The sequence below is a fragment of the Syngnathus acus genome, chromosome 2 (assembly GCF_901709675.1).
Source record: "Syngnathus acus chromosome 2, fSynAcu1.2, whole genome shotgun sequence".
Classification (NCBI taxonomy): domain Eukaryota; kingdom Metazoa; phylum Chordata; class Actinopteri; order Syngnathiformes; family Syngnathidae; genus Syngnathus; species Syngnathus acus.
In genome coordinates, this window is record NC_051088.1 from 20,030,749 (window position 1) to 20,102,837 (window position 72,089).

The 72,089-nt window shown below is 39.8% G+C and overlaps 1 protein-coding gene across 1 annotated transcript; it reads right to left on the reverse strand.

Moving 5' to 3' along the window:
* Window positions 1-30,225: 30,225 nt before the first annotated feature.
* On the reverse strand, window positions 30,226-44,141 carry slitrk6 (SLIT and NTRK-like family, member 6). Its single transcript, XM_037239035.1, has 2 exons — window positions 43,697-44,141; window positions 30,226-34,404 (listed from the first exon to the last, which is right to left on the reverse strand). Exon 2 carries the CDS (start codon window positions 34,387-34,389, stop codon window positions 31,861-31,863), a length of 2,529 nt encoding a protein of 842 aa, XP_037094930.1. The 5' UTR covers window positions 34,390-34,404; window positions 43,697-44,141; the 3' UTR covers window positions 30,226-31,860.
* Window positions 44,142-72,089: the final 27,948 nt, after the last annotated feature.

The window sequence follows — 72,089 nt, forward strand, 5'->3', positions numbered from 1 at the left end:
ATATCTATTATTTATATATATATACATATAGTATATACTATATATATTATATATATATATATATATATATATATATATATATATATATATATATATATATATATATATTACTATATATTTACTAGTTGAGCTAATTTGGGTTTTCCAGCTGTTATCCTGTTGGCAGAAAAATACACATCACAATTTTGCCATAAAATACAGGCATTCTATTCTATTCTATTCTATCCTATTCTATTCATTTTGCTAGCAATAGATGTGTTATGGAAATGTCCACACCTTCTGACTGCAGTAATTTAACTTTTACTCCAGTATTTTAAAAATCGATTGAGACATCAATCAATACTGAATAAACTTCATCTTGCTTATTTTTTCCTCCCATTCCTATTTTCTAAACTGGAAGTCTCGTGTGTCCAAAGGCTGTGCTTAAGCCTCACTTTCTTTAAACAGCACAGTATTTTTGGGGGGGGGGGGGGTGCAATCTTTTTTAGCACCCATTCCCATTTTCCTGGTGTATAGTAGCTACTGTGCTGTATAGTTTCATGTTGCAGAAAAGAGGAAGACAACAAAATGCATCATGACATAATTACAGGAAATTCCAAAAAGAGATGAGCAGCTGACATCAGCCTGCTTGCCAACATATCCGGCGGCACAATATAAGCCTGATCACAACTCATCAATCTAAACTTTACAATGGGCATATCAAACTGAACTGAAAATGTCCATTGTGAATACCACCTTTTTGTGGTTGCACAACTTCAGACTTTTGCAAGTTGACTCTAATGTGATGAAAGTCGAATGGACTTGTTGTTTATGATGTCATTAAAACCTTTTGTCTTGGAAAAATCTATATTAGTCAAAAATGGATAATTCACTATCACACTGAATCTACACAGAACAAGAATATCATTGTGGGCTGGGTGATGGCTCACTCGCTGTTACATGCTGGTATTTCGAGCCAGAGCAAAGAAAATCATCTTGCTGAGTGTGCTTCTCACTAGGATAGCCTGCTGATGTTAACACAACTTGGCCAAACCAAGGAACCTATACTTTTTCTTCATCCATTACAGCAGCAGATCTGCATAGTGGTATTTTAAAGTGTTGTAGCAGTTAGATATTACTCTAATGGGGTATCGAGAAACGATGGCAGCATGCAAATAATTCTGGATGTTTTTGTGTGCAGAGAAATAAGTCCTCACTCTCCTTCCACTTTGAGAGTTTGAGCCAAAAGGTTATTCAATTCCTGCTCAAGCATAGCCTCCCTCACTTACCAAAACTGCACACTTGGAAATATATAGAAGCTAAGTTCCTTTTCATTTATTTTCTTTATTTGTGTTCTCACTCGCGTTTTTTGCAAGGTGCTTTCAATGACCACTCAGTCATAAAGTCGTAAAACTCATAATAGTTATTATTAACAATTAAGATAACTAAAGTGGCTTTACAACGACATTGTGGAGTAGTAAGGTCGATCAATTGACTTATTTGTATGACCCTTACTACCCATGATGAATTTGAATCAATTTATTTGACTCCTTGAGGGGAAAAAAAACAACTTAATATTCTAGCTGAAGATAGAGCCTTTTTTTGATTGCTGCAAGTGCATCATCAAAATGTAGGAATGTTTCCATTGCAGTCTTTTTGAAGTTCTGTCAGCAGTGGGACTAAATTTGGAAGCAAATGCACTTTCTTGTTCTTAAGAGCAACCACACTCATAAGATACTCACATGAAAGAAAACCAAGTCATGGGAGAAGAGACGACACTCAGCATGCAGAGTTGTTTGCAACCACACATTTTGATAAAAGATTGTGTCCTCAAAGACTGGCAGAATGCCACGAGGCCTGCACTGATTGACTAAACCATCTAGTTTGCATAATGCCACTTTCGCTTTGCAATTTCATTTTAATCGTTCTGGGATTACTCATGCGACTGTACCTTGTTTCAGCATGCAGTTTGCAGCACATAAGGGGCACCAAGCAAAGGTGGATCAAGCCAAGCGGTGTATGTTCTCTGTATTTTAGTAGAGGGTTTCTAAAGAGACTGTTAAAAGTAGGTGCACTGATTCATATTCACATATTTCCTGAAGTCTAAGTAAAACAAGTACAACATTTTAAACAAGCTTTCATAAAAAATGTGTCGACTTTTGTGCGGTATTTTCAAGGCTGGCAAAAGTCATATCACATTCACCATGGATAGTTCTTAGAGAAGTCAACAATTCTTATGAATAATGGGGTCATGATGGGTTATGCCCTGCTTCTCTGAATCTGTTGCATAATCATTGTTATTGCTCCATTGTTCATGTCCCTGCACGCTGTACGCTGCTACTATATTTTTTTTCCATCAATAAGTGACCAAGATCGTCATTCAAGATCGTGTGTGTGTGTGTGTGCATGTGTGTGTGTGTGTGTGTGTGTGTGTGTGTGTGTGTATATATGTGTGTACCGTAATTTTCGGACTATAAGTCGCACCGGAGTATAAGTCGCACCAGCCATAAAATGCCCAAAAAAGTGAAAAAAAACATATATATGTATATAAGTCGCTCCTGAGTATAAGTCGCCCCCCCACCCAAACTATGAAAAAAACCGCGACTTATAGTCCGAAAATTACGGTATATATATATATATATATATATATGTATATATATATATACATATATATATATGTATATATATATACGCACACATGTATAGAAATGAGCACTCAAGTGAAGAACACCTGAAAAATGTACAGCAACTGTATTTTTGTTCCTCATGCAGGCAAACTGAATATTATTCATTATGTGTGCACATTATGTTGTTTATCATGCTTTTTTGTGTCATGTGTTACTATTAAGTTGCGGTCCTCGAGTTTTTTTAATGGGGACTCAGGACCGTCACATGAGCAATGCATAATAGCATGTGTCTCATTCAAGCTAATAGTGATTGATTAAATCACCAAAATGTCTGCAACCAGCGAATATCAATGTTGATGATGTGGCACCGATTCGAACAATACATTTGTATCATCCTTTCTGCTTGCCCAGGGTTAAAATCTTGCCAAATGAGACAGATAATGGCTAAATAATGCATATTCACAGCCAGGATGCTGCAGCCCAATATGTTTTAATGAGTTCGCGATTCCCCCGGCGAGTGACTACAGTTCTAATTTGAGCCTCAGACAGGAAAGGTGAGAGAAGCTCTTCTATTGCCAGAGCGGGAATACTATAAAGTGGAGACTGGTGGCTCTGAGACACCAACTAAAACACCCTGGCAGGAAATGAGTCTTGTTGATTTTACGCTCTAAACACACACGTAAAGGGTCATTTGAAAGCTACTTGTTTTTTTTTTTGTATATGATATGATTATGATCCAACATTGTTGCAGACAAAGAGTATTGGTCTGTGTTTGTATTTCATCCAGGTTATTTGCTGAGTTGGGGAATTCATTGGAGGACAATGAGGTCTGTCTTATGTAGTTATTTTATATTTAACCTTGCTGCCTGCTTTAATTAAGAGCAGATAAGTCTGTGATCCAATTATGCATTTGCCAATTTAACTTAGTTCTCGAAAAATGTTCTTGGTCCAGTCTATGATTAAAACCTAAAGCAATATGAGCAGATAACATTTTCGATTCTTTAATTTGCTGCTGAGGACTAAGCTTTATTCCAGTTATATGCGTCACAATCCATTTTTGCAATTTGTGTTATACTTCCGTTTACCATGCCTTTTGTCCACATTACCTCGTGATTCTTTGGTGGCTTTCTTCTGGTTGTCCTGTGTTCTGCACAAGTGTCAAGTCGACTAAATACACATGAGTCATGTAAAATGCATGTGAATTGGCCACAAGAGAAAACAATCAGGCTCCCAGTATAGCACAATATTGCATAAATACATCTTGTAAATTGATGGCTTCCACAACAACTGAACCCTTTACCGTTTGTGTTGTTTACCATATACATTGTGGGCCTTATTTTTTGTGCCCAGCGCAAGTCTAGCACAAAGCGCATTCTAACCGTGTGAATCGGTTGAGTTTTATTTCTTTTTTAAAGATGGGCGCAGATAGAAAGGGTCATTTCCCGGTTATTTGCCCGGCCAATTGAAGCAGCTCCCCTCATTCTGTTTAAATTGAGTGCAGGAGAGACGCACAATGTCAATACATGAAGTTGTTTCGCAAATGAAAACAGTGGCATCTTCCACACATCAGCAGAGCACAGAATCTGCCTGCGCTTCAATCAAATTAGTCAAAATCGCATTACACCACGTGTGCCACAACTTAGACCTGCTCCACGCTGGTCTAAAGTATTTGTTTTCTTTTTTTGACTTTCTGTCACCAAATTGTCAGGCGTGCCGAGACCGCGTCGAAGGTAAAGCCCACGGTCCGCCCAGCATAGAGCCCCGACACAAAAATGCATCGGTTTTTTTACCGGTGTTTTTTTACCCCATCATCAGCTTTGCGAAAATCGTCATCTGGAGTATTTATCTACATATCTATGAATATGTACCTTTATCTGCACTTGAATCAACACCTAGAAGAAAAATAATGACTTTTGTAGTTAACGTTTTAGTCAATTTGAAGACCTCTTCAAAATTTGTTTTTGATAACTCTGTGTTGACTGTGTTGATGAAGCATATGCTCGAGCTACACAACAAAGGCTTAGACTTTTAGCTGTAGCTGTATTTCATCCAGGTTTATTTCACACTGCATCTCTGCGGCATAAGTTTACTTGCCCTCGGCTTCGCATCAGGAAGCATCAGCCTCATCAGCTCTTAGCAATAAAAAGGGAACAATTTGTACCAAAGAGTGACGCTTCTAACTAAAATACACCAAATGTGATGTCCTGAAAAGTGACATATGAGCAAGCTTGGAAAAAAACAAAAAGGCACAGGTCCAAATTTACTTAGGGCACTTTGTCCATGCCATTATTTTTAAAACAGCAGTGCACACGCAACTGACTGTGATGGCCTGCTCACAGTGGTAACATTGAACAAGCACTATAACTGATGTATGAATATTTTTCTATCTCTTATATAACAGTAAACAAATATGCTAGAAATATATTATATCATTCGTGATAGTGAAATTACCATGGGGGGAATCACTGAACAGTTGACACTAGTGCCTTTTTTATATCTCAACCATCAATCCATTTGAAATATTTGCTAAGATAGTTGTGTTGGTACAGTATTACATTACACACACCCAGGTTAACATTCTCTCTTTTTTTTTTTTGTTTGACATTATTTGTCATAAGGATGAATATAACCGTGAGTCACATTTTTAGTCAAAAGGATATGTGTGGTGGAGTTTTTTTCAGTTTGGAGTTGTCAGTGGCAGTAGCAGCTGAGTATTTTTTTGTTTCTGTTTGTCAGAGATGTATTGCTCATTTTACTTCTGGGCCTTTTTTATTCTTTGCTACTTTATCATCCCTTATCTGTCAATTTGTGACAAACACATCTTAGTTTGCTTTGTATTTTGTGGAAAGCTTATGATAATGTGGACCAAAAGCTACTGTAGACGCTGTACAGAATAAGATTTTGAGACAACGTATACGGGAATGAAAACCAACACTAACTGCAGTGTAAAAGTTACAGGTGGAATTTAATGTGTATCTTTATATGTCCAAAGAAAACGTTTATTATCAAAGTGTTGAAGAGGTTTATAAGGTTAGACAATGCTTTTGTTTAAAATAAACAAAGTTTATGCGGAGGAGAAGAGATAAATCAAGGAGTTTTGGCCATTATCGAAACTAAAAGCCAAAAATGCAACGTAAATATTGTCTATAAAGGAGGACGGAAATAACGTGTGATGTGTAATGAGCAAGGCTATAGACAAGTCGTCCTTTATCGACTCCAAGTCAGATCAGAGTCCAAGTCCAGCTCAAGAGTGAACATTAAGACAGTAAAATATTATTGTTACATTTTCACGACCACAAAATTACAGAGGTTTCACAATGTTCAACACTCTTCTTCGATGGCATGGAAACCTTTGCTTTATTTTAATTGTGTGTGCAGATAAACAGCATGATGAACAATTTAAAAAACAAGGTTGCTTTATTAATGGTCGCCAAGACAAGGAGGTGGTTGGGCACAGGGGAGCAGCAAATTGCACCGTGCATTGAGAGGTGGCTACAAACCAACACAAAGCTCCAAACACATTGAACATTAACACATCTCTGCGGCAAAACTGATTGTCTCTGTGAAACATGGAATAAAATAATGTTATTAGCAGCCCGGCCAAAAAGGTGAGAAAAAAAAAAGTGTGATTTTCTTTTCCCCGCTTATCCAGGGTCGGGTCGCGGGGGCAGCAGCTTTAGGAGGGACAACCAGACTTCCCTCTCCCAAGCCACTTCGTCCAGCTCATCCTAGGGGATCCCAAGGGGTTCCCAGGCCAGCCGAGAAACATAGTGTGACTATTGTGTGCAGTGCTTGTACAAACCGCACACAAGAAACTGTGAAAAAGTGGCAATATTGGGTCCTGTCTGTATCAAGACAAGTGCATTTGAAAGTCCTCAGCTAATAAATGTACATGTCTCAGAAACCTCAAGACCAATTGATGCACCCCAATTCCCAAAGCATTGATATTCATGGCGATGATGAGCCTGAAAAAGGGGATTTATGCAGGAAACACAGAGAGAGACAAATTTGTCGGACAAGGACGCCTCTGAAACTAGAGGATGCCCTTGGCCTGTCTCCTTTAGTGGACTTCTACACGTTGCCAAGCGTGTGCGCCGGCTCAGTTCCAGTGGCAATTTGTCATAGTCTCAATCCGACTCTATGCTGATGAAGCTCCTAAAGACCAACATATCAGTTGCTTCTTATTACTTTGTTACTAAGCCGAAATACTTAGTGAAAAAAACTTTGATTTAAATACAGCAGACATGTCAAAAACCGATATCGGTTTTATTTGCTCCCCAGTAAAGTGAAGCGCAGGTCGGAATTTATTTGCAAAGGACAAGCCACATTTGCATATAGTTCTTTTACACGTACTGCACTATGGAGCAAAATGATCCAATTCCATCCTTCTTATGCCACTCTCTGTTCGGGTCACAAAAAGTGGCAAACTGGTAAGAGACATCATTACGTCACTTGTATCACAGTGCTTCCTTACAATTTGGAGTTCTCTGTGGAAATTGTCCTCCTTTTTCAAAGGCATTGATTTGAAGGACAAGTTGCAAAGAGCGACGTAATGAAGCAAGATAGATAGATAGATAGATAGATAGATAGATAGATAGATAGATAGATAGATAGATAGATAGATAGATAGATAGATAGATAGATAGATAGATAGATAGATAGATAGATAGATAGATTTACTGTATATATAGAGACATAGTATATCAATTTATATCAATACATACATTTACGTATATGGCCGCATCACATTGTTTGATGTGAAGTGGTTTGAAAGATCTCTGACGAGAGGTCATTGGGTAGACTACAGAGTATGCCTGTATCCAAGAGATTGCCGTATGAATGGCAGCTCAGTTTGCACAGGAAATACCACATTAGCGCAGATAGAAAGCTTTGACTGATCACTCATGTATTGCTTGGCAAGTCTCAGACCCCTGCAACTGTATTTAAGCTAGAAATCGGATGTAAAGAGGACGTTCTGCATTGCTGAATGACAAAATGACAAAAACAACAAATACCAGGACCATCCATCATATTAGTTGAGCAAAGCAAGCAAACTGGAGCAGTGTGAGAGTTGGAGCAGATTGAGTACCCAGCAAATACAATGCAAGCACAGCAAGAACATGCAAACTGCACACAAAAAGACAGGATTCCGGGCTTCAGCCCCCATTCCTTGAACTTTCAAACTAAGAGATGGATGTGCTAACCACGTGGGCATAATTTTTTTGCAGATGAAACTTTCCAAATCCCAAGCCCGCCCACAAAAATGACTATTTGGACTAAAAGCAGAATCCCACAGGCCGTCATGGTTTAGGTCATCTGTAAAAATGGCAGTTGTTTACAGCACAGACTTCTCTCCGTGAGGCAGCCTGATCTGTTTCCAGTCAGACCTATCACACGTGCGACTCTTTGAATGTACTATGATGGCTAGGTGGTGTTTTATGATCCGACAGCTTGAGTGAAGAAGTTCACCTCACACCTGCCACACGGTGTCCTTTTACCTGCGTCGTAGGAAGAATTAAACCCAGGTGCAGCTTTGATGCAGGTTGTTTTGTCACATTCACACATGCCAAGTCAGTTGTTTAACCACTTCCCCTTTGCTAGTAAATATTTTAACTGCTGGCGGAAATGTTTTACTAAACGCCTGAAAAAAGACAGATGGCTTCAACTTGTAAAGGTTGTTGGAAATGCATCTTTTACACGGCGCGTCACATGCCCTGTGGATGAAACTTTGTGTGTGATTTTGAAATTGTTCTCGTTCATTTAATTTACAATGCAAATGATGCATGTAAAATTGTTGCATTGTCATCCAAATTAAAACATCAGCAAAGGATCTCATCATAGTTTGACCTGGTATGTAAATAAACAATGAGATACTAACTAATGTTCTCTATCTAACTATCTATTCACTGTGCTAAATGTGAAAAACCAACTCACGCTTGTGGAAAAAGTCATTAAGATTTCTACCAGTGAGGTCTTTCCAGGAACTACAAAGTGGGTCATGGGATTATTTGCAAGTGTTTTTCTAACAACCACATTCTTAATCTTGAAAGCCCTGCAAGATCAATTGGGTAATAGAACCACTCCTTAAAACCCATGCAAAGAAGTTTTAAAAAGCCACAACCAGCCGAAATGGATGATGAGAAGCACATTTTGTAAGCTGTTTGAGTTTCACCTCTCTGCACTCTCCTCTACCTTGTTGCAGAGGCCAAAAGGTCATTAGCTCGTATGTCACACTTCTACACCCCCACTCTCTTGTTTCAGCAACAAGATCCACTGGCTGTGGTCGCCGGTGGTCATAGTCCAGAATGCGCAGTTATCAGCCTCCACTCGAAACCAATCAGCTTGTCATATGAATAATATCTTTGTGGCTGTTTGAAGTCAGTGAAAAGACAAATAGGGAATGCCAACCTTATTTGGTGGCATCAGTTTATTTGGGCTCCCATGGTGATTGGAGAGTGATTTAAGAACTATAAACAGTGTCTAGGATTGCATGGCCTACGTTCTTCATGCTCTCAGGCACCTTTGGCGTAAACAAGGCCAAGGTGGAAAGGAGAAAGTGGGCCTTAATAACTGTGCCCAAGACAAATACTCATTTACTTTTCATACCTTACGTCCTGCTTCTGCATACCTGGCTTACTATCTGACCACTGGGAGTCACACTTGTTTTCATCTATGATACTGTTTTTGGACAGCAGTGTGATACTGCACAGAATTATGATAAGCGTTCAGGACCTGTTTCCTGAGGCTCTGTATGCGTTGAGTTGAAACACAGTCCATGTGATTGATTTCCATTCTAGACAAAATTGATGGAACTGGGGAACAATTAGTGAGCAATTATTTGATGCGTTTTAATAATGATGGTTTTTAACAATTTTGTTTTAAAAAAAGTATGAAGAGTCCTTTAACATGAATGAAAGGGACACCAAGTGCCCTACGTTCTTGTTGGGCGCAGCAAGTCTAGCTGTGTTCATGTAGAGTTTTCTTTCTTTTGGTATTTTGAAAATTTTGTAAGCGCAAATTTGAGTTTGTTATGCCTAACATTGCGTAAATAAAGGAATCACCCTACCTGGGGATCGTGCCTTGGCTAGGAAGCGCAGGGCATTAACTGCTGACCTAAAAGTCCGAGCCACTGCCCACCTTATTGTTTTATAACCCCAGTGGAAAGGTACAAATGAGGCTGGCATCTGTTAAACATTTTCATATTCTGGGCCTGTCTTGCCTGCTCTGTCCCAGCAGGATGCCCTTCAACGCGCACAGTAATTTATTATTGATCAGCCGATCAACGTGCAACTAATATATTAACGTCACCTGGGGGAATTGGAGGGGTGATCAAGAGTGCGGGCGGTTTGGATCCCCCCCACACACACAAGCACAAACACAGTGATGACTGCTATGCAAATGTATTTTTAAATTGATGATAAAGATTATAATCTGTTCAATTAATGATTTAGGATTGTCCCAGATCGCTGTCATATTTATGAATGAAATCGTCTACATGATGTCGTCCACCATTTACACTCACGGAGCACCGATTTGTCTGTCTGCGCCTCCATCAAATACACTAGAATTGTGTTGAGTCTGGAATTGGACCTTTTTTTTTTTAGTTAACTTTTTGTCACCAAATTTGCAGTTGTACTGGTGGGCAAGACACAAACGCCTAGTGAGCCGTAGCGCATCTAGCAAATTTACAAACATGGCAAACTAAACCATTGACCGTGTATGAAAATTATGTTGTGCCTTCTTTTAGGCTAAACTCAGATTATTTCCTCTCACCAGGAAGTAGTCATGGGAGAGGTTGCTTTGTGTGCTGGCAAGCCCAGATGAGAGCAGCACGGCCCCAAACATGCTAGACTAGACTTGCACTGGCACAAAAATAAAATTCCACACGTTTTTATGCCAGGCGCACAGGCGCCAGTCTACCAAAACAGGGCTCCAAATGTTAAACGTTTGCTATTTTCCTATACTTAACACAGCAGAATCTTATTGATAAATGTAATGTATTTTTAAATTGATTACCGTGTTTTTCCATGCAAAATGCGCCCCCGTGCATAATACGCACCCTAAAAATGGCATGTCGATGCTGGAAAAAAGCCTGTACCCATGTATAATACGCACCCAAATTTTGACTCTTACTTAAGTCCGTAAACGTAAAATTATTTCAGAAAAAAGATCATCTTTGGGAACAACCGGATGTTATTCTGCCGGTCAGTATCACTACGCATACGCTAGCAAACTCGATAGCGAAGAAATGTTTCGGATTTGTGTAGGGTACATTGTGACAGCAAGCGAGCAGGTGATCGAGCAAGCGTCTGATACGAGAGCATTGTGTTCGTATGGAGCGTGTTTGAAGTGAACAGCAGAGAAGAAAGGAACAAGGCAAAGTGTTGTGAAATAAAATATTACCTGTAATACGCATTTTGTTATTTGCTGATTGAAACTGCTAATTAAACTGTGAATTGAAACTAATAGGTAGAGAACTGAACTCTCGCTCTTTATATAGCTGACGTGTCTTGCGCATCCGTTCTGCGCATACTGTCATGGCGGCCTCCATATGATATCCGGTCTGCGATGGAGATTAAAAAAGAAACAATATTTGACAATAACACACCATCAAGGATTGCACCATCGCATCAAACGATGTGTCGTCAATTATGAATTTTACTGACTGTGTTGGGCAGGATGGCTGAATGCGATGCGCGATTGACAACAAACAAGAAGAAACGTGTGATTTCAAGTTTTATTTCGAGGGAGATTTTCTTCAAAAATTGCTGTACCCATGCATAATGCGCACCCCAGATTTTAGGACAATACATTAGTTAAATTTTGCGCATTATGCATGGAAGAACACGGTATATGCTTTAATCCATTTCCATTTTCCAATAAGTAGTTGCCATGAACAGTTTGATCAACAAACATCCATTCATTTCCTTAACCGCTTTTTCCTTACGAGAGTCGCAAGCGAGTTGGAGCCTATCCCAGCAGTCTTTTGGTGATAGGCGGGGGACATCTGTTCATTTTGGGTGTCTGCAGCCAGAACTTTAAGCACTGCAGTTGGCTTCATAGTACATACAGACACATCGTGTCATTAGGTGACACACAGCGGTAATGTGCTTCCTTCGCTATTTAAAAGTGAAAATTGAAATGTAACGTTGCTCACTAAGCATCAAATTAATGATGTATTTATGTGGTGAGAAAAATTCATAGCCGGCTAATATCTGACAATTATTTCAACAGTGATTGGACTGAATCATTGTTGTCACATTTGCAATACCAACTAACACACCCTAAATTGCATTTTGATGATAATGCAGTTTCATCTAATTATGTGTTTATGATCATTTCTACGGCCATCTTATAACAATTCTGAATTGTTCAAAGTTTCCTTGAGTTTAGACAAAAATGTTTCACAGTAAATAGGTGGCTCGGTATATCTGCTGCTAAGCTTTTAGCTGTGTTTTCATTATTTATTACGCAAAAGGTGCTTTTGGCTGCATCGTCAGCTAAACATGCTGTGGCTTATGTTCTAGCGATTGTAACACTTGCTCAAAGATAGTGAAGGTGTAGCTGCTTGGTGACAAGATAGAGGATGTGGCCTTGCACTAATATGAACAATAATAATGCAAAAGCACTTCTTTGCAATCATTAAAAGTAAAATTGTTTTTTCTTTTAATAATTCATTGCAGTGTTGACTTTTTCTGCTACTAAACATGAATCATTCTTCCACTAAATGTTATAGCCTGTATGCTGCATTGCAAGCCAATGTCAGAGTCACAAGGTCGACCAAATAGTCAATGTGGAACTGCAAACACATTTTAGACAGAAGCCTCATGGATGGAAAGTAATCAAATGTTGGTAACACTTCAGCCCAGGTTGATTCAGTCACTTGATCGTAACCAAGGTGTTGGTTACCACAAAGAGCAACAACAATTGAGTACAATCGTTGTTTGTTCTTTCCCTTCATTTTGTAAATGACAAATGTTTTGTATAATTGAAGATCACAATTTTGCGCTTTAAAAAAAATCCAGATTGTTATTTTTCTGTGCCTGTGTTTGAATTAAAACAGGTGCAGTTTGTCAGGGTAAATTTGCACATTGCTTTGCCTTGTTTATGAAAGTGCTGTTTAAAAGAAATGGCCTTGCCTAGTTACAAGTGTGCTCACAACTAAAAAGTAAAATGTGTGAATTTGGTTGTGCATATTTTGAAGCACAATAACAATGCTAGCAAGCAGGGGATGAAAATGAGGAGGACAAGAAACAAGCAAGTGTTAATGGCCACCATCTGAAAGAACATATTGTTTATTCCCATTTTGTTTATGTACAGTATTTACCGTAGCAGATGTTGGTTGAACAGTGCAAGAGATGTAAACTTCACGAGTTCATCTCGAGGTGCTGCTCAGTAAGTAAAAACACATGCATTGTCTTTCTACGTGGTACAGAAAGAATACATCCAAATGATGACGGCGATAAATTCTGGGAATAAGAATTCATTCCATATATGGGTTCAAATATCCCGAGGTCAGTTTTGTAAAAGATTTGCCCTTTAGACATCTGGATGCATACAGCTTAACATCACAGGAAATATAAATCTGTGTCACGTGACGAGGTCCACATAATCCCTTTGGATGCATTTCTAACAGCTACCTGATGGAGCTCCACAAGGAAAACAACGATTCCACTAAAGCAAATAGTTAAATTTCTTTAAACTAGTTGGATGTCCAAAAAGTTTCACTCGCTGACTGCCGTTGCTTATTCTTTGCCAACTCAGGCTCACACTGGGAATCGTGACAGCACCAAGTGGGCTGTTTGAAGCTGCTTCTGTTTTTGCAGTCCCTTTTGACAATCTGTGCTGATGCCTGTAGCCCAGCTTGAGGATATGAGTGTATACAAACCTCTTATTCTAGGCCTTGAGTGCCTTTGAGATTATTGAAATTCACTTGGCAGTATTATTTTTAGATATCTAAAAATGCTGATGTGAGTTGCCCTTCTTCTTAAGGGCTGGACAGTAAAGGTGTTTTTCATTTCACTACCATCATTTCATTTTAATCAAGGGGCTCTCAAAGTGTGTTTCCACATTAATTGCACATTTAGATTATTAAATCATGAGTAAGGTACGTAATAAACGGAACATACTCAAGGAGTCTTCCAACCATAAACATTCAGCAAAGTAACCTCTTCTATACTGTAGTTAATATTAACATGCATATGAAAGATTCTGCTAACGCACTTGAGTTTTTCATAACCAGATCATGTAGGAGGCTACATTTTGAAAATAAGGACTTGAAAACTTGAATCTCAACTCTGCCAAATTCTCAGTCTGCAAGCAACCAGAATCCAAATAATAAGACAGCCAACGATGCAAAAAGCAATACAGAAAGTGAGACCATGTAACGCATTTGCACAAATTTAGCATCCAGGCCAATAAGGTGGCCTTATTACTTCCATCTGTCTCGGAGAAAACAACACACGGCTTGTGTTGTTGGCCTGTGTCCACATGAGGTTTTTACACCATTTCTTCCTTGTATTTGGGTCAGAACACACTAATTCTTGTCTTAGGGACAGGGTCACCAAGCTAACAGTGCAGAGGTCATGAGTTAAAATCAGGGCTCCGGCCTTCTTGGGTGGAGTTTGCGTGTTCTCCCTGTGCCTGCATAGGTTTTCGCCGGATATTCTAGTTTCCTTCCACATTTCCAAAAACAGGCACTCTAAATTGGCCTTGGGCGTGATACTGAGTATGAATGGTTATTGTGTCCCCTGGCAAATCGTTCAGGGTGTACCCCACCTACTGCCTAAAGACCGCTGGGATTGGCTCCAGCACACTCTTGTGATGATGAAGTCGTTCAGATGGATGAAACGCAATAAAACCTCACACAAATTGCAAAATACTTTTATTTGAATCGAATTTTGAGCTCACCACACGCATGGGCTGGCTCCTAGCACTCACCAGCAACAAATATGCGACAAAACATGTAACGTAAGTGTTTGGGTTACTGTGTCTGCATATTGACAAAAAAAACATTTCTGAAAGGCATTGTATGGCTTGGTCTATTTTCTCTTATCAGAATATTATTAAACATATTCAATTGAGCTTTAATTTTTCCAGTCTTCAACTGGTGGGCCAAGTTATTCTAAATTGTCCATTACTGCTGACATTTCTGCTCTTTCTATAGGCCATGCTAAATCATTTCGGATTTAATTAGTGGACATTACAAACAGAGTCTGCAGACCTTTAGACGAGCTAGAGGCACATTGTTCACATCCTTTCACCCCAAACATGCCATCCTTCTGACTATCATTGTAACCTTTACCAGTTTTTCAGAATTGTTTCCAAAGTAATACCTAATTAGGTAGCGCCTTTGGGTCGAAAAAGTTTCTTATTTTCCATCTTCTTGAGCATATCAAGCCATTTAAATTAATTTATCCTGGTCATGATGTAGCAGGGAAGCTTCGACATTAATATCTCCAGTCACCTCCCCGAGTCCCACCAGTGTGGAAAAAAGTCCCATCCAGGACAACTATCAGATGTTGTTACGCCAGCATGAGGTAGAACTGCCTCAAAGCCTCTTGTGGTTGTGCATTCCCATCACATCTTGCAAAGAATAGAACCAGATACATCCATTGTAGGTACTCAAGCCACATCACAGATGGCTCCTTTTGAAATGAAAGAGCAACAGCTCTATTCTGAATCGTTCCGATGACCGATCACCTTATTTCTAAGGGTTTGTGCCTAGACACCATGTGGTGGAAACTGATTTTATTGCTTGATCGATTGGTGACGAACAAGAGAATAGGTGACGGTGTGTCAAGGTGGAGCAATCGAGGAACACGGGAAGAACAACTAGGCCAAAATGAAGGAAGAGAATACAAAATAAATACATTTTAAATTTTACAAAATAAAACAGGAAAGAAACACAAGGCCAACTCTACTAGATTTGGTGGACATGACCTTTGTATCGTACAGGACAGCGGGCTTGTGTTGGGCTTCCTGGGAAGTCATGACAACATTTGCAGAAGGTGTGACTGACCTTTAAAATAGATTATATGCAGTGCCGTACAGAGCAGCTCAGGTTGGTAACAAAATTGTGTTCAGCTTTTGATGTAAAATTAAACCCCATCCTCCACACACCCGACACACCCTAAAAATGGTACATTTGGGTTGTTGGAAATCCATTTTTGCTCTGTTGGATGGTTCTTCAGAACTCAACACACTTTTTGTCCCACCTCTTTCTGTCATGAAGCAGGAACTAGAATGCACAGATGCGAGATGCAGCCCTCTTATTCCATAGCCTTATGAAAATTGCTCAATTTGCATCAGCTTGATAAGAACCCCGACACCCACAACTCCCGGGAGCTTTGGCCACTGTGCAACACGCCCCCCAGTTAGTGACCCACCCGCTATCTGCATCAGCGTGTCATATCAATATGGCACAACCCATGAACATGTCTGAAGGGAAGGTACGCACATCGTGAGGGGGTGTCCGGACAAGTGCTACTTGGCCACTAGCTCGGTGGTCCTTCTGGGTCGGCCCAAGAAAAAGGAGTCACGAACTTTCTCTGTACATCTTGGGGACAGTGATGACCATTACTAGAATACCCCATGACAGCCACATAACAGCACAAGGCCAGGATTGCCAAAATGCAGCTGTAATTATAGCTAGCTGTACAGTATAAAAGCAGTAATGAGATGCTTTTCATGCACTTTTGTTTCATCTTATCTGCCTTGTCATCCACGCAGAGAGTCTTCTCTCATTAACGCTTAAGATCTAAAGACAACTCAATACAGCTCAACTGATACTTTTGACCACATGAAAGTGTGTTTTGAAGCTGCATTGTCATATACTCTGAAAGAAAAATGGGTGGAAGAAATGAGCTTTTGAGGTCACCAACTCTAGCATCCCATTAAAAATGAAACAATCATATGCTTTGTTTGTTTTGACGCGCCGGTATCCCTACAGTATACGTACATTGTATAATGATTGGGCCTTGTAGCCACTACAGCTCAAGGAAGTGTAAATGCAAAGTTGCAGTTAAAACAACTTCCGCTCTGCTAGGAAGATTTTTACAAGATTTTGAAGTGTGTCTGTCAGATTATTTTTGTCAATTAATCAAAATGACACTCCTCTAATTGATGCTGCAAAATTGAACGAGTGAAATAATCCCTAACCTCTTGGGAATGTGAATGAGATTAGGTGGGAAGAAATGGCTTGGGGGTGTATCTGAATATGTCAGTGGGCTTTCTTTGTGTTTTGTTGGCTTCATCCTTAAACTATCATTGCATTGTGATATAAAAGGAAGAATTTTCAATGTGCTGTTCATGAACTCTGGTTTCCCACATTCCTCCCATTGTCACTCGAGGGTACATTAACTAGTAGCCTCAAACTGCACTGCAAATTGTGTGATTCACATGTGAATCAAAACTGCAGGCAACACGCTGCCAGACAATTCTCACATTATTTTTTACCACTGGTGACGATCACCAGGTTGAATAACCTCTTTGAGGAAGTCACACGTCTTGTTGCAGCAGGCGGAACATTTCTGCCAGTGGGTGACATGTTGCTTGCACCAGGTAATATGTGTTGAAGGGCACAAGAAATAACACCTCATTGTCATTGGCAGTGTAACACAAACTCAATTTGTACAAATTTCAGAAAATGTATCTTAAGTGTCTTTATTATAAACAAATATGAACAGTTAAGGGTGTACCTCACCTACCACCCACATAGTGCTGGGATAGGTCCGTGACCCTCGAGGATAAGCAATGCGGAAGATGAAGGGATCAATGAATATTTTCAAATATTGAACATGATTTGTCTTTAAAACATCATTAGCACTAATGCCAGTCAATGGAGGATCCTATTCAAATGCTTTGCTAGTGTTATTCCTTCAAATAACAAATATTTACATACCAAGGTTGTGGATCATACACAAAGCACACATTCCTCACAACTGCTTGTGTTTAACAGAACATAGGCCAGCACTCATCCTTGAAGAGCATCTCACCTTGCAAACTTTTCCACCTGCATTTAATCTTTGAAAAGAAATGTCAAAAGCAATTAAAATGCAAATAGGCAATGATGTACATGAATGATGAAACTGGCCGTGTGCTTTTCTTTCAACAAGGGAAGTCACTGAGAATAAAATCATTTAAAAGTTGATAGTTGGGAAAAGCTATTTTGGAGATGGACAACGACTGAGCTGTTATTTTCTGCTGCATTCTTTTCTCTCTCAACTAATTAGCAGGAACGTGCACAGATCCAGCTTTAGTGGTGCTCACCCACCTTTCCTGTTGCCCTACATTAAGAAAAGCGTCAATTTTTCATTATTGATCAACATTTAAAGGATAAAAATGGCCCTCTCAGTCATGAAAGACAATCCCCATTATTTTGCTATCAGATGAGATTTACAAGTCCCAATAAATTTGGGACATTGTGTAAAACGTAATTGAAAAAAGAATACCATGGAATTTTTTGCAATTCATTTTCGACCTATATTCAGTTGGAAGCAGTCAAGGGTTGTGGTGGGAGGGTCGTTAGTGTTCTCTTTAATTCGAATTGGATGACTGCATCATGTTATAAAAAAGCTGGGACAGGGGCAACAAAAGACTAGGAAAGTTGAGGAATTGTCAGAAATACTAATTTGGAACATTTGAAAGGTTAATTGGAAAAAAGTTGAGTATCATGAGTGGGTATAAAATAAGCATCCCTGAAAGGCTCAATTGTTTACAAGCAAGGATGGGGCAAGGTTCACCTCTTTGTGAACAATTGCTTGAGCAAATAGAACATTTCTCAACAATCACAACAAACATAGCAAATGAAGTGATGCAAGTACAATGCCTGCTAAAAATGGTTGCGTTTTCATTCCAAATAACAAAGAGCATCAATTCATGACGCATAGTTTAGACAAGGTCTGTGCACATTCCTACTAACTACAACATTTTGTTCCCTATCACACAGTTGGGAACTAATTCTGATATTAAGGAATCAATTACTTCAGTTGAACATTGTAGGGTGATTAGGGACATACTCTTTGCCTCAACTATCTTGGGTGTTTATTGTGAAGTGCTTTTCAAAATAAGTACACTTTTTAAATATCTGCAGGGACACTTGAGGTGGGATTTTTGGCTGATGCCACTTAGAATACAATTGCTGATTACCATAAGAAAACGTTATTCAAAACCAATGAAAAAAAATAACATGATGTAAATATCCTCTGATTGACGCACTGCACATTATATATTTTATTTCATACTTTGCCACTGAACCATGAGGCTTGTTATTGTAAATTATATTGCAGCTATTAATGTTCTCCTCTCATATTGGTTATACTGTACTGAGTTGAGGAAACCTGCCAGTGCCATTACTACTCCTTAAATGCACTGTGCTAATGTTTCGGCTGTTGAAAGATGAACGTGTCACCTTAAGATGTTGTTCAATGTGTGCTTTGGGATCATAAAAATCCCATCTTGCTGTAGTATGCATAAACCATTGATGAGTTTAGTGTGCACACAAGGTACATGATTCTAAATCGTTAAATACACCTATGGTCGTGCTAACAGCAAGAAAACTGTCTTGGATGGTCCACCTATAAAACAGATGAAAATAGGTGATAGAGAGACCATGACAATAACACGCATTTCATGGTAATCCTGTAATGTAAGTGCATATATAATTGACGTGATTGTAAAACAGGCTGTTTGAAGACTAATGAAGTGCATCCAACAGTAAGGACCTCCTTTGTAAGGACATACAATCCATTTTTTTTGCAAAAATGTGACCCTCAACATCAAATAGAAGTGAGGCAAAAGCATCACCTGCCCAGTATTGACCTCAGGTGTTGCAGTCCGAGTTGTCTCAACTGGTCACATTCCTGAGATTTTAGCTGCAACGATGAGACTGAGCTCTGAGAAAACATCCCCCTCCCAGGCTTTTGCACTGTGCAAGCTACCAGTGACTGACAGCAACTGTCTACGAGGACATCGTTTAAATACCTGAGTGATGCAAACGTCTTAGAGTGAGGAAAAAGCTTACAGCGAATAAACCTTAGATGTTGTGCAATCGTATCAGTGATTCCTGCAGGGAGGTTTGGGGACCGGCTCTGCTCCATAAGCTCCAACATTCTAAAGAGATTGAATCTATAGAAATGTAGACCCCTCTTCTAACTTTCTGAGGGTGATGCATGACTCATAATAAGTTTCCAATAAAGTTTGAGGAGGATCAGGATCATTTCTCAAGTAGTGGCTAAAAATAGCTCGTAGGGGAATGAGGGAGAAAGGAACATGCTCCATGTAAAATGGCTTGAAAGTGAAAAAGCTCTGGACATCTACTAAGGTGCCGATGCATTATATTTTTTTCTAACAGAGATGCAACATGACTGAAATTACTTAAAATTAGTCAACACAGCAAGAAATAATGGAACACATGTATTGAAAGCTAAATAATGCAAATCAAATTTTCAGTTTAGGTTTTCATCACAGTAAGTACTGTGGTAAGTAATGTGGAGTAGTCAGATTTTTGTGGAGGGAGCAGGTGGCTTGCAAACTCTTTTTACCATCCTGACAGCAGGGTCAAAGCTCCTGCCAAGCGCATGTGCAGTTGTGTCCTGTTCAGCGTTCACTCCTCGGACTCATCATGAAATAAACCCTAGTTGGAAACAGAGAGCACAAAAATTCCTCCAAGGGGCTTAGGTATGATTCACCATGTCAGCCGCATTTCTATGATTTCCCTACAATGCTAAGGATTGTCTGCATACAATGTGCACATAAATTCACGTGCAGAAGGAACTGTGGAGGCTTCCAGTTATTAATGCTAATGACATGAGCTAGTTCAAAGCAAGGCCAAGCAATGTGTGCAAATGTAGGCATGTGCGAAGTTTTCACTAGGCTCAAATTAGTATTGCATTTGAGATGTGGTGGGTGTCATAGAAAAAGCACATGCTGGCCATTGTGAGAGAGTTGCATGCTCTTTTCACAGAGATAGGATGCTGATACTAAGAGCATAGAACCGAAGGCCTTGTCGGCGTCACGTTTCTGCCATCATTCCTAAACAGGCCAGGGCTTGTTTGTATGTGATCTGAAAGGCATGCATCGAGTTTCAGGTGAGCAATGCCATCGTAAAGGATTATTTTTTGGGGCAATAGATGTGTCATCGTCCCTGCAATGAATCCCCCTGGAGGTTAGAAAACGAGTTGAAAGTAAATATGTATGCTCTTGTAGAACACACTATCTGAAACTAAACAGCTTGTGGAGTACATGAAGTGCTGCTTGAGTCTACCAGCTGACTCAGATTTTTTTTCACCATCAAATCACAGTGGGAATAAATATTTCATCGTCCTAGATTCCTGCATACACAACCCTAAAAAAAAATAAAAAAAACGGCAGTTTTGGCAAAAAGACTTCCTCATACATGCTTGTTTCCCGCCACAGTACAGGCCTATGGGTCGAGAATGAAGTAATTGCTTTGACTTGAAACGTCAAAAGCACAAAATCAGCAATGCGTGAAGCCCAGAGCAAGGTATGCTCATGAGTATTTGGTATGAATGTAACGTTTTCTTAAGAAAAAATAAATAAAAATAATAATAGATGATTACTTCATTTAAGGAAAAAAAAATCAAAGGAACAAGAAATACAGCCCACCCGTATTTCAATTGATTTCCCTCAACTCTCCCACTTAAATCTGTTTTCTTTTTCACAGAGAGCAATCCGCTTCTCCATAATCCTTAAGATTAAGCACAGGCTATCATTCCATTTAAGTGACTTCAGAATTAAGTGATTCCACCAAGGGAGGCCCCTAAACCCAAGACCCACACTGTGAGTGGATCTCTAAGACTTGAGAGAGCTCCAGACATGTGGGACATGACCTGTGAGTCACATCTGTTTGGTCACGTTCAAACCTGGATTGACTCCCATCATTTAGTGTGTGGCTCACGATCACAGATATCCAAGAAAAATCCACAAACTATCAGATTATGTCAAGGCAGTTTCTACTGATGGCAAATGCAGCTGAGTTTTCCCAATATATATATATAGATTTAAATTGTTCGTGTATGATTGCTCATTTTTATTTATACTTTTTGATCTGAGAACCTTTGTGAATGCGGAGCTACTTGACTTTTGATGCTGCCTACAGCATTCTGACTCTGCTTGATTGCCATTGGTGTTTCCTATTTTGCATTTTGAGACTTCACATGGTTAGAACTATCACGGGAAATCATGCAAGCGAATGCTAGGGCAGCAACTGTTTGATTTATCTTCCTGTACAGTTTCCGTCCTTGCCGTCGTTTCATATTCCGCCACGGGCCAACGCCGCTGTTTTGTCAATGTGGGTTTTCGGTGTCGAAATGGCTTAAATGTGCACTTTGTGAGATGACATGAGTAAAAAAAGATTAGAGTGCTGTCACCCGTAGCCCTTGAGGACTATTGTCATAAGGAATATGTCACATCTGACACGTTATTCCAACACACATTTTCTGTGCTCTTTGTAGCCCTCGTAGGCCAAACTGAACATAATTCTGGTATTTTAAAAGGGGGTTTTATGACTACTGTGTACCTGGAACTTTATTATGATGGGTGGGGTTTGAAAGCAAGCAAACAAAAAGAACCATCTTGAGGCCGTCTAATCATTTCTGCAAGATAAACGTGGCAAATACTGGGATGCATATTTTAATCTCAAACACTCTATCAAGGACGCCAATTTTTTTTTGTCCTCCCACCGGATTTATCACATCTCTTTTGATCACTGACAGACGATCGCTCTAACAACTTTGCTTCAGAACAAAGTGGACAGGAATTTGTGCAAGGCAACCTCGACAATGAAATTCAACGATTTTGTGGGTGGTACGGGGGGGGCAGCTTCTTCAAAGTCCAAAACAAGGCAAAGGTGAAGACAAAGGTAAAGCTTGGAGGAAAATAGGATAACAGAAGCCAGACATGTCTGAATGAAATTGACACTCGAAGACATTGGTGTCAAAGTACTGGCCCGGGGGCCAGACCAGGCCACCCAGATCAATAACAATAACCACAATAACAATACTTGAACAAACTGCCATCTTTGACATCTGATTTCAAAGCTAGTTGTCTATCATATTTTTGAGTAATATGTGATAATATGATGTGGCGATTAAACATTTATTTGGTTTCACTGACATGAGGGCACTCTAAGGGAAGTCTTATCTACAAAGTGGCCTGCGACAAAAATTAGTGTGACACCCCTGCTCTAAGGAGTCACTTTGCACATCTGTCGAGCTTATGGTGGCACAGGATGAAAAGTTTTAATTCCAGCGCTGGAATGAACTAGTGGCTCTGCTGTCTTGTGTCATTTAAAAAACACAAAAGACCATCAGTAAGCCGACTCAGTGGTCCAAGGGGGCCAGACTAAAACGGGTCATTGTACTATTTATAGAAACACTATTTTGTATAGCACAATTACAGAAGAACTGAATATTTGTTTCAAAGTCAAGAGCGGACAGGCTCGTAACACTGCCAGCTTCTCTTCGTGTTCAACAAGCTTATACTGTGTTCAACAAATAACACTGAGTGGTCTTATGGGATGTGCACTGTGCACACATTTGCATGAGTGGGTGTGTCTGGTTGCCTTTACAACAGTTGGATTTCTTAGTTATAGTTGATCAACGCATTGATTAGCACGTCCACCTCAAAGTTCAGAGGATGCGGGTTCGATTCCACCGCCACTCCCTGTGTGGAGTTTGCATATTCTCTCCGTGCCTGTGTGGGTTTTCTTCGGGGCCTCTGGTTTCCTCCCACATCCCAAAAACATGCATGGTAGGCTGATGGAGCACTCCAAATTGCCCATAGGTGTGGGTGCGGATGGTTGTTTGTCTCTGTGTGCCCTGCAATTGGCTGGCAACCGGTTCAGGGTGCTATGAAGCTAGGAAGAACAGTGGGACCATCACATCAGACTCATTATGAGGTTCTGGGTTTGATTCCTGGGTGCTCTGACTCCCTATCACATTTGAATGTAATATGCATATTAAACATTATTATGGCAGAACAGATATGTCAAATGTATATGAATATGCAGGTACAGTTTAATATTTCATTTTAGTATATTTGGTTTGGGAGTAATCCAAATGTAGTAAAGTTAAATTATTTTAATATTGTTTTAGTAGAATGACTGTTTTAACAGACACCTAATAACTGTATAAAAATACATTTTTCAAAATAACTGACCACATCCTGGAAACAAACCAATACAGAAAACCAGTTACACAATACTAATATAATGAAAAAAGAATGAAATGGAGAGAAGCAATAAATGTGCAATACTCCAGTACTGCAAGGTTACCACTTCAATACTAGCTGTATCGCTGGAAACTCCGCCCACCAATAATAGCCACAGACTGATGAAATTGAGAGGCAGAGAAAGATGAGTGTGACAATATTGTGATGGTTAGATGATCTTTGCTCTATTGACCCAATACAAAAAGGTAGAGAATAGTCAAAATGATTTGGGAGAACAGCTTTTCCTTTTCAGCATAGTTTCTATCTTTCATGCATAGAAGGCTACATTTTTTCTTTAGAAAATAATAGAGTACATCCCATGACTGAACATCTTTGATGTTGTGAAGCAAACTGGGTCACCGGCTTGATGTTCCAACTGCTTGCCAAGCGAACAACAGGATGGGGGTTCAATCCGTAAGCTTTATAGCAAGTGGCGCAGCTTGGCAGCCAAGCAAGCATCATAAGATCACCAGGGAGAAAAGAGGGACTTCAAGATATGAAAAGTTGAAAATTCCAACAGTAAAAAAAGGCCACTTTCCATTACAACGATGGAAAAGTGAAAGTGGAAATTTCATGTTGGATACTTTCACTGAAAATTAATGTGAACTTATCTAACACTTAAACTGTTTTTCAACTTTGAATTACTCCGTGACTTCACTGCAAATGACATTTGGAATGTCTATGAAATTGGCATCATTACTGTGCAGTCTCTGACAGATTGATTGCAAATCGAGAAACCAAACATGTATCGTAAGTGCAATGACCAGCCACACCCTGGAACATGAATGGTTAGAACATGTAAAAAAAAAAAGTAAATAACAAATAATAAAATAAAGGAGGTAAACACCCTTTAACTCACTCACTCACTCACTCACTCACTCACTCACTCACTCACTCACTCACTCACTCACTCACTCACTCACTCACTCACTCACTCACTCACTCACTCACTCACTCACTAAAAGGCACACAAGAAAGACCTATACAATATGAAACATAAATTTACTAAAAGGAAACCAAGTACATTTTCAACCGTGAAGCATTAACGTGATGAGGTCAAAATGTCATTTATCAAGCTGCGGGGGACTGACATCACATATGCGCCAAGTCATGTTTTTGTTATCTGCATGAGTACACAACGAGCCAGCATTTTCAGCCTGGAAATTTAGATTTTTCTCAGTAAAGAATTTTAAACAATATCATAAATTTGACAGCAAATAAAATTAAAATGAATCAGGACAACATTAAGGTTGGTTGTACACTATCTGATAGTGACAAAGTGCTGCCTAGTTACAAAAACATGAGGGTTGTGGTCGTGCTGGAGCCTATTCTAGCTGACTTCGGGCGGTAGTCGGAGTACACCCTGAACTGATTTCCAGCCAATCGCTGGGCACACACAGACAAACAACTACTCACACTCGCACTCACACCTATGGACAATTTGTAGTTCATCAGCCTACCATACATGTTTTTTTAATGGGGAGGAAACCGGAGTACCCAGAGGAAACCCACAAGGAGAACATGCAAAATTCTGGAATCGGACCCTTTACTGAACTGTGAGGCGGATGTGCTAACCAGCCTTCATCCGAGGTTGGGTCGTGAGGCTTGATTACATTAAGCCTGCCAGTCATGTAGTTTCCAAGCAGTGGGAAGTGGCCGCAATACTTCTACCTTAAGCTAAATGAGACCGTGTCTATCCTCTCTTAACAAAACACAAACAATTTTATTACTGTGTAGCTTTTCAGAATCTTCACGTCTGAAGCGACACCGTTTGCTATGTAGTTAGACCTGACTGCAACTCGCCGCTGGCTGCTTTTGCATGTCATCCTTCTAGCCCATTATATTAGCAGAAAGAGAGATTGACATGTTTTCTCTTGCAAGCTGTAACAACTGGGATGAGAGTGGAGCAGGATTATCTAATAAAAACACTTCCATGAGGAAGAAGAGGTGAAAATATTTTTTTTTTTTATAATGTTGCTGAACTTCAAAATGGGAGCAGCATAGGAGTGGGAGACATTCTGAATGGGCTCGGGATGAGATTGGGGTCGTTTTCACCAAGACAGGAAAGAACTACAAGTGACGACCTTCCTTAATGAGTGGAAGGAGAAACCGTTTATTGGTTATACTTGTACAAAGTGGCCTTGGTCTACCTTGTTCCTATATTGTTCACCACCTAAATGTCTTAAGAAGAAATAGGAGAAATTTGCTTAAATGCATGGAGGATATGATGCAATATATTAAAGTTATATTTATTGAACCAGAAAGATTTTTCTGGATTGGAAATGACACGGGTGTCTTCCAAAAGATAGAATGTACACAGATCACTGTGGGAAAAAAATATTTCTCAGCTGTATTTTGCACTTGTATTCATAGTTCTCATCAGAAAAGCCATCATTTTCTATTATGACAAATAAAACACATGCTGACCACTTCTTTTTTTTTTTTGCATGTCTCCATTGATATTTTTGCCCATTCGTCTTCAGCAATGAGCTCCATCTTTTACCGTACTGCTGAGATTTGAATTTTGCAATTTATATCATAAAACCTCGACAGGAGCTTCTATGGTTATATTGTTATATATGTTTTATTCCATCTTACTCATTTTGATGATTAGTATTCCAACATTATTTTGTGTTTTTGCATAACAAGCTGCCTGAGCAGTGTGTGATGACAGATTGGGTAACAGAACAGTAATTGCATCCCCTCTTTGTTATTAGGTGGCAGCATGTTTTTGGTGGCTGTCATTCTGACTGACCTGGACATCCTCTGCTGTTAAAACATCATGTAAAAATGTGATTTTTGTTTTTCCGATTTCACATTTTTTACATTTAGTTTCAAACCACGGGCTAGGGCAGCTTCAAGTATGCTTGAGCTAGTAAGGCAGAGAGTTCCTCAATGGTAGCTCTAACCAGGATGTCATTTAATTGCAATCTTTATGTCTGGCTCTCACATATTTGTTGTAATGTCCAGTGGACGTCAAAAGCAGATGTTAGGCCAAAAGGCAGTCTCTTAAAAGAGTAGTGCCCAAAAGTCATGTTAATCCTGGAGCTCTCCTTGTCTAGACAGACAGAGGAGGTGTTGAACTTGGAAAGATATTTGGCTCCTGCTAAGTCTCCCCCCCAAAAAAAACCCTGGTTGGAAATGCTCTCTCTTAGGTTTTCTATGTACTCTAGCATGTCATCTGGAGTTTTCCTATTCCTTTAAAAAAATCAGCATATCCATCCTCTGTATCATGCACAATTCATTATTCATCAACCAGAAGCACTTTCTGTAAAACTTTCTTCTTACCCTAGACAATGATAAATTCTAGTTCATGGGTTTTTTCCCTTCAACATCATTTTACATTTTCCCCTTTGTGAGGTAGGATTTCCCCATTGTAAGCCCTCAGTCTCAGTTTAGTCTCTTAATCAATAAGTGAGTTTACCTGTAGACTTGGTAGCTCAGTCTCCATCATTGCTAAACTGAAAGGGTCCCCCATATTTTTCAAAGTGAATCTGCAGGGTTTTTTTTTTGTGTGGTGTTGTGTAATGTGATATGTCTGTGAAAGAAGTACATATTTGTAATCAAAGAGATCTGAGGACAGTGTCATTTTGTCATGAAAATGAGTGTGGACATCTCTATGCGTACCCATCTTCTAGAAATATCACAAAAATATTTTGTATTATATGCTGAAGGATTTTGTGTAGTGAGTGCCTCCATGGAGAGTTGAACACAATAGCCATACAATCGTTAATAATAGGGTGATCATGGTGGTAATGGAGGACTGCACAGTGCATCCATGCTCTGTGTTGGTGCATGTCGTAGTAGTTGAGTTAGTTGTAGGTAAGTTGTGTGCAGGGTAAAAAAATCTATTCTATTTGCCGCTCAAAAGATTATATAAGATAATTTTGTCCACTAAAGTTACAGAGGATTTAGAGTCTATCATCTCTTTTCAAATCCAGGTTTTTGTGAATCAAAAAAAGAAAGAAAAACACGTGGTTTGGAAACTGTGCTATGTGTTTTGGCTTTATTTGAAAAGTCATCACAAAAGAAATGTGCAATATTTCATACCTCCACTGAACCGTGATGGATGCAGCATCATGCTTTGGGGCTGTTTTTCTTCAGCTGGAACTGGGACCTAATCATCATGGAAGGAAATATTTGACCAAAATTCCCACAATTTTAAAACCATCTTCTTCAATTCTACTTCAGTACAGAAATACAGGCAACTTCTACTTTGTAATGAATCGGAAAATGGATCTTGTGTGCTTGTTGTAAGCCTTTTCTAAGTTAGCTTCAGTCACACTTGAGTAAGAAAGGTTTTTTTTGTTTTTTCCATGTAAATCACATGCGTGTAATTACAGTGAACAGAAAATTGCTGTGCAGTTATTGCTTTGACATGTTGCCTTATCAGCGCTAGCTTTCCATCAGGTAAGCTAAAAAGCAGAACTAAACCTTAATGGACTGCCAGTTTTCATCAGTGCTGTGGATATTTATGCTGTCAAATATTAAATCGCATCATATTTTTCTGAGTCTATCTTAGAAACCACGAGGCCGCCTTTGCTCATTTACCACAAAAGAGGAAAATTGAAATATTAGACTGGTCAACACGTTCATATTTTTTTTAAATCAGAGATGCAAGTCAACTTTTGTAGATTTCATATTTTCATAATAATTGTCATTATTATTATTGCTTGTAATACTTAATTGCAGAGTTGGTTAGCATATCCGCCTCACAGTTCAGAGTTGCAGGGTTCAATTCTGGCTCTGGCCTTCCTGCGTGGAGTCTGCATGTTCTCCCCGTGTCTGCGTGGGTTTTCTCCAGGTACTCTGGTTTCCTCCCACATTCCAGGAACATGAATTATTGATTGAATGACCACTCTATTTTGTCCCTAGGTGTGACGGTGTGTGAATGATTGTTTGTCTTTATGTGCCCTGTGTTTGCCTGGCAACCAGTTAAGGCTGTACCCTAGATAATTATAATAATATAATTGACTATAATATAAAATGTGATAATATACTCTGCAGTATATTTAATATTTTTTAATTAATTAATTAACGGCTAGGTTCAGCAATGGGGGGATTTTTTTTAAACATCATAGGCATAGTACCTATAAATCACAACATACTCTCAATACTTACACAAGCTTTTATAAGTCAAATTTAAAATCAAGAATTGAAAATATCTCAAATATCTGTTGTGCTAGAAAAAAGTAAAGTCTTGTTTTAAAATCATCATCAAACTATGTTTAAGGACATTTTAGGCCAGCTCTCATTAAAATTAGCTGTTGACCAGTATTATTAGTAGGTATGTACTCAATTCTTGACTTGTTAGCGATGCTGATACCAAGCATTGATACCACTAGTACTTTTGATGCATCTATCTATCTATCTATCTATCTATCTATCTATCTATCTATCTATCTATCTATCTATCTATCTATCTATCTATCTATCTATCTATCTATCTATCTATCTATCTATCTATCTATCTATCTATCTATCTATCTATCTATCTATCTATCTATCTATCTATCTATCTATCTATCTATCTATCTATATATATATATATATATCAAAATACAGCAATTTTTCTTGAAATTACATAAAGCTAATGGCAATTTTCTACTCTTCTACTTTCTAGTTCCTGATGGTAAAACGGTCATGAAAGGGTACTGGTATTGACTGTCGTCCTGAATACTTTGCAATACAGTTGGTAAGGGTACTTGCCCATGCATATCGTTATTAGCATAAGGAAAAACATTTTATTTACAGGATATGAATAAAACATCAACAAAAGGACAGTTCTTTTCTAAACCTTTGTATCACATTCTTTAAAACTAAATTCCACTTTAAGGCAAAGGATTTACACAGCCTGATCTACAAGGCCCCATAAGGATACAGTTGCACCACTATGGACTTATACCTCCAATTTCTCCCTTACATATACTTTAGTTTTTTCCCTACCACCTCACTGCACACTAGTCTGGTCATTTCTTAGCATTTGTGTGGCACAACAGTGCATTATCCATGCCTTTTCCATAATGCACGTGAAATCCATAAACAAACATCGATCCCGGGTGGTGTGGTGTTTGTATGCTGGTGATGTGTACGTATATGTTTTGATGTCCCCTGCTGTGAGGGTGCATGTGGTGCTCTCGCAAGGAGCTTCTGCACCATCAATTGTTGTAGAAATTGTGCTGGCTCGCTACAACCCCCCACAGCCATTGTTGTGTGATTAAGGACTAGATTTGAGCCATTGCACAGAAAGCAGGGCTACAATAAGAGGGAAATAAAATTATTGTCTGCACAAGGATGAGCCTGTATTGTACAAAGCTGATTGGGGTGGGGTAGATGGGGACCAAGGACGCATAGACTGAGATGGCCATTCTCAATACTTCAACTCGCATTAACTTGTCCATATTTGTGTTGTACTCTTTATTTTCTCTGTTCATTAGTTACAACTTTGTTTTATGGTCTGTACAGCATTGAAGGCACACAAAACCAAAATATAGAATGCAACATGACTATGTACAGGATGAAGAGAATAAATAATGAAATCAAGTTAGGTTAAAAAAAGAAGCTACAGCGTGTGTGCTTACATGGAATCCTGAATAAAGTCAGTCGCTGAAAGTTTTGCTTAGAGTCACAGAAGAGAGTCGCAAAAGGGAGATGTGTTTTTATGCAACATTCCAAACCAGTCCAGTTTGCGACATATGTTCAGATCATACAAATTTGAGCAGTTTGTATATTTGGCGTAGGAAGAAACACAATACAGCAGGACTCAGTTGATTGTCATGCACCTTCTTGTGGCATCTGATTAGTGCAATGCATCTTACAAGACAATAGTACTGTGTAAGAGACAGTATTTCTAAAGCTTGGTTATGATTGATGCATTTGCACGTCTGCACGGCTCCGCGCGGAAAAAAAGTTGACGTCATTTCTGCAACCACACCGCCTCGCACGGCGTCCACATGGGCCAAATCTCTACATCGCGTACCTGCCGAGATTTCTAAACTACAAGTAAACTCTCGTGAGGAAAAAAAATGTTGTAGCTCTAGTAAACAACAGTGTTTTCTACTGCCCAATTCCTTGCTTTTTATTTATTGATGTTAAATGCATGCTGACTGTTCAACCCAAAGTGTTGTTAACTATTGTTTATTGAATTAAAAAAATAATCATTTATTACTTCTACTTTGGTGATGTATTGTTCATATGCAGATGACGCTCTTCACTGCTTCCTATTGTCTCGAAGAATATCGACTACACTCCGCGGCAAGCCAGGCGGATTATGAAAGGCTGTTAAAGTGGTGCCAGCCAGACTCCGCACGTCTCATTTCCGTGCGGAATGTACTTGTGTCAAGCATAAACAAAGCTTTAGTGCTCTTTTTGTGCATTTAACAAAGAAACCCTCCTCTATGTGAGCTATCACACATTTGTATAAAAATAAATAAATATTCTGTGATACTTGTTCAGTGTATAGGACAGGAGAGCAGACAAGAAAAAACAATGTACCCAGGCTTCAGTATTTCGGATGTAAAGTTATTATGTTTCTGACCCGAAAACCCCACCACACCCCCTGGCCCACAGCACAATGAGCATTCCGGTTCGAGCAATCCAGCTGGCTTATGTTGACAGAGGGTGTAATCAGGTCAGACCCGGAGTGAGGATAGAGTGATTAAACAGCCATTCTAGGTCAAGTGGTGATTCAAATTCACTGTATCTTAACATCTGCTTTATCCTGACGGGATGGGCAGGGGGTGGGAGGTTGGGGTCCTCTGGAAAGCGGGTATACTGAACGGGTTATAAAAAAACATAGCCTATTTATGTAACATTTGGCGGAAAAAAGCACATCCTCAACTGGCTACATCACATGGCTGTCAATAGATAAAATATCTGCGCAGTTACATTCTGTGCTACAATTTGACAAAGTGACGTGCCCGTTACGGATATTTCACACTGTGGAAAGTAGAGGCAGGGAAAGAGGACAAGGCACTTGCTTCAAAACGTCACATGGGGTTTGTATTTGTGATGGAGCTCAGTTTTATGCCGGTTGGTGCTCTACAATTTCCAGGTAGTCTGGCTCAGTATGTAAATTGGCTTTGAGTTCAAAGTACTCATTCTTAGTTTGCTCGAGCATAACCTTGCGCGGCCTGGAGTACATGATTGTCTCCATTAACTTTAACTCCTGCTGGTGCCCTGGGACCTGTCTTTCTACAGCAGGCTGAAGATGGGCCATGTTTTTTCGAAGGTATTCGGTTATTCCAAGCTGCTGCAAGTCTTTCTCTCGCTCCATGATATTCCTATACAAGGAGTTGGGGTCTCCAAGCGTAACAAACTCAGCCGGGCATTCCCCTGCCATGGGTTTGAACTTGGAGCTCGGGTTTCCTGTAAGTGGGGAGGTGTTCTCTTTCTCCATGATACTTCGGCAGACATGATTCTTTGAGCTGGATTGGTCCAGGCCATAATCCAGATCGGTATCGTGATCTTTGTGCTGAGAGCAGTAGGTGGGGTTGCGACATATCTGCACGATGGGACTGTGCGATCTCTCTTCGTACAGTGAGGCAGACCCAGGTCTTTGTGTCAGAGTATGGTGTGTTGTTTTCTGCCCATACATGCTATAATGTAAATGGATTGGGCTGCTGCTGCTGTTTTCTCTTGGATGATCTCCTGCTACTTTTCTTTTTGCTCTGCGGCGGCGCCTGTGCACCATAAACACAACCAGCCCAGCTGAGCAGAATATAATCATCAGGACCAAAACAAGAAGGCTAAGGATGAGCACAGAGAGTGGGACGGTGTCTGTGAGGGAGTTGAGCAAGCCTCTGCCAGTGCCATCGGGGCCCAGCGTGGCGGTCACGCTTTCCTCTCCATCTGTAACCAAGGACTGGGTATCCAAACCGGTGCATAGCACTTTGTGACGAAGGCTTCGCAGATCAGCCTGCATCACTTTCTTTGGGGTGTGGCATAAAATAGAGCCCACTACTGTGTCTTTTCTCAGTTTTTCCACCCACTGTTTCAGGCTAAACAAGTCACAGCTGCAGTCCCAAGGGTTGTCCTCTAAATAAATCTGCTCTAATGAGTCTAGTTGATCAAGCACATTGCTCACTGGCAGGTGCATAAACAGATTTTTCCTCAGATTCAATTTGGTGAGGGGTGCATTGCGAAATATCTGTGGCGGAAGAGAGCTGAGCAGGTTGTTGTTTAATGACAACAGATTAAGGTTTGGCAGGGGATTAAATGTGCCCGGAGCAATGTCCTTGATAAGGTTATATTCCAGGTACAAATACTCTAGATTGTGGAGACCCACAAACATGGTGGAATGCAGTTTGTCAATTCGGTTGCCATTCAAATGCAGTTTTTTCAAACTGTTCAAGCTAAGGAAAGTCTCATTGTCAATGTAATCAATTCTATTGTTTGCCAGATTGAGCAATTCTAAGCCATCATGTGTGACAAAGTCATACCTGTAGAGTTTCTGAATCATATTTCCCGTCATGACCAATTTTGTCGGGCTTTGAGGAGGTACTCCGATATCTGACACCTTTTGAATTCCTCTGTCTTGACAATGCATCAAAAACCCTGCCACCGGGTAATTGTGACACGAACAATGCTCTACACAAGGACTACTCGGAATGTGAGATGGTGTGGGTTGCTTGGCGTCGTCTTTGGCGTCAGTCAACTTGGGAATCTGTGCTCCTTTGGATGATGGTGTAACAACCATATCCAGTGACTTAGAGGGCTCTTCTAAATTGATATCGGCGTGGGATGGACAGAGAACTTCTCGCTTGACTTTAGCAAGGATGCTCCCCTTGAAGTTGTGTGGTGTGCTGCAAACCACCTCCCCAATAGCAGACTGGCCCCTCATATTCTCCATCCAGATTTTTAAATGCAATATATCACAGTCACACACCCAGTCATTGTCCTCCAAGAGTAGTTCCATAATGCGGCCGATGTGCTCTAAAAACCCGACGTAAGGCAGCGTCTGGAGTTTATTGCCTCGTAGGTCCAGGTGGGTGAGAGGCACAAAACGAAAAATGTTATTTGGTAAAAACTCAATGGAATTATCATTAAGGATTAGGACCTTGAGGCGAATCAGTTTGTTGAAGGCCCCTGGTTCAATGACTCGAATGAAATTTGTGTCTGCTTGGAGAAACTCCAAATTCCCCAGGCCTTGAAAAGTGTCCTCTTTGAGAGTGACCAGGAAATTTCTGTTGATGTGGAGTTTTTTCAGTGAAGCAAGGGCACTGAAGACTCCGGGTTCCAGCTCTTGTATGCTATTACCGCCGACATGTAGAGAAAGGGCATTCTTGAGCACTTCCATTTCTTCTGCACGAAGCTCAACCAAGTCATTATTGTAAAGGTTCAAATGGAAGGGCACATTTGACAGAACATTTATTTGTGAGATTGCGCTGATGTTTCTCTGCTCGCAGTTGATATAGAAGATACCGTCCTTTGTCTCACAAGAGCACAAGGAGTCACAAGACTCGCTAATGAAAGTCGACGGCTTCAAGGGATGGGAATCTTGAGATTGGGCTGCCCTTAAAAACAAGGTGACAAAAATGATGCAGGGCAACATGATGGTCTGTGATACCTGTAAAAACAAAAAGTGGATGGGGAGCAGAGAAGAGAAAACAACATTAATAGGAAATAATTTCATGTTTTGAATTCTAAAACGACATTCAGTTGCAAGGTAAAATGTCTACAAAGGTGTACAATGGATATTTAGCGGCTAATGGGGACTCAATACACTTTAACAATTTACAGAAAAAAATATACAGCGAGTGCTGATTTCAAGGCTGAGAGAAAACACAGATGGCATATTTTCCTGTGACTCACAGTGGGATAATGATAATGCTGCATTTGAAAATATGTCTCTCTTTTGACTCAGTGTTTAGCCCTGCCTATGCCATGCATCTATGTGACTCACAGAGCTACTTGATTCAAATGTCATCCCATGTTTAGCTCAAGAACACATTTGTAAGAACATTTTAACCACTTATTACCCAGCAGGACTGAATGGATACCAACACAAATGATGGCATCTGAATTGGTGCGACATAGACATAATGTATCCATTAATTGGATTTAAGTTACAATAGAACAAAGGGTGAATACCTCTTATTAAATGCCCGTGTTATATCTTGACCCATGAGTATATAACTATTATAGGAATGCATTCTTTAACAAAACTCAGCAGCCGGAATACTCCATGGCACACGACTGTGTAAGGAAACCTATGACCCATTCAATAATACATTATCGTTTGTCCGTACTTCCTTAGTATTTGAAATTGCGAAGATGTGAGACTTGGTTAATGTCTGTGTGTGTAAGTATTGAACATAATGTTATATTAAATTCAACAAAAATGCCTTACGCCAGTTTGTGTGTGTGTCTGTGTGTGTGTGTGCGTGCGTGCGTGTATGTGTGCGTGTGCTTAACATGAAAGACAAGCTTAATAGATAACACAAACCATCTTAGATAAAAAAAAAAAATATTAAAAACTCGTGTACCATTGTCGTGGGGGTTTGTCGAGGGGACTTGAGGACCTTGTGATACATTATACAAATCTAACATGAGCAATTTTTTTGTTGATATTTTACCCAGCCCAAATGCACTAAACATATTTACCTGAATGAAACCACTAAACTCATTAAAACACCCTTTGGGTAATATTGTGCCGGTTCTTACTCTCTCGTCAACCAGTGGGACACTTGTACAACATCATCCAGTGGAAACAAAAGGAAGTTTCACAGTTCTCCGAGACCCACTTTTTAAAGTGGTCTCAGTTCGCTTCAAAATGAACTCTGGTGCGGTTTGCTCCAGGTGCATAGATCCGAATATGCAAATATGCAGAGTAGGAATGCAGCGTGTAGGACTCGCATGTTTTCCTCCACTTTTGATCCAGACCAAACAAGCAGACCAAAAGACTTTTCTGGTCTGAATACCAGTACTGAATACTTAAAAATACACGCTATAGTGGTGGCGGGAAGGAAGAATTGCGAAAAAGCAGGGGTTCACTATTCTTCAGCCTTGCCAGCATTTAGACGCGGTATAAAGAGCTCCGCTTTCGCTTTCCTTGTTCAGCAGCTTTCTGCGTCTCACAATGCAAACATTCGTGCCACAATTGATGTAGTTCCAAGGTCACTTTCCAGACACAACTCAGACACTGAAGCGCTGTGTGGAGCACTGTTAACAAGAGGATATTTTCAGATCAACATAAATGAAACACCAAGCCCCGGAAATTAAACAGGACTGTAATGTAAGCAGACAACTGAATGAATAACCTTGTCAGTCGGTTACAGTTTAACTAAAACGATGAAACGTGTTTCACCACCGGGGCATGCAGAGTGTATGGGGGATTGGGTTGGGGGGGGATTGGCCCACATAGACAATGGCTCTGGCATCCCCTTGAATGTGGGCATCAAGTTATCTTAAGTATGGTTAATCAGACATGCCTGCCTTTCTCTACTGTACATGCGATGATGACACTGATACTTCCGAGGATGGAAGCAGTTCCTTAGTCAAAGGAATTATATTGTAATGTGTGTTATTACAATTATTGTAATTACAGACATGTGCGAGTTATATTACAAAATGACAGGAAAGTGTTTTTACCGGTACTAAAAATCCCAGAGGCTCTGAGAATATAAACAAGGAAGTAACCCGGACGTCCGGCACGCCAAAGACACCTGTGGTGTGGAACAAACTAATAGGTCCTTAGTTTCGGGAGTTATGTCATTTAAAGTATGTTAAAAAGCTTACTATATATACATTTTTAAAATAAATCATTAAATATCATATTGGAATGAAAGTAAACATTTTCCACAACCCCTAGGTTCCGGTAAACATTTATACAAGATGTGCATTTTTATTTTTTTTGCCATATTTCTATGTATAATTGTATAATAGTGAAAATGTAACTGACAAATTGACTAATCTGTCAATGCCAGCCAGTGGTGTTGTTAGGGGTTCACGCAGGGTCTTTTTCAGTCAGCATTACGTATTCCCATTCCTTAATCCCACCTGATGCACACGGTTCAGTAATTCCCAGTTCTCCCGGGACCACTATACCATTGGTCAATGCAAATCTTGTACAAAGGTCCATCCATTGCACCTTCTGCTTTTGATCTGCTTCTTTACTTCTCAGTGACACAAATTTGAATACTTAATTGGGGAACTGCAATATTAATTTGGACCCTGGTCCAAGTTGCGGCTTTGGGTTACGAAAGTAATAAATGCCAGAATAGATGTTAAAAGACTCAAAGAACAGAACTAACAACCAATCTGTGACAAGTTGTCAAGTCAACACACCATCAAGCATTTTTTAACTGTAAATTTCCACAGTTTTTCACCCATTTGTTTACGCTCGCAGCAGTATCACATGCTGATGGTACAAATGGACATTTTACAAATTTTCCACTCCCCAGTCACACCAGTTTATATTTGCTTCTCTGTTGAACCACCCACTCTATTGTCGTTCCGCTAGTGCCATGTTCTAGAACAGAATTCTTACTTTGAAGCAAAAACCTAGTGACGTTAAAAGACGGATTCTTTGGCTTGGTATTTCAAAGTCAGTTCCATATAAAACCTAAGTAGACAAGCTGTTGTTGCATATGCACACATAAACAGAGTCTGACATCGAAGCAGTATGGCAATTTCCTTTTAATATTTTATCCGTGGTTCTCATATCCAAGATGTTCTTCTTAACTCGAAATAAAAACCAGACTATCATACAGCAATATCTGATGGTGAATATTGTTAGCAGAAGCCAAATATAGAAGAACATTAGTCTCACATGTATTTGTACCTGCATTTTAAACAGACTGTCAAGATTCTTTGTCTCGTCAAGAAGCTCAGAGTTGCATGGCACACGTCACAAGAGCGTGAGATAAAACATCTTTCAGCAGTAGTCTCCCTGCTCTACATACACCATTCAAATATGCATCGCTTTAATTAATTTTTGACTCCTATTTGCTTGTTGAAGCATTCTGCGAACATTGTGAAACCTCATCTTAAGACAAATGTTAGTGTAGTTCTGACGTTGACAAACCTCTGCAACGCACAACTGCTCATTGTTACATTGAAAAGGGGGCACCGCCAAGCATGTGATTTTTACTGACAGAGTTTTCCGTTTAATTTGTATGCCTCGTGAACAGAATGCCCCACGTGTTGGTGTTATTTTTATCGTCAGTCTCACACTTTGCAGGGAATCAACTCAATACACGAATCTGAATTTAGAGAGTGCAGAGTTATAAGCATATAATTAGAATTGGCATCATGCAGTGTTCCACTCAGCAGTTATTATTGGAATACAATAAAATTCAGCAAACTGTGAAGCCCAATTCCGGTTCTCAATTTTAGTTGGTCTGTGAGCCACAATCTTTGGATTTTGAATCATAATGTCAATCAAAAGAACTGTCTGTATACATTTTGAGAACATAGTCATGACTCTGGAATTTGCTTGTTTTATAGGTCATCACCAAAATCTGCACAGTCATTTCTTCACATTTTATTCATGGGCTTCACCCTCATTAACAAGTTACAATATCTGCATTCATGGTGAAAACTCTTGAATCTTGAATCTTGAATTTATTGTGACAGCAGCAATGTTGAGGAAGTACACTTTTTTTTACAAACGTTTCAAAATAGAATGGACTTTCGAAGTAGGTTCAACAAAAAAGAGCTGAAAAACGGTGCAGAATTTTAAACACGTGGGAATGATTTCATCCTGAGAAATGTCCTCATTCAATTACTGAGCGCCGCGTTTACATTTGCCTTTTGGTTGACTTTTGTTTCTAATTGCATGAAGAGCGTACTATTTCAAAAGGAGCGTCACGTTCCACCTCTGTGCAATATTCTACATGACGGACTTAAAATTCCTTCAGGCTTCATCTGTTCTTCACTACTTGAATTGCTCGATTCAACATGGCAACCGCAGTCAGCGAGAAAGGCCACAGGGTACTGGCAATGATCGTCTTATGATTTCCTCCATAAATAGGTGTTGCTGCTCTCTCAAACCTCTCTCAAACGAGGCGATACTTGCGCAGTAAGAGATTATAAAAGATTTTACTATATTATGCTGACATAAGTATCGAAATATGGGAACTGGGTGTGGCAGTAAAAACGTCAATTATATGAACCAGCTTCTACTCTCCTTTTTTTAGGTTGACGCTTCTGAAGTTCTTCCACTAAATTTATCCAACAGTGTTTGATTGACTTAATATAATCACAAGGTCGCTGTGATGATGGAACAAAAACGGGCCTGGTAGGAGTAAATAATTAAAATTTAGTGGTTTAGCACCACTTTTGATCAATAATTTACTTTGTGTGGAGACAGTTGACAATATTGTTGCTGTCCAATGACAAGCCTGTCTATCCTGTTTTTTTCCTTCCAGGAGCAATAAAAACAGGACTGCAAAATATGTCAATAAAACACACCACAAACGACAAAGGGTCTGGTGCTGTCAGGAATTTGAGGCACAGTGAAAAAATATCTCTTTGGAGCCCCTCCTCTTCAATATTGAAGATAGTCTTAGACTCCCAATCTGATTGCATTTTGTGATGTTTAAGTTGGCTCAGGTAGATAATTTATTTCCTCCTTGACCAAAAACAGTTTATTTATTCTACGTTTCCATGATTCATGCATGTGAGATGAGTTATGACACAATAAATAAAACAAATACTGCAGGTTTCTTGGAAAACATCCATTAAGGGTATGAAACTGACTAAATGAAAATATGCAATATTGCAGCATGCAAAATAATAATCATTCCCAACCGTGCATATATTCAACACAAGTTATGGTGGTCAGTATCAGTCTCTGCCCTTGTAGTGACAAAAGCAACAGCAGCAGCAGTAGCAGCTTTAATACAGGTTAGGAATAGCGCTGTTCACGGCATGTTTACCCCCCTCAGGCATTGCATGAATTAACAAAATGACGAGACTCTGTTGGCCTGCACGTTCTACCCAAAGAACAGTGTTCAGTAAGAATGTAAGTTAAAAAGCTCTTCAGCATGTTCTAGCATGTCAAAAAAATAAAGTCAAGACATGAAATCAATACTCTCAATGCTCTCACTATCTGTTTTTGGATGGCTTTAAATGTGAGGCTGCATTTATTGAACAGTCACAAGCTAAAAATAATGCGTAATCGTCTAATCAACCTCTCTACAAACCACAGATACAATTACTTGGAACTAACTGCATTCTTCAACTGCTGAAAAATAATAATTGAATATTAATGAAATGGTTGTTTCGTGACTGCAACCTTCCATTGTGACAGCCAAAGCACAGAATCCTCTGCAAGCAGCTTTTTTTTTCTTTTTTTCTATCTGTGTTATTCATCTCTCTGGCGATTATACAGGCACGTGTCGCTGCAAAACAATTCCTGCCTGAAGAGCAGTCGTCCTTCGACCGAGTCCCTCGGAGGTCAGAAGCCAATGGTCGCGTGTGGCCACTATTACATCAAGTCCAACTGCTTTTGCTCGCAGGCACAAACGAGAAGGGAGTCAAAGAGAGTGTAACTTGTTGCATGCAGCCAGGCGCGGTTTCATTTCAGTGACACACACAAACATCTCCTCTGCTTGACTGTGCAGAAATGTGACTGTATTTTTGTGCCTTTTTTATGCACACGTGCACACTCTGGTCGCATGCAATTGTGCCGTGCAGTGATCCCGGGAGCCAATTACTGAGGAAGTGAGGGTCCCTTTTTCATCCGTAGTAATGGAAGTGATGTGGCTCACCCTGCAGGGTCAACACCACTACTATGCCCTCAAATGCGTAAGAGCAAGAGAGATTCACTCCAATGTAACCCTGATTTAATGATACTTCCTTCAACTAAGGAATATTCACTTTTCCTTTTGCCACAGCACATTTCGCCAGGCCGATGCGTGTTTCTTTCTTTGGCGACCACTGTTGCGCCATTTGGTAACCCAATGTAAACCTCAGGGGCTGTTGTATAATCTTTTGTGGTTATTTGCTCATGGTAATATAACTAAGAGGTACTCCCCATACTCATTTAGTCTGGCTTCTTTCCAAAAACATGCCTGTTACGTAGGTGTATTGAAAACACTAAATTGTCCATTGTTTATGTGTAAATGTGGGTGTGAATGCTTATTTGTCAATATTGTGCCTGCGTTTGGCTGTGCGTACCCTGCCTCTCGCACAAAGTCGGATGGCATGAACTCCATTTCACACGCAACCCGAATAAGCATTACGGAAAATGTATGGATAACTAGCATGGCAGAACCACCGATTTTTAGATGAATGGATGCCTAAATTTTGTTCCCTCAATTTATGTAAATATGATTTTTTTAATGGCATTTATGCAGAAAGTGGAGACTCTTTAGATTAATGGATGCCTACATTTTATTCCCTCAATTTATGAAAATATGACTTTTGTAATGGCATTTATGCAGAAAGTAGAGAATCTGGAATGCCTAAACATCCATGAGGTGTGAAATTACTCATCCAAGTAATTTTATCAGATTTCTTTTCCCTGTATTGTGACATCACAAGTCAGCTAATCTACATAATACTGTTGACTCACAATATTTCTTCACTCACACTTTTTGCTTCTTTTCTTTCCAGACTACATGGAAACACATAATCACGATTGGTATAATGGTGGTGGCGACTCCACTGTCCCAGCCCCATCTACCTGAGTTCGAATTGGTGCCGCCAGTACGTCACTGGTTTAGGGGCACAGGTGGCCAAGTCACCAGTTTTGAAGGCTATAAGAAGTGAGGATTTACTGACGTACACTCAGGCACGCGAAGCTAGCGTCCTTTACTTTGCGTTAGCTTGGTTGCTGTGGATAGCATTTGAACGTTTCACTCTACACCTCACAGTCAGGGTGCGGGTTCTATTCCACCTCCGGCCCTCCCTGTGTGGAGTTTGCATGTTCTCCCCATGCCCGCGTGTTTTTTTTTCCAGGCACTCCGGTTTCCTCCCACTTCCCAAAAACATGCTTGGTAGGCCGATTGAGCACTCCAAATTGCCCCTAGGTGTGAGTGCGAGTGCGGATGGTTGTTCGTCACTGTGTGCCCTGCGATTGGCTGGCAACCGGTTCAGGGTGTCCCCCGCCTACTGCCCGATGACCACTGGGATAGGCTCCAGCACGCCCGCGACTACCGTGGGATAAAGCGGTAGAGAAAATGGATGGAGGGATGGATGATGATGCCTGGAGAGGCACAGAGCGATAACGTCATCATTACTTTTTTGCCAACTCCATTACTCATGGACATCGGGCAAGAGCATAGGTTTTCAATGGAGGATATAAATAAGTAGCTTACCCACGAATTTCACACATTTAGCACATTGCGATGGCTGCAATGTCAAAGCGTCTTGTGATAGACAATCATGGGGAGAGATTGAAACGGTCGAAAGTGTGGTTACATTTCTCAAAGGTTGATGGTGACGATGCATGTTGCCAAACATGTTGCAATGAATCATTAAAAAAAAGTGTGGAGAAAAACAAGCAAGCTCAACGAACATCTAGAAAATTTGCATCCCATCTCACATATGAGCTTTTTGCTGTCCAACTGCATGTTCTGTATTTCTGTACACTAAATAATTGTTTTTGTAATGTTAAACCTCAGAATTGTGATTTATTCAACGTTTTTTTTTCTGTAAGTTATTGCTTTATGTGTTTTTTTAATAGATGTTGTGGGACAAGTTCATTTATCTGCATAAAAACAGTGTTGATATTTTTTTTTTCTTAATAGAAATGCCGTTAAAGGAACTGATCAATAAGCAGTATTGCTAAGAGAAGTAGTATTGTTAAAATCTTAAGCATACCCATCCCTATTCGTGAGGTTCCTTACAATGCCTGGATCAAGATTGGTGCAAATTCTGAATTTGCAATTTATATCCCTTCAATTTCTGTAACTGCATATCCATGTAAGAGTTAGAACCTATTTCCGCTTACTTCTGACAAAAGGCACACAGAATTGCCAGATTTGAACCGAAAGGATAAATGCTATAGAAACTGGATGGCTGAATGGTTAGCTGGTCGGTTTATCGGAATCACGATAAACCGACCAGCTAACCATTCAGCCATCCAGTTTCTATAGCATTTATCCTTTCGGTTCAAATTTGGCCCAAAGTTTGCCAGTCAGTCACAAGCCACATATTGGAAAACACACTTTTAGACTCCATTTCACACTTGAGAATTTAGGGTTTTCAGTGAAACTATCAGGCATGTTCTTGGAAAGCAAGAGGAAGTCCCTTTATTTAATGAAAACCCACGCAAAAGCAGAGAACATACAAACTTTTCACAGGAAGGCTGGAACCGAGATACAAACCCAGAACTTCAGAAATATATCGACCGTGCTAAGCCAATAAACTAATACTGAAATAAAATAAGCACTAATGGCTGTATTAATGCTTTGGATAATAAAATAACCTAACAAATCCCAATCAAGCAATGTTAAAGAGTGTTGGACCCAGACATTGCATTTAGTTTCTAAAAAAGAGCAATTGTGAAACTGGTGTCAAAAATGCTGGTTGGACTCGGTTATTTTGAAAGTACAGTAGTCGCTGATCCATACTTTGGGCAGTGGGCGGGGTACACCGTAAAGCGTTTGTTCCTAACTAAACACCGTTGCTGCTTTCCGATTGGTTCTTTATACCGATTATAATGTACCTGGAAAACAACTGGTTCACTCAAACAACCTTCTGCAAACCTAACACGCCCATAATAAACAGTTACGTGAGAAAATCAAATACATTAATTTAGATACTGTAAGACTAATGGAAGGGCGCAGCATGAGTCTGGAGTGTGCCGCCGTCAATTGTGTCACGGGGCAAACATCCAGGTGGGCTCAAGGTTAGCTGTCAAGTTCAAGCTATAATGTGGGAAAAATTGAACGACATTGAGTTCTTACCAATAAAAAGTGATGGTGAAAAAGCTATTCCAAATAACAGCGCGCGGTAGATTACTCCATCGGTGCGCAAGTCTCTCAGCGCCGAGGGTGAACTTCTTCCTCGAGAAAGAGTCAAGTCTCCGCTTGTCCCGGTCACTGACACGCTGTCACACGCGTGGGAAAAAAATCCTTTCCCCTCTGATACCGGCTAGATGAGCAACACTGGTCCTCCGCCACCTTCCCCAGAATGATTGGGTTTAAATTCCCAGTTTAAAGGAATTGGGAAGGGGGAAAAAAGTCGGGTGCCTTGCAATAAAACGTCAGATTTATTTGTTGTTTTTACTGCACAGGCAGACACCACAATAACAAAGGTGTGATCTGTAACCTTCTGTCCTCGCAGCGCCGTGCGTTGTAAAGCGTTAACAACTCTGCGACGCCTTGGCTCTTCTTAATTTGCATGATGTGGAGGTGCAATACAGCGAAAGGGGAGTTGGGTCAAGCTTTAAAGAAAACGCAACTACACATCCGGGAAAGCTTGACAAAATAAGAGCGTCGTCATATATGAAGCTTCATAACTGCGCCTTTTGTTTGGTATCTGAAGACATATTTGTATTTTTAAATACAATGTAAAAATTGTAATATTGTATTGTATTGTAATAGATGGAAATAATAAATAATCGACACACACAAAAAATACATAAATGCACGCGTTTCAAAAGACGATTTCCGGTATTTAGCATTCCAAATGTGTAGTCTAATAATACAGCAGGGAGCTGTTAGACTCAACGCCCTCCTCTTGGAGTATTTTACAGAGGGGGGGGAAATGAATTGATGTGCTTTAAATAGATTGGCTGGAGCGCTATTCAAATGGTTGCAGTTATATAATTGACAGGTAGCAAGTATTCTATAAATAGATTCTATCATCCAGTGCAGGTTAACGAAAATGATGAGATAAAGGAAAAGTCTAGAATGCAGAAAAGGTTAATCAAGTGTGTGCATGCCTGTTTGTTCAGCTCGAATGGCATCTTTTGAGGCTGAGACAACCTTTGACCTCCCCATTAGTTCGTATGATACAATGCTATTATTCCAGCTCATGGCTCTATATGACAAACCTCAATTGATAAGTGATTCATCCCCCATCTAAATTCTCTGCAGCCTTTAGGCTGATCGCTTTCAGATGAGCGGTTATGTGGCTTTACACAGCTTGGAGCCCAAGTGGGTTTGTCACCAGATTTAGGGTGAATTATAGTCCCATCTGGAGCATCAGCAAGTTCCTACAGAGCTTCACTCGTGACCCAGTCTGAGCATAGGATCAGCAAGTGAATAATTTTGGCAAATTAGAAGCTACAAGAAGCAGTTTCTCGATGTTTGTTCATATGCCAATGCCTCTGATTGAAGAATCGGGGTGTTTAAAATGACTTTGCAGAGCTACTCTTTAAATAACTCGCAGACATGACTCTTTTCGTGTAAATATACTGTACCAGACTCGATCCTCTTAGTGGCGCCCGGTGAGAGAGAGCTCTTGAGCTTCATCATTTCGTATGGTAATCAAAGCAATAAAGCTATGTGCTCGTGGAGGATTTCATCAGGTCAGCAAGGTTGAGTGATGGTTTGAACATACTAATATTGCTGATATATATTGGATGAATCTGGGCTCATTGTTTGATTATTGGGATATTTATCAGAGATATGATTTTTGGTGCATTACATAATTTTGAAGCAATATTTTCATAATTGAATGGTGCACTGTGGTTAATATGAGTGTGTCATAGCTAAATTAGTAGACTTTACATTTTTACTTCAAATGCTTCAACACTGTACTAGTTTACCTTCGAAATCACTCATGCGTAAAACGCGTAAAATGCGTCTTATTGCTTACTTACAATCGATGAAGTCTTGCAATTGCTAAAAAAATAATGCAATAATTTTTTGGGGGCAAATCAAACGATGAACTTAAAACTTTGAATACAGTATTCATTGTCATAAAGTTATTATTTTGGGGGTTTGAAATGTTAATTCCTACTGATCTATTTTCAGAATGCACAGCTTCAATTAGTTAAAAAAAATTTCTGCACCAATTTTAATTGGGGGTTTTCTCAAACCAACACAACACCTGGGGTGCTGAAGGTTGAAGCTCGTTTTTTAACTTGACAAGGCCAAGTTCTTTTAATGTCTCGTTCATGATGGCTGCAGTGGTTAATGTGTCTTTGTCAGCATACAAGATTTCTTAGACAGCAATCACAATAGTCACAGCAATGGCAAAATGACTCGATGAAGATCTGAATTGGCAACGACTGGAATGAAAACTACTAAAACACATGTTACAAAATTCAGTAAAGCAAGTTTCACACTGCTTTGGGCTGCGATGGTGATTTTGCTCCCTGCCAGAAAAGGCAACAATGTAAATAAACTCCACCACTGCTGCCAAGAACAGCAGTCAAATACCCAGCATTAATTACCAAGTTTGAATCTTGTGGTCTTCCAAGCTACTGGTACACATGAAACTTGTTGAGGGTTATTTAAGCAAATACTCAATATTGGCTTCAACTGTATAAAACTGATTCCCAGTGCCAATGCTAGAAACAAACCCCGAGTCATTTGACAGGGGTAGAATGTTTGAGAAAAACACGGTGAATGGCTTGAACGGTTGATTTTCTTTTGAGGTGGTGTCGGAAGTCTCATATTCACAAGGGATGTGAATATATGTCTGATGTGTGAATTGTCAGGTTGAAAACAAGATGCGACGCAAGGTATAGTTCTCACGAGAGACTCCAATAGTAGTTTACTTGTCCTACATTCGAACATTTAAGAAAGTCTCTGCCACCATTAAACGGGTAGACAGCATTTTGAGGATAGCAGCAATGAAGAAGAATGACTGACTGACTGACTGACCCTTGAGCAAGGCATTGGTCCCCAAAGGTCAAGAGCTGCAGCGCTGTCTGTCTGAACCTTTTACTCTACATCTCCACTCCCATGCCTGCATGTGTGAGCTGGATCTGTGCAAAACAAAATATACAGTGTGAGTTGAATTCATTTGAGTGTTCAGTTGTTATCATGAGCTGATGTAGCATTTTTTGCTGTGTTGTTTTGCTTATGCTTGACCTGTAGTCAGTTCAGTCCTGATAATCCTGTCAAAATGTAGTTTGCAGCAAAGCTAAGCCCGCTTTTTCTTAGTACATGAACGACGCACTTATTAAAAACCTATGTGCAGGTTTATTTTTTATTATGCCTAGTTATCAAAATTCAGCCGAACACATAGGCCAAGTGAAAGATAATGCGAAGCCTGCTCCAAAGCCACACAACTCAAATGTTGTAAGAACTGCAATATGGCCAAACACCTTGCTAGCCTGCACAAATAATCAGAAGTGATTGTAAATGACATTTGCCTCACACCTCTGGGATTGGGGATTCCAATCTCACTTCTGGCCTTCCTTTGTGAAGTTTGCATGATCTCCCAGTGGCCTGTGCTAGCATGGATTTTTTGTCAAGTTCCTCCCAAAATATGCACATTAGGTTTAATTGAAGACCAAATTTTTCATAGGTTTGAAAGTGAGCATGAATGATTGCAAGTGCCCTACAATTGACTCGCTTTCAGTCCAGTGTGTGAATCGTCTCTCAACCAAAGTCAACTGGGATTCGCAGCTCAAATGTAATTGGGGATAGCGGTGCAGAAAATTGATGGATACAAATTTTGCTACAGCAATAGCATTATTATTTCTATTGGTGTTTGATACTGTGTGTAATATATATATATATGTGTGTGTGTGTGTAGATACTATGTATTATTTTATTCGTCTTTTAAGGTCACTCTTTAGTTTTAGCAAAACTCCTGCTCCACATGCAATCTTGCCTTTGTTTGGACCCCAAGGCCTTGTCCTCTTCATTTTTTGCTCCTCATACAGAGCTGCATCCTCCACGCTCTTACTTTCCCTACCTCTGATGTCACTATAAGTCATCTTCATGGGAGCAGCTTAGTACCTAAGGAGCCAAAGGAGTAATACACAGCTTCGTGATGGGATGCACACGACAAGACAGCTATTGGTCGTCGACAAAATGCACTACTTCGTCTTCGTCATCTTTTTTTTTGTTCCTGTTTCAGAGTGCGCATATGTACTGTTGAGGTCATTTCAGGTCATCCTTATACATGGGCAGAAAACATACATTATGATATATCTCAAACCTAATTTGGTGAGCCCTAGTCGAGAAGGTCATAATCTATTGAAATTAAGAAATTGTGTACCTTTTCATTAAAAGAAAACATTACTATCTATATATGTTCATAGAGGGGGATATAGTATGGGCCTCACACGTCTGAGCTCCTGGGTTTAATTCAATCTTGGCTTGGGCCTTGAGAGGTGGTGTTGTGGTTTTCCTCTCACATTCCAAAACATGAATGCTACGCAATTGACGACTAATTTGTCCAACTCGGTTGTTTCGAACTGGGGTTCTTAAATTGGACAGTGATTTTAAATTAGACCGGGAAATTGGTGCTGTTGTTAAATCCAGCTTCTTCTTCCATCTTAGGCAGCTGGCTAAGGTAAAGCCCTTCCTTTCTCAACAGTACTTTGAAACAGAGATTCATGCCTTTGTCACATCTTGGCAGGATTAGTGTAATGAGTTTTATTTTGGAGTCAGCCAGTCCTCCATCAAGCGTCTCCAGTTAGTCCAAAAATGCTGCTGTTCGCCTCCTGACTTGTGATTGGTACTCTACCGTCCCTTCACTGGCTCCCTGTATATTTTAGTGGAGTTCTTTTTTTAAATGTTGTCATTTTTTCAAATCTTTCTCTGAGCTTCAGCACCACCTGCTTGGTGCCTTAGGTCAGCGGTGACAGTGGGGCAGACACAAATAAAGGTATTAAGATAATGCTCAGAGGGTATCGAGCTTCTTCAGTTGCCAGTCACACTCTTTGGAGAATGACCTTCCGCTAAATAGTAGGCAAGTCCCCTCACTGCCCATTTTAGAACCTAATCTTAAAACGCATTTGTATTATGTGGCTTTTTGCTCAGCACAAAATTTGTCTTCATTAAAAATTTATTGTTTTAACTGTTTTCATGTGACTGCTCTATGTGCAGCACTTTGTATGCGGTTTGCTAATTAGTGCTGTATACAGTTCCTTTAAGATGAATAATTTCTTTTCCCTAAACTTCGTTTGTGCCCGATTCCCCTACTACCTCTGAGCCAGACCACTTTGTCCCAAAGTTTTTCTCTGATTTTTGAGTGCCCTTTCCTCAGCCTCATTTCTGCTTTGGTTTGCTCAGTTTCCTGTAGCAAGCCAACATTTCAATTTATTCTTTAACAAGTAAAAACATGTCAGCCGACTATTGCAGATTGTGATTAAATCAATAGTTTGTGCCAAAGCACAAGTACACAATCACAGTCTTCTGATAAAACACACTGAAATACACAACGGGGGATCATCATGTCCCCCAAAATACACTCAAAATGTATGTGCCACATAGGGACAATTATTGTAATCCGAGGTAACCTTTTCCAGGACCATATAGGGTTTGTCAATTTTAAAAGTGTCAAGGGGACAAAAACTTTAACTTTGAGGGTACTGCAGTAGAGACAGGCCATTAAGAGACAGGCCATTATACATTTACCTGTACAAGAATTTTCCTCAGTAGAGTTCAACTTTCAGTGAAAAATCTTTTCAAAAATTAGGTCATCTAGCCTTCCATTTGTTGCAGGGACATTTAGACTCCAAAGGGTCACCCCTGACCGACATAGAGGGAGTATTCTTTGTCACTACACTGCAGCCTTTTTTGACAAACACGCGAGGAGGCGGCACTTTGAGATGAAGGAAGCATGCTAATTTCCCTTGCTGACTCACGTCCAGGCTTGTGTAGCTTCTTTTCCTGCCACACTCAGTCACCTGACAACTAAAGGTCTTATCACTGCTTGAAATACACATATCTTGTGCACCTTTTGGAAATGGAGGTCTCACTTTTTTTTTACCCCCAAAGGGCACGTGTATGGGGGGGGGGGGGGGGGGGGGGTTGTAATTCTAGCATGATGGGGCCAATCCATTTTCTCTGGTTTTCAATGTTTTGGCTCCCATCATAAGCCACGGCATGCTCTGTTTGGGGAATTTTCAAAGTAAGAGGTTTGTATTCTACTATGTTGATTTAAAAAAACAACCAATTACAGCTTGTTATGGGATATGTTGATGTCTGCCTGTCAGCACAGGAGGAAGGAAAATTACATGATTATAGCAACACGCCATTCTGGTGGCATAGTGGAGGTAGTACTACAGCTTCCCCTGACATTCCCAAAACACGCTTCTTATGTTAATTGAAGAATCTAAATTGATTATAAGTGGCTTGATTGACAATCTTTGCCTTGCCAGTCCAAGGTATATCCTGCCTCAATAGAATCTTGAAAGACTCAAGATGCCATGTGACCCTGATGAGGAAAAACCCTTATGTTACACACTTTTCCTAATTGCACGGAGTGAAACAAACTTCACAAGGCAGGATAATGTGAAACAAGTGCTTGTGGCCTCCATTAGTCAAGGGAATTGGCTGTAAGATAACCAAAAATATTTTGGATTGTGACAGAACCGTTTGTGTTCAGTCATGGTTAATGATTGCTTCACAATGTCCACTGACACCCGTTTTCAACTTTGAGTCTTAGCTGCGTTGATTTTGAATATTCTCCCCCAGACCCTTGTAGGTCATCAGCCTAGTTCTATGAACCAAGGTGTTGAAAGGTTTAAAATCTGTGGGCACTTGAATGTGGAAAACAAATTTCACCCTGCGTTGTGCGTGTGACAAATGAAAGCCTCTAAATTTATTCCGCACATGTAAACTGCACACAAAAGTGGTTTTGTTTTTTGGAGCTGTGGCTATGAAAGGATTTGAACATCAGGTGCCCTCATCCTTGTCGAAAGGGATTTGACCATCAGAGCTGCTAAACGTGTATGCCATGCTACATTTTCCACGGAGGCAGGAAACTCATCTGGCAAATGTATCACTCATGTTGCCTGAACTCCATTGATCCATTATAGAGCCTAAATCTTATTAGCCGTCTCTTCGTCACAGTGCCCTTCCCCTCTTCACCATGTCATTGCCCAATGTGAGTCATAAGTGTCATATGAATATTGCTGATAATGTGGCCCACGTCATTTTCCAGCCAGTGAACACCTGTCCACCTGTGTCCCTGGAGATGTGTTCATTTGACACCGCTTTGGCTCGTCCTCGAGAGACCCCTCATCTTAGCTCTCAACGCAACAAAAGAGGCCAATATCCTGCTTGTTGTTCACTTCTAATTAAAGTCTAACACTGCTTTTGTGTCTCAAACAATGCACTTGGGAGGCACCTCTGCTTTTGTGTTGACTCCCTTTATTGACTGTTGATCTGAGTCACTTCCAGGTAACAGGAAATGGTGGCCTTGCAAAGAAGAAGAAAAAAAAAATCAGGTGACAGCTGGCAAACAGTAGAGCTCGAGTAGGAAAGAGGCCTCGGGGTGCGAGCCTTCCTATCGCATGGTCCATGACCCATTGCACTCTAATTTGGGTTTGATTGCACACTTGATGGTAGTGGTTCTCCATGTCAGACTTTTTACCCACTGCCTCCTGTTTTATGCTACAGCTTTTATTTTGTGGAATGAATGTTACATTACATTATAAATAATCAAAAACAAGAGAAAAACACCTGGTGGTGGGCAAACAAAAAAGTAAATAGTTTAGGGAATAATAGGCTTAATTGTTGACAGTGAAACACAAAACACATTGTATTATATATAATATATGTTTTGCACATACAAAGAATAATATAATCCATGATTGGTTTCACTTTTACTTTTGTCTGTACATTAGGATGAGTTTTAAAAGGCCCTATGAGATTCATGGTTTGGAGAGGCTGTGCCACTGTAATTGTTAGTTTAGGACACCATCTAGTGGTCTTATAAATGTAAGAGCAGGGCAGTTTTCTAAAATATTAAGTTTTTATACAATGTAGATCAATGAAGAGGGGGGATAATGTAAAATTATAATTGGACCATTTTTATGCATAAATCTTTCATAATTTAATGGCTCACTGGTAGTGTAATGTTTCAATGTTGACAACCAGCATCCAGGATATTTTCCAGCGCAGTATCTGTTGGTGTGGATGTGAGTGTGAATGGTTGCTTGTTTCCATGTGAACATTTCTACTTCTAGTCTGCCTTCACTAACAGCCAGCTGTGATTGGCTTCGGCCCTGAATAGGATTCGTGGCATTCAAAATGGACGGATGGCAATATTATTTAAAAAAATGATGTATCTAGGCTGTTCCTTGGAAGGCACCAAGGAAAAATGCCATCAAGAATGCTGCTCATTTGTCCATGCATGCACTTGCCTTTTTTCTGGCATAAAGGCGATAACTTAAGTCAGAGGCTTTCAACTGTTTTTGTCCAAGGGACCGCCATTATAACCAAGACACAAGTCGGGGACCACTGCTTTGGCAGAATATCATTTTAATTTGCACGGAAGGAGGATAGACCTATACAGGCTATTTATTTGCATCTGTATGTCTATTTTGGGAATCTCAGCTACATTTATCATAATTTGGATGTTTAAATAATTCACAAAAGTAGCAGGAAAATAAATCTAAAAGTCTAAATTGACATGAGGATTGAACCCACCCACCACCTTCAAGGTTGAAGTCTATCACTATAACCTAGCCATGCCCCCTCTAACTTCGCTTGGGGAGGGGGGAACCTGTTCAAATTTGCTACATTTGGTGAAAACACCACCAGGAAGACACAAAAAATCTCAGTTTATTGTTCACAAAATTAGCTGGAAAATAAATAAAGTGTAAATAATAAATCAATGTTATTCTTAAAAACGTTACAATTATTAGCCATTTCCAATTTCGTGAACCACCTGCAATACCGCCTCGTATCATTAGAGGGCCGCGAACCACCGGTTGACAATCCCTGATTCAAGTGACTGGTTGAATTTATGTTCATCAGGAGCAGCACCTTGAGTTTTTGTATTTACTTGTATAACTTGTGTCAATCAATCCTGTGCCAGCTATTAGCTTGATGTTAGACAGAGCTCAGAGGTGCAGTATAGTTGAGGTGTAGGCCAAGTGGGAAAAATCAGCCGCCCTAGATGTCATGCATTCCCCCAATCTCTGAGCCCCGGCTGCAGGTTGCCCTCCACTGGCAATTACTTTCATCCACAGACTGTGACCAGGAACTGTTCCCCTCGGGGTTGGCACACACACTTGCACACCTCAAGCCTGCTGAATGCTAATTTAGGGCTTCTGCCAGTGCAGCTTTGGTTTGAGCTTCTAATCCCTTCCTGTATGGCGGCAATCCCCCTAAATGTACCCTCATGGTTGCGTGTGCACCAGTCCATGCCCGGCCATTCTGGTCAAACACATGGAAGACACGCCAGTGAGGCGCATAACAGCGAGTGCACAATGAAAACACACTGTTGGCCAAGCTTTTTAGCACCACTGAATAGGCAATGATGCATATATACCCAGGGAAATAGAAAGCCACTCATCCTCCCCAGTAAAACAGCAATGAGCACATTAACCTGCATAAGCTTGGTGACTTGGAGATGCTTATAGAGAAAGCAAACAGTGAGTGAAGAGGAGTGGGGATTAGGGCGACAATGTTTATTTTAGCGGATTAAAGCAGGGTTACAAGGAGCTAGGTCATTCTCCTAACAGAATGCGGGCTAAGCAGGTCTGAGAGAAGATCTTTAGTGGCAACCAGGTAGAGCAGAGTAAAATGGTGACACGGCATGTGCATTAATGGTGTACAACTTGTGATGCTAGTTCTATTGTCTCTACGGAACAAGATCAGGAGACAGCACCCACATGATGGTTGATACCTAAAGTTGGCCAGTAACTGGCCTACTCCCGCCTTACTCTGGTCCCCATTGGCCCATACTCACACGCCGCTGCATTCCAGCTTTGGCATCACTTCAAATTACATCGCTGCATTGTTACAATGTTATTACTTTGAGGACTGTGTGCATTATTGAGAATGATTCTGTTCCTATCGTGCAAGGAGGTGGCTATAATTAACAACTGGCAGGGAGAGCAATCGCTTTGATTATACCACACGCTCAGCCTGGCTTCTCATACACATGCTTGTGCAGAATCATGACGTTTTCTTCAAGTGCTGTTGCCAGGGTGGTGTACCTCCTCTGAGCCCCGATTGGAGCACTTGCGATTGGGAAATGATATGACTGGCCAATTTTTAGAGTACCCCTTATCTCATAGCCTCGTAGATTAGGGGGAACCCCATTGTGCCACAGAGCATCGTGCCAAGAGTGTCTAACTTGTATCTGACTGTTCAAGTTTAACTTCAAACACAAACTTTATGACACCACCACTCCCCCACACCGGACACCTCACCGACCTAAGCAGCTTGAACCACTATATTCCCTTTGCATATACGTACATGAACTTACAATTAGATATCTTCATTTTTTTCTAATTACATCTTGCAAACACCTGCCGATTACCACGCCTGCCGGCCCCTATCATGATCCTACGCAAGAGGACCATTGTGTTGCAAACAGCCGGCCTTGTTTAGCACAAGGGACAAGGTCGTTTAAGTGATAATGAAGTCGTCTCATTAATGTAATGAGACACATTTTTAATGAAGGTGATTTGGGGTATGGGAGGGGTTATGTGCATACACACGAGGGAAACGTGCAATCTGACAGATGCAATGAGCATGCAAGTTCAGACGGTTAGACAAAAATATATTTATTTAAGTGCAAAAAAATTTGATCCAGCACGTTTGTTCGGCTCTTTTGTAACACTTATTTAAACTGAAAACAAAATCCCACACTACTCTAACTACTCTGAATCTGAAGGATGCTCCTTTGAATTTGCACACATAATTCCTCAATCTCCTTCAAGCAAAATCACCTCTTGAAATGGATTTCATCCATTCGGCCTCCATCAAAAGCTCACTTTATTCGCTCTCCTCTCATCCTGGGCAAACACAAACAATTTCAATTATTATTATTTTTGCCTCAGCAATAACAGGGGTTGTTTATTTTCATCATGAAGGTACCGGTGGCTCTCTCCGGTAAAGCACAGAAGCCAAGTAGATGCTGCTGTGCCTCTTGGTGAAAGCGATACATACTCTACCACGTCATACTATAGTGTCCAAAGCGTGTAGTATACAAAATTTCCATCTGTGAATATAGCCAAGTGAAAGAGACACAGTAAACTTGGAACTACAATGTAGTGTATCCAGCATTTGGGTTATTTCACCTTAGCATGTAGATTTTTAAATACAAGAGATGGCTTTGCAGTTTGTCTAGCTGCGATAATGTACCTCCATTGTTGTATGGGGAGGGGACACCTCCATGACTCACGGACAGTCATAAAGGGTGCCGATGGGACATCCGTCTCAAATAGACACTACAAGCTTGTCAAGTGTGGTAAATAGCAAGTCCTAGAGGAGACATTTGTCTCCCCAGCAGGGGAGTAGTTGTCCATCTTGTTGCAAAGCATGACTTCACAGAGAATGTCTTGTACCTGTCATGTAACAGAATAAAACACACACCGGCTAAAAGTGAATGCATGCTTATTTCTGAAGTACGTTTGGATTTTTGCATACTAAAAGGACATTTATGTGTGAACGTGCTCTGTGAGTGCTTGTGCTATCCAATCATTAATCTCTGCTTGTCTACTCGTCTTTGCTTGACTTTTCCTCATCCCGCCACTTTCCAATCTGCACACTGAGAGGCTCCCACCGTCCATACCAATTAGCAGCAGTTAACTGGCCATGCCACTGGGCAACTGATGACTACATTTCCCACAGCGCAAAGAGGGAGATCGCCTCTCATTATTAATGACACTGCCAGAACAGAGGCGGATGCTGAGTGCTACCCAGTCAACCTGCAGTTGGATTTGTTCCATCTTTCCGCAACCTACACTTCCCTTGCAAAAGGTCAACTATTCATTTGCGGTGACTTTTTTTATCCACTCGCTGCATGTTTGATCTTGTAGTTTATTTATTTGTCCCCCTGGCCTCTGTGTGAAACTTGAAGTGATTGAGTGCACATTAGCATGCATCTCACACGCATGCACTCTGAAATCAGGGTGATGCGGCGCAGATGAAGAGAAGGTGAGCCAGGGTTGACTGATCAATCTTGGCATTGTGTTAATAGTTTTAATGGAGGAAGGCATCACTTCCTGTTTGTCTCTGTGTGTGGTTATGTGTCTCCCAAAGCTTTATTGATCAAGTGCCAGGAGGGTGGGTTAATGCTCAGCGTTTTCAAGTGCTAAGGGCACATGGCAGCCAAAGTCATTTCAGGAAAAAGGGCCGCTGGCGAGCGATCTGCGAGTTTAATCCTTAAATCAAGAGGAAGGGGTAAATTTTTTCTTGTCACCTTCATCAAAGTGACTCTCAGCAGCCTCGAGCACTCATCTCAGGGTCAGCTGTTGAATGCCACGTCTGGAGACATTTCCTGCAGAGAACGGGATAATTAATGGAAAACTTGCAGCAAAAATATGTACAGTCATAACTTTACCGTAAAACAAAAGCTACTAGTATGGCACGTTGCCCTGGAATGGGGAATATGTTTTCCCTGCCTCCACCCATAATTTTTATATTTTGCATTTTTTTTAGATTGTATGTATACGCACATACACGTATACAAGTAGATGGTATAGCATAGCATATATGTATATAGACTGAAAGGAAAAAGTGTGAAAAGTGTGATGAGTTTAGCAATCCATACTTTCACTTCATAGCAACAAGAGATCCTTCCAAAAGTCTTTTGTAGCCCTCTGGGACTTACTCAATGTAAATTTCAAGCAGCAGGACTGCTGGCAGCATACACCTCCACTTCACGGCACTCATAAAATTAACAGTGGCCATAAAAGACACACTACAAAAGTATGCTTCTAATGACACCTGGAAGCCCGTAGGTCAATGGCAGAGGACGTTATCCTGTTAAGTATTCCTGAAGCATCACAGGATCACAGAGCTTGTAGGATGCTACCGCTTGTATTTGTCTTCACCAACAGACAGAAGGATTAAGAAATCCGATGATCATTAATTACCTCTTTTGAACAAAAAGAGATGCAGTAGCTATTTTTAAGTCTTTGGTCTCGTGGTGTGCAGCATCATATGCAGTGTTGGTGGTTTTTATGTTATGTAAGAACTGCAGTGGTCCCTGCTGCTCATTATTTTATATGTGAAGATCTGTGGTTGCCTGGAAGCTGCCCATCAAATTGCCAGTTTCCAAGGCAATTGCTGGTATTTTTTGCATGCAGTGTAGAAGTATACATATAAATCTGGGTCACACTAACAGACGGCTCAGCAATAAATTAACATTGCAGCAGTAATATAATACAAAATTAGAAATCACAGCTGAGCCTTTCACACAATTGTTTTGGAAGCCTTGTGAATGCTAAAACTGGACAATTTACTAGCAGCTCATTTTGAAAGTAATGAGGGGAAACTACCAAAACCAAATGATGTTAATCGATGTCTCTGCATCAATAACTAATTCACATTATTGTTTATTATCAAATGACTCTAAAGGTACCTAAAGCCCAGGACACATAATAAGTCATGCATATGGACAAAAGATAAATATTAGTAAAAACTCAATGAGAGTCTGAAAGGGACAAATGGAAGCGACCCTTTGAATGTTGGTAAAATATTTTTCAAACAAACTTAAATATGTAAGAGATAAAGTGGCCGTCTGGTTTTCTCCCAGACTGAAAACAACTGCAACATCATTGTCATTGGGCTCCTAAGACCAGAAGTCCCCAACAACTGAGCCGCTTAGACACCGGAGCGTAGATGTCTGCCCCACATGAACAGGCTGTTAATCGTTTGAAAAACTACCACTCAAGTGATGATGGTGAGAGAAGTAACAGTTTATCCACTACTAACTAGCCGTGCAGCCACCAGACTTAAACAACACTCAATCGTTTTATCTTTTGATCATGAACATTTGCACCAAAGGTCATTTCTTTGAAATGATTACATTTTAAGGCATTTTATATATTCCTGAAGAGGCAATTTGTTGTATTTTATTCTCATTTTATATTGTTTTACATTTGTTGTACTGTTGGGTATCGTTTTTACATTTTCTGAGGTAAGCAACTTTTTGATTTTGTTTTAAAAATATTTTGAAACTTTATCTTAATGAAATGTTGAAGTACTCTTCTGGTTCCTTAGTTTTCAGTACAGATGTTTTAGAACTGGCGATTAAAAGAATGTAAAATCGTGATGTAAAACTGCCAATTAAAAGAATGTAAAACCGCGATGAATATTGAGAATACGTTTTCAGCCTCAACCCTGTCCCCACTCCCCCACCGTTGGTAAATGGGTGCCGGTGCCTTCAAGGGCCAGCATCCAGCAGAGCGTTCATTTTTTCAAAGTGCAGTCTAAAAACTGACAGCAAGAGGGCGTAAAAAGCTTGTTGCACACAGGCGATAACGTGTCTCTGCCCAAATGGTATTTATGTCATTGTGTTGAGCTACAGGAGGCTGACTGGCTGTATTTAGAGCGAACCAACAGCTTGAATTGTATTTAGGACTGTGTCCCATTTACTACATTAGCTGTCCTACACAACAATCACAGCTTAAAAGACCAACATGGAGCAACCTCCACATTGAGGACAATGAAATGATGATATGATATGATATGATGTAAAATGCTTCCTGGCCCGATGCTGAGACATGTCATGCGTTCCAAGAATGTGCCCGCCAATGACTTTATAAGAAATGACAACATTTGTATTACCAAGAAAGGAGAATTGAATTATGTTCTTTTTTACCCCCTTTCTTGAAACAAAAGGAGCTTCTATCGATTGTGGTAGGCGTAGCAAAGAGTTGGTTGTTACTCGCAGTCAGAGCGACAAAATGCCGGAATCTCAATCTATTGATTAAAGAGTGTACCCACACATCACTGGAAGTGCAAGGGCATTTCATTCTCCCGATGAAGCCCCCCCAGGGTGAAGATTTAAAGAGTGCCACTGTAATCACTCTTTTTCCAAAGAACAAGGTTATTTAGAACACCTCCTGTTGCAGACTTAACACCTAACCGTGCTGTGTCTTTTAGAGGACACTGGTCGAATCACTGGGCTGCTCCTCATTGCATGTCAGTCACGGTACTCTGTTCAGCTTTTTATTTGAGAAGGGCTTAGGGTTAGATGTTTGACAAAAATTATATTTTGAATATGATCAACACATGAGCATGTTTGTGTGTGTGTGTGTTTTAATTGAACCAATGTATCTCACAGTATCTTAATGAAAGTGACAAAACATCTTCCATGATAATGGTGTTCTGTTTCTCAGGGGGGATAAGGAGGAATAAAACTCTCAAAACGCCTGCACGATTTCACTGAAAGTCCCCTGATGATTAATGAATGTTAGAACTCCTCCAAGGAGTTACATAAATTTCACAGACAGATTGTTGCAAAGTCCCATTTATTCAATTGAGATGCAATCAATTACTTGATGACCATCCTAAAGCCATCAATTACTCTGGCAACCTGAATCTATCGCATGCAAAAATGTGTACGGTACACACAGCAGAGGGTCAGAATAGAAACATTTAAAATGTGGACTTTTCTTCAACTGTCATTTGAAAATGTGCTGGTGGTTGTCACATGAATAGTGCTTTTCTATCTTTGGAACGCAAAGCGCTTCACATTGTTACCTAATTTTTTCATTTAAGACAGCAAAACGAGCACCTGGTTGTTCAGCATTTTGCTCAAGGACAAAGACATGGTCACAATGGCGGAGGATCAAACCCTCAACCTCTGGCTTGGGAGATAACCACTACCACTGAGCCATTCTCCCCTTCAAAAATGCACAGGATTTTGTTTTGCAAAGGGAAAAGATACCAATAAAATACTTTCAATATTGCTCACTTGAGTATCACATGTAAATTGAATGTTGGACAGTAATGTTGTCGAAAACTAACAAATTATATACCATTATATAATTATATAAATAAGTAAGTAAATAAATAAATAAATAAATAAATAAATAAATAAATAAATAAATAAACTTGCTATGTGAGGCAATGCATTTCTTGTTGTCATTTTACAATATGAAAGAACTTGTCAGCACTGTAAATGTGGCATAATTTCAAATACAGTATCTCTCCAATGAAAGACAATTCACCATGTATCTTGAAATTATCTCGCCAATAAAATATGTATCTTGAAATACTTAGAACAGTTTAGCTCAATACATCCATTTTTTAAGTCACACTTTTTTCGAGATTCGCTCGCGCTTTCTCTGTCTCTCGCTCTCGTACACGTGCATATGCATGCATGCATGCATGCACGCACACACGCACACGCACGTTTTGTAGGTTCTTAACGGCAGACACCGAATGGAACAACCCAATGTGGACAGAGATCAGCAGTGCTGACACAAACCTCAAGTTTCCATTTGCGAGTATCATCAATCTCTTCGTATAGGATCTGTAGTTAGTGCTGTGTCATAAGAAAAGGCCTTCTGGAGGTGCACTGTTTTGGTCTGACATGCCCAGTCTCTGCTGGGGCCCTCAGCATGACTCAACATGACCGTAGGAGTGTGCGTGTGATGGAATAGACCGGTGCATGTCACCGTGCCCAGAGCAGGAGCAGAATATGGCACACAGAGTACTCATAGAGTACTGTCACTGCAAGGGACGCGGCCATAGCCACTCTCCTTCCACACGCAATCTCGGAGATGCTCATGTGTATTCTGCAGCCTTACTCATTGTGCTTGAACATATCTTACAGTATAATCAATTGAGGTTATGCTACTGTTAAATTTCAGTTAGTTATGCTTTATGATCAGTGATGCCGGTAATGCGTTACTTTACACGTTAGGCTTTAATAACAGCCATTTTGATGCATTCTAACGCATTACTATTTTTATTATAGTAGTCTGATCAAAGTTATTATTCAGAAACTTGCATTACTGTGTCTTAGAAAAACTAGGGGAACAAGCAATGGAATTGTTTTCTTCAAATTTGATAATTGCATTAATCATATTTAGGTTAGTGTTGTTAACTTTATTTGGCAAATGACCATGGAAGCCACTGTAATATGTTTCTCTTCATGGGAGACAGTGGCAGACATTTACTAGCAAGGTGCAGAAGTAAGCAAGATAACAAATGATTGATTGCCGCACAACTTTCACCAATAATCTGTTTACATTGCATAGCTGTACATAAAGTGGCAGGTCACATTTTCAGCATGCTGACTCTCCCATGTACATACCAATTAAGAACTGAGAGATGTTTATGTTTTCAAGTTGGAATTACAGTCCCTTTGGTGAGTTTGTGAAAGCTAAAAACGTTAGATGCTACATTAAGGTTGTATTTCTGCAGGCCATCATACCATGCCTGACCACACTAAATGTGGTCACTCTATATTTTTACACATTTCCCATCAACATGTCAAACAAAAAATTGACAAACCTCTTTCATTTTATTGTTCAACACATCACATGATAGTCCCTTGGAGCACTTTAGGTGATACCTCGACATCAAGGTACACAGAAAAGCTACAAATGAAAATAGAACACATAACAATGAGGCCTGACCTATTTTACGGTTATTCTTTACATCTAGAGTATGCATCGGCCATCCCTCCACTCGCATTCTTCACCAGTGTCATGGTTGATATTTTTAGCCTTTTATCACAGTATCCAATGTGCAGGTGCTGAGGTGACTCGCCGTACAGGGTCGAATAGGAAGTCTCCAATTCCCAAGTTCACCCAAGTGACCTATTTCTTTAATTTACTGTGTGCTAGATATACGGTAGAGGCAGGAGATATATTATTGGAAAGCCCCCATGGACTGTTACAGAATAATTCAGAGTTCGAAGCATGCCATTGTTTCCCCCTTCAATTCATAGATCAATGATACTAATTGTCTGTGCAGTTACGTAGTTCTGTGTGTTTGGATGGCAAATCATAACTGCAACTGGGACAAGGTCTCAAGGGTAAGTGTCACAGCGAGCATCTTGTCTATAATTGCAACCTTATTAAAACATCTCAACTCATGAGAATCATTTGGGAAGTGCTTCCTAATGTCATCGAATGGAGATATTTCCAATGCAATTACAGCTACATACATGGTTTTATAGAATCTCATCAATTGATTTGGTCTTTCTTCTCTTCATATTGTACTTTTCCAATCATACTATTTTGACAAATAGCTGAGCAAATTTGTTCATTGTTGAAGGAATGCATACACCTTAGGCAACATTTTAACAATAAATACAATGACAAGAATGTGTTCTATTTCTATTTAATTAACTGCATTGACTGACTGAAAGAACTTATTAAATATGCTATGCCTCCACTTTCTGTAACTGAAAGAAATATTTTCTCCATTGTTGGATATTTCGCCAAAAGAGACTTAGCTTGTTGTCAGCACATCGTGAGATGAAAAAAGCTCTGCCTCCTTGATGGGTACACTTCATCAGAAAACTGAAAGTTGCGAGTTTCCTATTAGGCAAGGAAATTCACGACACCATTTTACAAGACCATTTCAATGTAGCTAGAGAACGTAAATGGAAATGTATTTGCTACAACAGTGATATCTTTGACCTGCTCCATCAAACATGGTGAGAGATTTGTCACGTGGCCAATTTAGAGCTTATGTATTCTTTCCTGGCCCACAGGGAACGACATAATTGAATAGTCTATGTCAAAATCTCCCCCACTCCAACAAAACCTCCCAGGGACAGGCTAACATTAATTATCTCCCTTTGCAATATGGCCTAGTTTTATAATTACTGGTCCTTCCAAATATATTACAACATACACACGCTCCTGACAGACTGGTATTAATTCAGGGTGTGATGTCATCGATAGATGAGCTCAATGCAATTTGCCTACTTATTGTTCAATACAAGGCCGGGAAACGATGTTTGGGTTGTGTTTCACATTCATTTGAACGGCATATGCGTGAACATGTAGTCAATGTGCATTGTCACATTGTTTTAAATATGGGAAGATGAAATGTTTTTGAAAATAATTGGCTTGAGCTTCAGGCTTTTCTTAACTAAGCAGCACAGAGAATTTGGAGTATGCATTTTTAAATTTGGATAAGCTGTCACAAAATGTTGTTACGGTGATGCATTATGGAAGCTATTAATATGCAAAAGTAGGATAAAATATTCTGAATCTCATCTCATTTTAGAAAGCTGCAATGGTGTCATTTTTTTCATTCTCTCTTCTGTATTTTTCCCATCCTGGAACACGGCTCCTAGTGGCATTCTACCCTAGTTTGAGCTCACGTTGTCACATTCAAAAGAATTAAGCATGTTTCAGTTACTTCTAATAGAGCTTTGTATCTGTATTTATTTCCTCATTTTCTTGCATATCACAAACTTGTGATGAAGCATCTAAAATTGTTGTACCAGAAGACAAGAATATGTGATAATTTACCAAGGACCACCATCTTTATGTCATCCATTTAAAATACTGCTTGAAAATGTATTTATGACAAAAGAAAATTGGGGTCCATGACCAAACCGCGTTGGACAGAAAGTCGTGTAGGATCGAGATTTAGGTGCATTGTTTCATTAAAAACAACGTTACATTTGGTATGAATGCATCTTTTGATATTTTAGGTGAGGTCGAAGGTGAAATTGATTCTGCTTCATTTTCATTACAAAGCCAGCAAAGGGATCATCAAATTTCACCCAAGCAGATAAAGAAAATGCTACATATTTTATGTTTTACTTTAGCGCGCTGCCAGTTGATGAGTAGCCTTCGCAAGGTCACCACTGTGTCCTGCAACACTCATTCACTCTCTAACATAGTTGTTCCATGTACTTTGGTCATTGGAGCCAAACTGGCTCCAGTCCTAAAAGTGTTGCCCTCCAGTTTCTATCCGCATGCTGTGCATTTATGGCTGACAAGTAGAACCTTTTATAGCTCCAATTACTGAGTGCTGTTCTAAAATTAAAGCTAGCAATTAAAAGACACACCACTTACCCAAATTATATAATTGACTAAAAGGTTAACAGCAAGCACAAGCAAATAAAGTTCACTGGCAAGCAAGTTAAAGGTAGAATAACTCTGCTTGGGCCTCATTTCCCCTAATGTAGTCCCCCAGCACTTGGCTTACACGGTGGGGCCACCGTATATCCAGTTAACCCTCTGCCAAGATTTTATTGCACCGATCCCCCAAGCAATGATCTATATCAAGGAGAGCCTCATCACCTCCATTAACATAAAAACCTGTGAAATGAAAGTAAAGAACATAATTTCCATGTTGCCCTAAATTTAATAACAAGTGTGTGTGTGTTTGTGTGTGTGCGTATGTGCGTGCTAATGGCTAAAAAGAAAACAAACACACCAGACCAAGGTCACAACCCGGATCTTCCTTAATATTCATGTCGCCATCTAAAACCACCACGTACTCGGTGTAATCACGGTGCTACTAAAGTACTGTACTGACTTAATTATAATTAAAAGAGTGATTCATTGTCTGTATTAGTTGTAATTCATATCTTGAATCCCACAAATAAATGCTATGCCACTGGTTTGCATACTCGTCATGCATGCACTAATCTTTTTTTTTTCTTTGTGCGCTGTAGTTGATTGTTTTGCATGGTGTACTTAATGTAATATAAAACTATGCAACAGTAAAACGGAAATCCCAATGAGAGATTAAAACTGAATATTATAAGATAAAGTGCTGTCAGTACATACTTCTTTTTCCATGATCTTGATGTAAAAAAAAAAATACAACAACAAAACACATAGCCAAATCGGCTTCGGTGTTAAATCGGTGTTAACTCTGAATATATTGGTATTGTGATTTTTCATTAATATGCAGAAGAATCATCACAAAAATATTTAAAATCTTGAGCCTTTAAACGTACTGGTCTTAAAAAGCCCCTTTGTGGTGCTGAGCAACAGGAAAACATTCATTTAAAGTGACAGGCAGTAATAAGGTGTGACATTTATCAAGCTTGTCACAGATTGTTTGCTTTGCCATTTAGCCACTCTGCTCTCATCATTAGCAGCGTGCTATTTCATTGAACTCACTACATTATCATTATGTCTGTGCACTGAACTCCTCAAGCACCCCCTTTCTAATGATTCCCGGCTTATTCATTTTTCATCCGTCAGGACTTGTTAATTAAAATGCTGAATGGGCACACTTTAGGGTGCAGAACACCAAATTTTGTTGTTTGACCTTTTCTGGTAGCCAATGTGCGGTAGTATGTGTGTATTATGACGCAGTGATGAATGGATCATGTGCTATACCATCTGGCAGGCCTCTTTGCAGAAAATTAATGGGAACATATTGTCAAGTAAGAGGACTGCAAGAGGGAAAAAGGTGGGGAATTTCTCTCTCGACCCAAATTAGCCTTGATGGCTTATGTTGCTAGCAGAGCGTGTAACTGGTTAATTGAGGAAATGTAATTTATCATGCAATGTCATAGTAAGAAAAGGAGGAGAGTGAGAGAGGTTGAGAGTGATATAACCTTCATGCAAGTCACATGGCTTACCTTCATTAGTGCTAATGTTTTGTTGCATCCTGTTTCTTCTGCTAAATCAGAAACTCAAGATTACATTATGGAAATTGTAACACAAAAGGGGGTGTTTGTGAAATGAGACATTTTGCTACAAGGTATTCCAAATGACTGTAGAAAGCTACCAAAATTATGTAAAAGGAGCGTGCCTTGTACTTTTCCGTCATTGAATATTACCAAAGTAAGAGCACGGAATCTATTATCTCATGCAAATTAGTCAAGCCTTCTCGGCTGTATCTCATGAGTCATTTACTGAAAAGGTGAAGATGCTTCTCTAGTAGATTAGCACGTCTTCATGAAATGTAATAAATGGTCCTTAGCGTCACTGATGGCGACGTGCAAAGCAGATGATTTCCCAGTGGAAATCTGTAATGCTTTGTAACCACATCAGGATATTTGTGTGTGTTCTTTATTTATTCATTTATGTTCACATAAAGGCTAATAATATACATGCATATTGCTACCACACCAGAAATAAGTTACTCATCAAATTTTAATGTCATAAATTTCAGGTTTTGACCCCTTAACACACATTTGCTAATTAAGTTATCAATTATGACATTATGAAAAAGTAATTTGGCTTTGGGATGACAAGACAATGCGATTCACGGTTCAGGTTACTGGCAAAGCCACATATAGGTATGTGTGCCTTCTTTTTAAGTCCTAAATCTAATTTTAAACACTTCGGACCCTATATTGGTTGACTAGCGGCCATGTGCTTGGCGTAAAATTTTAATTTGATTGGACCTGTTTGTGAATTTCATCGACCTGCTATGCCTATCGCAATTTGGTGACAAAAAGTGAATACAATTTTAGACCAATAAAAGGAAGTCTATGGCTAGGTTCACACCTCAGAAAAATGTGACCCAGATCAGATATTTTTTTGCCTGTATGCGACCTGTATCTAATTTTCATGACAATTTGCATCTCAATTCAATTTAAAACTTTTGACATTGGTCACTTTCATCCGAGGTCTTATTACATTTTGTTGAGAATCACAAGAAATTAGGCCATTTTCTTTTATTTATATAAGATAATTATGTAACGTTTGTATTTACATGACTCGTTTTGGCATTCTCTGCTGCCTTCAGAGGTTGTCAGGTGAGCGCTCTGATGTTACCATGTTACCAGATATTGATAAAAGAAGACTCCTCATAGCGCTCAAGTGTGAAGGCGTCAGAGAACGCAAAAACTATGCAGGTTTAGGCTTGAATGAGTGTGCTCTCTATTGAGTGCTATTCCAGTTTTTCTCCACGAGCATCCTAGATTGTAACCATTCATTTATTTTGCATGCCAGCTGTACTGTTGAGCTACTGGGATGAAGGGCCTTGCCTCTCCTTTGTTTGTGGGGTCCAGCTACTGAATTTTGTTCCCCTAGGGATGCCAACTTTTTTTTCTTTTCAAACAGCATTCTTTCTTCTCGCTTATGTAGGACACTACATGCTGCCTGAAGCTACAGTTTGTCGGAGCTTGGGGTTCGAGGTTGTGTTCGTTTTCAACTCTGACTGCACCCTGCTTTTATTTCCAATCTGACATTTTCCAATTTATTTACAGGCTTAACTGTATGAAGCAGTGAATAATGCTTATTGTGAGCTGTGACAAAGACAGGGAGAACATAGTTGTTGTTGTTGTGGACACAATTACCAAAAATGTTGTTACATAATTTTAAAGGGCCAGTTGCAGAGTATACAGCCCATAGAGAATTGCAGAGCCTGCAGCTATTGTTTGGCTTCTAAACAAAGAAATGAAGAGAGGGGCCAGTTGCTTTGAAAAGATCCCATCAGATACTAATTACTCCGGTGATTGTTCCTTTACAATAAGTCGATACACATGGATTGCAGCATGAGCATGCGCAAAATGCTACTGCATCAGTTTGGGGAAAGTATGGGGGTTTAAGGCAATAAATATGTTGTCACAGTATAAGAATTACCTCTGCTTTGATTTCACAATTTATTTTCTCAGAATGAGGCCTGTTATGAAACAATGTGATTAATCTCAGCCACTAAATAATTGGAGTTTGTTTGTTAAAAGCTTATTTATTGTTTTTAAGTCATTTGGCTGTTTGTGGTGTGAAGGCACTGGTCATGGCCAACTGGAAGATTTCACATGATTTAGGGGATTAGCTGTTGCTACAATTTGCAAGAAAGATTTTAATCCCGATTTCCCGCTCATGCTTCCATTTTAGACGAACACATTATCTTCTCATGCACTAACAAACAGCGTTAACATTGAGATGTTTTTCTAAGCCTTGATAATCCTGTACTTTCAATGTAGAAACAGACAACACAAATAGATCACTTAGAAGGATTTCTATAGTAGTAAATGAGAAGCACATGGTACTCATATTTCTCCTCTGATGTCCTTCGCTTTGGTGTCACGTCTTTGTCTTTCAGTATGCACCACGATGATATCCAGGTCCCCACTGGTCTATAACCATTTCCAATTTGTCTAAAGATTTTCCAGTGCTAAACAATCTCTATGAAACACACTTCTGTTACCATATTATTCTACACCCTACCCAAGATTGCACTATTCCCCAAGGTACAAATAATTAAGACGTGCATTACTTGAAATGTATAAATGTACGTATATATTATGACATGACACTTCAAGACTATGTGTAATATAATATTCAATATGCTACAATACTTAACATGCACAACTACTTGAAGATGATGTACAATTCCAGATGCAAAGCCACTTACCCATCTGCTGCTGCTATTACTTGGAAAATATAATCTCGTACATTAAAACCTACTCACTGAAAGCAACTCACCTGCGTGTGTGTGTGTGTGTGTGTGTGTGTGCTTGTGTGCGTGCGTGCGTGTGTGTATATTATATAAAAATATATCAACACATATAACTTCATTATTCATATTGAAAATTAATAGACTTAAAGAAAAAGATAAATTAGATAAAAACTAAACTCTGTGAGTCTGTGAATCTATCTCTGAAAAAAAAACTGAATTGGGCTGAAATTATGATTTAGCAGATCCAGGTTTACACATCTTGATTTCTTTGACAATCATAACAGCTTCATCTTGCTGGTCAGGAGCTTGTTGTTTGGGTACGATGCAAACCAATTGCCAGAGGCACATCTCCATTTTTCCCCTAGCCGTAATCATGAATGTTATCAAAGTCGTCATGTTACAGATATTTCTTTGCCCTCTGAATTATTCTGTCAGGAATGCACCATCTTTCCTCTTCCTTTTTCTATCTACATCTTATCATTGCTATGAGGCATTTTTTTTAAGTGGGACCAAATGAGATAAGATGAGGAATGAGGGATCACAAAGTAAACCGAGATTTAATTTGTGATGGGATTCCATACAAATACCACTTGAATGGGAGACTATGTGTGTGTGTGTGCGTGCGTGCATGCATGTATATGCATATGTATATGTGTGTTTGAGAATGTATGCACTGTTCTGACCATGCGCACACATAAAACCTTGTGGGAGAACTGTGAAACTACAAATAGAATGCACTAAGTGTGTCGCCAAAGCAATCCTAGTGCATATCAGCTCCTATCGTCACTAATTGGATTTTTAGCCAGCGGGACATTCCAGGGGGAAATTGAAATTGACATATGCGGCATTTCGCCACCAACACTAAGCCGCGTCATGCCAGCAGAATTGGACACACCATTGTTGAAAATAAATCATAAAAACGTGAGACTATAATTTGCCAATTTACATGTTGACAAGCCACAAAGCTTCCGGGAGAATGTCCTATGGACAGATGAAAATAAGATGAACTGTGTGAGTGTTATGAACAAAGTGAGGCTGTTACTGTGGAGGATTTTGCATCAACCAACGAGATCCATAGGAGCCCCTCCTTCTCAAAGAGGTTTGACTGCGATCATCAGTAATCCCTTTTTAAGATTTGCTTAGGGTTTTCAATGGGGTCTCTTGGAGTTCTCAGCTTTAGACCCACACTTGTCAAGTGAACTGGGGGGGCTTGTGAATTGGGGGCGCATTAGTTACCACATGAACCACGCAGTTCAGAGGTGCACGGGATTCAATTCTGGCTCTGTCCTCCTGTGTGGAGTTGGCTTGTTCTCCCTGTGCCCGTGTGACTTTCCTCTGGGAACTCTGGGTTTCCACAAACATGCACGGCAGGCCGATTGACCACTCCAATTGTCCTTAGTGTGATTGTGAGTGTGAATGGTCGTTTCTCTATGTGAGCCCTGCGATTGGATGGCAACCAGTTCACGGTGTACTGGTAAGACAGCTGGGATAGGCTTCAGTACAACCGTGACCCTCGTGAGGATAAGCGGTTTGGAAAATGACTGAGAGCGAGAGTAATTTCAAAGGCATTAACAAGAATATTCATGAAAGAGACAAGAGATGTTGGGGATTATTTCACCTCAACCACATCATCATCACCTCGTAGTGTCATATAATCTTGTTTTGATAGAGGACAATTTCCAAGAGGGTAAAAGTTTGAATTGTTTTACATTTCCAACCGGAAGAGTCTTAACAAAACATGAGCTTTTTGAAGAAAAGGTGTTGAAAGCTGTAAATTTAATAAAAACTCTATAGATGTCATTTTGAGGGTGAATATCTTCTACCTTCTTCCAGAACTAATAATCCACTATCATGAAATAACTTTGAATACATTGTCAAAGATTTGCCTTTCTATGTATGAGAAAAAGTCTGGGATTGTTATTAATTTCCTCAAAATGTTATTTTCCCTTTACAACCTCTTCACCCTGGCCACTGTCCAAACATGTTCTACCCCTCTTTAATCCCAGTGTTCCTCATTCTTTCCGCAATCTTCATTTTTTCTGTAAATGGATGTCCCCAAAATAGGGTGGTACCTTGGAGAAGACCACTGAGGCCTAAATCTATTTGCCTCCCTGAAGACCAAAAGTGACCTAAACTTCTTCAACCATTGAAGTGCTGCTGCAAAGACTGTGAAACTAAATGTGGTCTAACCCCCCACGCTCCCTGGAGATTTTCACTAACATTACAGTTGTTGGAAGTTCTTTTTTGGTAGAACAATTAATGAATAGCTGACCTTGTATCAGCAAATGGGTCCAATTTACTTTTGGGATTAGGAAAAAACTTTGTCAAGCTGTGATGGGCCCAGTGTCTTCAATCACAATTTAATTTGTTATTTCACATGGTGACTATCACAAAATTATCTCAAGACAGTTTTCATTTAGAGTAAGAGAGTTTTAGGACCCCACTCTTTATACAAAAGACTTAACGTAGTCACACGAGAGAGCACTTGGGCAGAGTGATGAAGGAAACATTCTCTTTTAATAGAAAGAAAGCTTGAACAGAACCAAAACACAGCAGCTGTCTGTCTTTATTAGGTCCAAATAATAAAAGGACGATTTTATTTAGTTGTACTATTAATTTTACTACAACTTCTAATTGCGGTAAAGTGGAACTGCTTGTGATTTAGGGCGATACAAATAAACTCGACTTGACTTGATTTTCATATTACGTATTTTATGTGCCCTCTCTGCATCCATTGCAGCCTGGTGATCCTGAAAGGGGGATCCTTCCATCGGTGGTCCCTTCTCAAGGTTTCTCATTTTTCCCCTGGTAGGGCTTTTTTGAGTTTTTCCTTGCCCTTTTTGGAGCTTAAGATCAGGGGATGCTTTGAGAATAATTGTCAATTGTTTGTCTATGTGAAGCCCTTTGAGACTACTTGTGATTTAGGGTTATACAAATAAACTTGACTTGACTTGGAACGCTCTCAAAAACAATAGACTTGTAAAATTTCTCACAAAATATCTGTGTGAATATGTGTTGATATTTTTCTTCCCTTGTAGTACATTTATGACATTAAAGGGGAACTGAACCCAATATGTCAAAATTTCAAACTGAGCGAATGCTTGCAAAAGCAGCCAATGTAAATTTGTATACTTTTATAATAAATGTTTATGAAAATCAGGGGATATTTGCAATGCTTAGCAACAACACGCAAATGTTTGGTAAATTGCGAAAGACAGATGGCGACTACTAATGGTGTTTGGGGCAGTTTTGTAAAGATTAACAACTATTTGCCACTCCTTTAACACTGTTCTGGAGTAGCAGGCAAATGTAATGGATCCAAACCAAGGAAAACATTTGTGAGAACCTTCCCCAGCATTCAGTTTTAGTTTCATCAGAGATGGCCGTGTGTAACACAAAATTACAAAAAAAAAAAAAATCTACGGATTGGGTCATTTGGTATTTGTGTCCTTCAGCTCACCCGAGCAGGTGTTGTGAAATGTAAAACACTCCTCAGTGGCTTCCTCGCTGTGCTCTATTTCCCCTGGAATGATGATCAATGTGGGGAATGAGAGCTGTTATCTAACTGAGTGGCAAATGCATATGAATGCTACGCGCGAACGAATCACCATATATCGTAACAATCGTAACCATTGTCATGTTCTCTCATAAAGGCGAATCAAAAACACCTTTACAAATGTTTAGATTGTTTTGCAAATACTTGCCACTGTTAGCGAAATAATGGAAAGAAAATATCTTCTTCCTCTTTTCAGTCTGTCTGTCTGTCTGTCTGTCTGTCTGTCTGTCTGTCTGTCTGTCTGTCTGTCTGTCTGTCTGTCTGTCTGTCTGTCTGTCAGTCAGTCTATCTTTGCCTGTCTCTGCCTGCCAGCCTGCCAGTTTAATGCTGATTTAAAAAAAACAATCTAAAACAATTATATGATTTGGAGGCAGCTGAGTTGAGTTTAGTTGGATGCATCAAATACCATTAATTACACTGAAAATTGTTTTATTTACTCAGTATAATTTAAAGTGCTTGCTCAAATTTTTGTTATATTGCAGTCAACAACACAGTGATGTAACGAATCACTGAAGCCCCAATTTGATCTTCTGTTCACAAGTCTGATACCATTCGATTAAAAAAAAAAAGACAAAATGAATGACTCATTCAAGTCGTTATACAACCTTAAAAATACGGGTG

Bases quoted from the DNA above. Each gene is read 5' to 3' on its own strand.
- slitrk6 (XM_037239035.1), bottom strand. From the start codon at position 34,389: ATGTTGCCCTGCATCATTTTTGTCACCTTGTTTTTAAGGGCAGCCCAA.